This window comes from Anoplopoma fimbria, chromosome 12 (genome assembly GCF_027596085.1).
Source record: "Anoplopoma fimbria isolate UVic2021 breed Golden Eagle Sablefish chromosome 12, Afim_UVic_2022, whole genome shotgun sequence".
NCBI lineage: Eukaryota > Metazoa > Chordata > Actinopteri > Perciformes > Anoplopomatidae > Anoplopoma > Anoplopoma fimbria.
Window position 1 is genome coordinate 20,230,790 of NC_072460.1, and position 52,497 is coordinate 20,283,286.

Sequence of the window (52,497 nt, forward strand, 5' to 3'; positions counted from 1 at the left end):
AAGGGGTACTTTCGCAATTTTCTGTCTGCTTTTTGTGGGTTCACAGCAGACAAATAAAAAAAAATGGTGGTCGATATTGAAGCTACAGAGGCGGCCATATCATGACTTTTATTCCCTTGTATGGGTTAAGCTCTAAAGACCCTGTTTCCTACATTTGCCATAATGTAAGGAAAACCATCTTTCAGCCCTCATGCCACACATGCCCAATCACTTTCTTTGGGTTATCTTTGCAGACTCTTGCACACCTGTAGAGTTACACGTGAAGTTATACACCTTTCTTATAGGCTGAGTATTAAACTGACCTTATTTTGTAAATAGATGGCCTTCACCCTTTAAGCTTGTACTCTTCTTCCTTTGCCAGCCTTCCCGACAGTTTTCTCTTCAAGCTTGGTTCGTCATGAATTGGTGGCCAACTACAGCCACCTGTTTTGGGTGCAAGGATCACAGTCGGACCTGGTGCCGTACATGCTGCTGGCCCACATAGATGTAGTACCTGCCTCAGAATCGGATGGCTGGGAGGCCCCACCATTTTCTGCCAAGGAGATAGATGGCTTCATCTATGGTAGAGGGACCATAGATGACAAGGGCCCTTTAATGGTGGGAGAATAAGTAATATTTTGTATGACCTTGCTATTACGGAGACAAATTGAATTATTTACTTTTCATGCGGCAACAAGACTAATCCAAAATTCTTTATTTCTTCCAGGGAATTCTGCAGGCACTGGAGTACTTACTGATAAAAGGCTATGCTCCACGCAGAGGATTTTACATTGGTCTAGGTCATGATGAAGAAGTACTTAAGATATTCATCAAACAATTACTCTTTGAAATTGTGAACTTAGATAAGATTTAAACTATTATCAATGTCTGTGTCCTTTTCTTCTTTTTTTAAAGGTCAGTGGTTACAAGGGGGCAATGAACATAGTGTCTATACTGAAGCAGCGTGGTGTGCAGCTATCGTTTGTCCTGGATGAGGGCCTGGCTGTACTTGATGGTGTCATCAGTGGTCTTGAAGGACCTGCTGCACTGTGAGGACCTGTTATGCTGTTGTGTAAAACATGATATTTAGTTGGCAGAATTTACATGTTAAAAGCAAAAAATCTGACCGAGCCTGATATCACAACAAACTCATGAGCACAGCATAAAATTGCATGCCTCTATTAAATTGTCCAAAAAATAATATAGGTGATTAACAGTTATAATTTCTGTGCGTAAATTCCTTGTGTTTTGTGTTGTACTTGTTTTGTAGAATTGGGATAAGTGAAAAGGGTTCGGCGACTGTAAAGCTCAGTGTGTTTATGGCCCCTGGTCACTCCTCAATGCCTCCCAGTGAGACCAGCATTGGGATCTTGGCTGCAGCAGTCAAAAGGTGAGAGGTACATGTTCTTTACATTCCACATTTTGTATCACTCTTCAAACAATAAGACACAATCTAATATTTTAATTGTGTCATGCTATTGCCTTAGACTAGAGGATAACCCTATGCCAAGATTATTTGGTCATGGGCCTGAACATGGAACATTTGAGCATCTGGCCCACAAGGTAAGAGGAACCAGCTACTTGTCCGTCACTGTCATCACTCTTAATAGCATATTAGATATTTTCTCTTGTTACGCAGTAACTCGTTCTGTGTTTTCAGTTCGGATTCCCAATGAAGTTCATAATGTCAAATTTGTGGCTGTTTGCCCCACTCTTAGGCAGGTAGTTACATCATAAAATTTATTTACATTGTTTTCTTTTGATTGTGTCCCTTGGAATAAATAATCTTGCATGTTTTATGTTACAGGGTACTTGAAAGAAAACCAGACACAAATGCTTTTGTAAGGACAACCACAGCAGTCACCATGTTTAATGCAGGAGTTAAGGTACAGTTCTTAGTTCTGGAACAGAGTATGATCCACAGGAATTGATTGTGAATTAGATTGCAAGCCTTTCAGTTTTCCTTATCACAAACCCAAATTCTTTCCCACCATGTAGGTGAATATCATCCCATCCCTTGCTGAAGCTTATGTGAATTTACGAATCCACTCAACTCAGTCCCTACAAGAGGTAGTCAGAAGTTTGATTCTCCTTTTTGAGAATTCCTCGTGTCTCTTAATTTCTATTTTGTGTTGAGTAAGTTGTTTGTTGTCACATCTAGGTCCTGGACCTAATCCAGTCAACAGTGCGGGACCAACGAGTGAAGATAGAGCTTGTTAATGGATTTGACCCCTTGCCTGTGAGCTCCATGGATGAGAAGTCCTTTGGCTTCCAGATCATTAAGAAAACTGTGTTGGACATGTTTCCAACAGTTACAGTTGCTCCAGGTAGAATCCAGACGGATGCAATTGTATAAAAATGTGGTTGGTAAGGTCAAAATATTCAATAATTTGATACAATGTTTGTGTGTTCAGGTATCTGTATTGGGAACACAGACAGTCGTCATTTCAAAGAACTGACGAATGATATTTATCGCTTCAGCCCTCTCTGGTTTAAACCAGGTGATGCTCAAAGGTAAGATTCTAAATTGTCTAATACTGGTTAAAAATAGTCTTTACAATCCCTGCTGCAGTAAGTATAATAAACCGCTTGACCAGAGTAATATCTGGCAAATAAGAAGGCAACTTGAACAAAAGAGCTGTCTGATCATTTGGTTACATGATTATGTCACAAACTTGTGATGCAATTGTGTTACCTACTTGTACTGTTCAGACTTAAAGTCTTGGTTGAACAACTATAATATTAATAAGAGTTTTTATGTATGGAACCAACCTTTAGCCCAGTTTGCTTCTCCGCTTTGGTGATTAAAAAGCTATCTTGCAACAACAGAACAAGGAAATTATATGAAAGACACACATTTTCTCCTCTTTAGATACCATAAGTTGTTTTTCTTTTTCTTAGATTCCATGGCATCAATGAACGGATTTCGAAAAAGAACTACGAGGAACTTGTAGTATTTTACTTCAGTCTGATTCAAAACTGTGACATTCAGAAGCTCCCTGAGCCTCACAGCTCTGTCCACGAACTCTAAAGAAGATACAGTATGGGTAAAATGCAATCCAAAAGTCTGTGTTATTCCTAGACTGAATCATTTCCACAGCATCAAATGGGACCTTGACTTAAATGATGTGACTCTGCCTTTTAGAGCCAGACGGTACAATTTTCATAGCTTTACATTAAACAACTCGTTTGGATCTTGTTTGATGACATACAGTATTGACCTTGTTCTGATAAGATGATCTCAGGAGAACTATGTAGAGCTCTTCTGCATTTGTGATTGTGTGAACGATTTTGCGATAGTGTTTAATCTTTTTCAAAATTTTAAGTCATGATGGTTAAATTTAATGAAATAACGAATACATTGTTTTTGTTGAGCTGCTAATTACATTGTTGCACTTGAAATTATAACGGTACATATAACATAAATTAAGTTAATGCATATGTTTTGGCTGCTATAACAGAAAATATAAAAAGATGCTTCTTTGTCTCGAAATGCTGAATGGTAATGTTTATTTCCTCCTAGTGATTAAGAACAGAGGTTTTTTAATTTTATACTATCACTGACTCACTCATTTAAAATGAATTAGTATTTATAAAGGCAAGTTGAATTTGCACACAATTTTGAAAGGCATTGTTTAAAATTACAACAAATTACATTGAATGATGTGCTCGTTGTAATGTGATATTTTATTTAATTCGTGACATATCACACCAAAACACTTCCAAAATCACAATTTCCCAAAAATGTATGAAAAAAAAAAAGAAGCTATTTTCCAATCCAGGCTTGTGGGTGACATTCAACTACACTTTAGTACAATTAACATAACAAAGAGCTTGACAATAGAGGAATGCAAACATAGAAGACAGAGCTTTTTCTCTAAGCAGGGAAGAATTAATAGAGATGATAGACAATAGCTTTTAGTAATAAATATTTATGTTAAGAATTATTTATTACCTCTCATGTAAAGTAATATTAGTGAAGCATGCTCATTTTAGGCCAGTTACAGCATTTGAAATATTAGTAGACTAATGTAGGGGAGCAGTTTTGGACATGCGTAATGTTATTGAAGCAATTGTAAAAAGAGTGTAATGGCCATTGGTCTAGCAAAGGCGTCAACCCTCCGGGATTGAAAAGTGAACCCAGTGTGGAAGTGCCTTAAACTTGCATTATTTGTAATAGCCAGCAGGGGGCAACTCCTCTGGTTGCAAAAAGAGCTCTGATTGTGTAAAAGTCTATGAGAAAATGACCTTAATTCTCACTTGATTTATTATCTCAGTAAACATCAGTTTATGGTCTGAGTCACTAGTTTCAGGTCTTCTTCAAAATAGCATGATGGTCACTTAGTAAATTACTTTCCTTTTCAGAGTAATTTAGATTATAAAGCAGGGTATGCTTAAGGGCGTGGCTACAGTGTGATTGACAGCTCGCTACCACAGCATTATCTGGTCTTAAAGTTCTACCAGTTTTGTCATACAGCTTTAACCCTTTTCAGTTCACATTAGTTAATCGTGACTTTTTAGATCGCCTGAAAATGTCTCACAGTTTTCAGTTTTACGTAGCTACACCCTCTCCAAGCCAAGATGCCGACGGCCAAAATGCCAAACTCAAGGCTATAAAAAGGGCATTTCACAAACCATTTGGTGACATCACCGTTACAACGTCCCCTTCTTATATGCAGTCTATGGTCCAGCATCAGGTTTAAATCATTGGATTATAAATTTAGATGCAGCAGTGTTTTCTTCACTTTAATGTATCAGCTGGTAATGTTGGAGCTAATTTGAACTACTTCATATGCTTAATAGTTGAGCTATATACTACACAATGATACATTATAATGCATTAGTTGATTTATATTTTGTATTAGGAATCTGAAACTGCAAAGTTGCCTAACTTGTAACTTATATTATCAAATAAATGTAGTGAAGTTAAAAGTACAATATTTCCCCTCTGGGGAACTTGAAGTTTAAAGTTCAACATGTTCTCTAAAGGGATAGACTGAATGACGACAACAAAGAAATTATATAGGCCAGACAGTCTTTTATATTTCAAATCCAATCAGATAATTCCCACTGAAAAATGTGAGCAATTTAACACATTGTTCATTTACCAAATTATTGACAGAAAGTTCTAGAAACTTGTAGTATTTTATGAATTCAACATTATTAACTTATACATTTAGTATATAAATATATGCAACATTTGTGTCATTATGGAGGACAAATCTCCCAATAGCTAAATTAAACCAATGTGAACAAACCCATTTAATAGTGTTAGATACACATATAATAACATAGATATGCAAAGAAAACACATACTGTAGTTTATGTAAAAGCCATATAATTAAGTAAGTAATTATGGCATTTGAGAAATAAGAACATACACACAAGACTGATTTAGATACACCTTCAATTAAGACACCAACTGTAAATACACAGTACAAGTTGTATTCATGAATCAAACAAAGTAAATAATAAAAAGCAAGCATAACAATTAGAAAGCATTTCTTTTACATTTATATCAACAGTGAAGATTCAGAAGAAATTGTAGTAACAAAGTAACAGCTTTTGACAATACCCCCCATTTGTTATTGAGGAAAATAAGACCACTTACGCAGGTGGGAAATTACACGCACCGATTGTATCATCAAAGACCAAATTACCTGAGCATTTTCTTATGAAAAAGCTCTCACCATCACATTGGTAAAATTGTGTTGGGTCAGCTGGATCAGCGAAGTGCCCATATGTATTTCCGACACAAGGGTTTCCAGAACATACTCTAGGCTGGGTGGTGGTTGTTGTTGTGGTAGTAGTGGGCATGATTGTAGTTGTGGTTGTTGTAGGGAAGTTACACACTTTGACCGTATCATCAAAGACCAAATTACCTGAGCATTTTCTTATGAAAAAGTTCTCACCATCACATTGGTAAAATTGTGTTGGGTCAGCTGGATCAGCGAAGTGCCCATATGTTTTTCCGACACAAGGGTTTCCAGAAGATAATCCAGACTTGGTAGTTGTGGTTGTTGTGGTAGTGGGCATGATTGTAGTTGTAGATGTTGTAGGGAAGTTACACACTTTGACCGTATCATCAAAGACCAAATTACCTGGGCATTTCTTTATGAAAATCCTCTCACCATCACATTGGTAAAATTGTGTTGGGTCAGCTGGATCAGCGAAGTGCCCATATGTATTTCCGACACAAGGGTTTCCAGACTCCAGGCAAGGAAAACCTAAAAGAATAAGATTAGATAAAATAAAATTCATTATTATTTATCTACTAATAAGACCAATGCTTATGATTAATGCATGTTATATAGTTACCATCGCTGGCGATGATCAAACAGAGACCTTCAAAGAGAAAAACTTGTTAGTATTTTGTTAAAAATCAATCTTAACAGGTCAGTTCATCCAAATTACAGAATAAAATTAAAAGATCTCAAGGTTTTCTCACTCACTTCTACTAGTCTCTAGTATAACACTAAAGTTGGGATTTATTTGTCTGAGTTAATTAGATATTACTTAATTAGAGTTTTTCAGCCAGCACAATACAAAGGAGGTGAAGGGAATTTCGTTTCAAATTTAAAAATATTCAACAGCAATGTTTATTCTGGATAATTGAAATGTGTGTGTTGAGTGGATAATCCAGAGTAACTATTTTTGGAAGGAGTTTCTAGTGGATTTTCAAAATGCTTTTTTTTCAGCGGCACCACAAACCAAATTCCATTCATTCTCCTAATAGTTTGTGGGACAGAAACATTGATAAAGAAAACAAAAAGTGTCTGCATAGCTAGATACCACTGGATGTAAGTGAGAAAATGTGCTTTTGTTATTTGGGGGTAGTAACCCTTTATGGAAACAATAATTTGACAAGTGTGCCTTACCTGTGATTAGAGTGAGCTTGCACATGTTGTCACTATGAAGATAAGCAGAAGAAATAGACAAATATGTTTAATATGCAGGATCCCAGAATGTGTTTCCCCATAGATATAAACCACTATGTCTGCCGCACTGTCCGGCTGATTGCTCTGCATTGCACTCAAATGGCGGCTATTGTCGTCCTGACCCAAGACGTTGGTGTAGAAGAATAACGCCCACACGCGATTCTCTCCCAGGTTATCCTTTTAGCTCTGTCAGCACTGTTGCGTTTTTCTGCTTTCACACTGTTAGCACCGTGAGCTGCTAGCTGCCGGCTTGGCCACCATGTTGAGAGCCATGTGGCAGCTACCCCTTAATTTTATGCTCTGAATTTGGAATTTAGCACCTTTGAATTTTTGCCTGTTACATATCAAGTCTTAAAAGTATTCTAGATCAGTACCCAAACCATTTGTTTTCCTAAGTTAAGTTCTTTCTTCAATATGATGTAGATCTGCTGATAAGTTTTACTAGCAGTCAAGAGTTATGACTCAGAAAGTGATATGGATTAAAATTAGACTGTAACAGACTGATCAATAATTATTAATTTGATTTGCTATTCAACCTGCCTTATTGACTTAATACTGTGTGTTTTCGCCTTTTAATGAGAAACATTTTTTTGCGATAGAAAGTGTAGTTAAATTAAATTTCAGCATATCACTGGAGATTTCAAATTGCAAGTTTAGCCTCGGTCTCATTAAAGTCTCTCATGATTATGTGATAATCATGATTACAATAATGTTGTTTTGATATGTTTATCCAACACCAGTGAGGCTGTTGTAAACCATGTACAATTATGTCACAGGTCAAGCTTTTTGAACATCTGACATAAGTTACTTTTATTTATAATCTAACTTTAATTTACAAAATGAACATCCGGGTAAATCCGGGCACACATGAGAGTTTAAAAACAGGTGTCTAGTATTCATGATGGTGAAATTCACATTTTTCAGACACAGTTTGCGTTTCCTAACCCCCAACAAAGAGAAGCCAAGCAAAAATATCTGTAAGAGGCTACAAAATGTTCAGAGTATTTTAGCAGTTTAAAGACACTCGTCACTGTCATATTGTGTACATTTTGACACCTGTGGCAAAAATCAGAAGTGAAACATCAACAGGACCACACAACATAGCATTTAGTTTCATTGAACACACAAATTCAAAATGGCATGCTGCAGCAATTAGTTAAAATGTAGTTTGTTAAAATCAGAGTAAAATAGATACTTACAAATATAATGAACATATACTGTCTCTCTACTGTAAATGAAAACTGGCAGATCTATAAATGACCTGAAAAATAGGACAAATAACACAAATCAGACACACAACATAGATGGTGAAGTGCATCAGACACACAACATAGCATTGAGTTTCATTGGGAACATAGAATCAATATTGCTGCACTGGATTCAGGAGTCAACTTTGACATTTTAATATTCAATTTAAAGTTTTGAGACTGTAGCATGTTGAGACCTGGATATTGTTGCCTCAACATTAGGTTTCTATCGTCCCTTGTGACAGCTATTGATTTGCATCGTCTTCAAGAATGGTCAGTTTTATATTCTCTGCTGTGTCCATAAGCCACCACACAAACCTAGCTGCGGGCAGTTAGTGGGTTCACTTAAAGGTATTGGAACAATTATTTGGATGCATGTCGCACACAGCTGTGTTTTTGCATTTAAGTTATAGCCAACAACCGTTGATGTTGTCAGCACCCACCCAAGACATTTAAGAGATATTCTCCAAGAGTATTAACCCAAATAAGCACTCAAGTTGTGATCATTCCTAATACCACAAGTTTCAGCAGGTGATGTGTTTTGTGAAGAAAATGTTGCATAGAAGGATAGTTATTACTCCTAATATTTTAAGATCTGCTTTAGCAATGTTGATTTGAAAGGAGTGAGGCTGGAAAACACAACTGTTCTATCAAATATTCAATCCATAGCACCTATTTCGGAAATATTCCTTTTTTTTCTGGAGCCATGATATGTTCACCTTGCCTTATCGGGTAATACAACACACAACCAAAACTTGAAATACAACAAACAGCTATTGAATGTCAAAAGTACAGGTACGAAGTGTGTAAGACATAAGTAATAACCTTAGTTCCAACTAAATTAAAAAGGAAAAAGTCTGCACAGTGTCTGCTGGTTCAAACCTTCTCCCTAAAATGTAATTAGTTTAGCTACTTTGAGCTATGGAGAAAGTACAGTAGTATACATACAGAAACAACAAAACAATTATTGAAAATGTGGTTTGTTAAAATCAGAATAAAATAAATACTTACAAATATGATTGTGAAAGAAGCAGATACTGTCTCTCTTCTGTGACGGATGACTGGCAGATGTCTGTCTTCACTCTTTTAAGGAAGACAGCTAAAAGGGTTAGGCAATTAACTAGGGCGGGGATCATTACTGCAGTGTTCCAATGTGCTAAGCAATTGTACACTAATGGAATCTGGAACAGCAGAACAAAGTCACCTCATGCCAGGCCCTTTACATCATACTCAAATTTCTTTCTGTTAAGGACGGTTCTGGAAATTAGCCAAAACAATGAGAAAATATTTTATCAAAATCTTTAGTTTTCATATTGAACTTTTCAGCTAGCAAAAAAAACTATGCATTTATGGAACGATCAAACCTTTACAACCAAATAGCAAATACTTTTGTATCAAAGTTTGGTTGTACATGTTAAATTGGGAATGTCTGTCAATATACAACCCCCAAATTATTCATGTTATTTTATTCATACTATTCACATACTATGAACAAAAAGCTTGTACTGTGTTTTACAATTGTTGTCCTGTTTTACCTTATGTTTTGTCCAGGCTGAGATCTAAAACAGTTGGCTGTGTATGTTCTTGTCCCTTTTTTCACTGCCATCATTTATTTTGACATGCCTCAAAAGTCTGAAAAGATCAGTTGCAACCTAAAGGATCATTTTGTAATTGTTTGTGTATCCAAAACCCTAATGTATGGGTGTGTTCTCAAAATGATTTACATTCTCATTTTCAAGAAGTGGTGGAGTTTCGGTTGTGACATGATTGTTTTGGTAATGACAAAAGGGTACATTTAAGGATAAAAATCACAGTTATAAACAAGAACTATGAATATGTGTGAACTGAATGTCATCTACTCCTCTGTACTACAACTGGCACTGTACATTTGTTGTAAATACAGTAAAAAACAATATTCATGATGCAATTTGTGGAAGTACTAGTACTCACCTGGGGCCAGTTTCAAAGTACTAGGAGGCCGTTTTGAGCAGAATTGCAGATAGAGCCATGAAGGAATTTATTTTATGTGACGGCAAAATCTGACATCATTTGGACACCATCTACCATCGCAACTTTTAGTAACTACAGGGGTGGACCCATTACCGAGTCCTTTGGGAAAAGGTCCATGTCAGAAAGACCCTTCTTTTTTTCCAACACACGTGCACCAAATAAAGGAAAAATACAAGTATGCAAGCTATAAAGAGTTATACAATTGACAAACATACAAAGTTTGGGGAAATTACACATTTATTTCAATATGTTTCAAACTGACTGAATTGGATTAAAAAGCCCAGTTGTTTTTCTGGCATGATCAGACAAAAGGCTGTTTTTGACATATAGTTCCTGGGCATTTGGTAATATACTGCCTGTCATCAAAAGATATGTTTAAAGCAACGTCATGATGTGACGTAAGGTATGTCAAATTAATTGTTAGTAATTGTTAAAGTAGTCACAATACATGCATAAAGCAAGACTTGAATCAGTAGGGATGAGAACAGGACCACTGTCATATAATGAATGTCTAATTACACACAGGTTTACAATTCACAAACAAGAACACACCCACACAAAAAGGTAGCTTCAATGCCAAGGAAGGCGCAGTATCACCAAATGTTCTGACACAATGTTATAAATAACCAAGCAAATAGCACACACACCCAATTGGGTTACCTACCACCTTGTTACTACTCTCTATTGACAAACAGTACTGAACTGTGTATGTACAGTGGTCATTGGCTGGAATGTAATGCAGTTGCTGCTTTTCTACTGTATCCTCCTCTTATAAACTGGTGTGATTATACAGTGAATCACAAAGCAACTGGAGAAAAGGAACACACCTGATTCTCAAAGTAAGAAAAACTTTCACTGCATTTGTATTTTTTGGCCATGCCATCAGCTTGGTACATCGGATGGCAATGTTGGTCAGTAAGTGTGTCTTTCGGTTGATCTACCCCTTTGATCCTGACTGCAACACAGTATGCCAATATCTACTAGATCCATATTCAAGTCCCCTTTAGTTTGAATGGCAATAATGTATGGTAGGTGATCCCTTACATTTTCATCTAGCTCCAATATTAGGTTATCAACCAATTTAATCCATCAATTGTTTGACTTTGTCAAATACTTTGGTGTAGGCCTGGATTGATTTTCATCAGCCTCAGCTGTAATACTTATTAGCAATGATGTATGCATGCTTAAATGCTAAACTAAAATGATGTCTCTAAAATTGTTAGCTTGTTAGCATTGTCAAATGTGCGGCTGTGCCTCAGCACAGCCTCACACAGACATTAGAATTGCTGTAGACTCTTATAAGGATTTTTGCTAAAAATGTTCAGCTCTTTTATTTGTGCTTAACAATCAAATAGCATTTTCCTGTTACCAAAGACTGACTGATATCTGTCTGTGCTGTTTGGAAGTGGTTTGAGAGCTGTAAAATCCCAGTCATTCCCCAAAACAAGGGAAAATACTCACATAAATATCTGGAGGAGCAATCATCTTTAAATTGACAAAAAACATTATCATTACAAACATTATCGTCATTATCAATGTTACACATACATAAAAATTGAAAAACAAAATTGAAGTATACAGTTACAGTATATAATACACTATTATTACATTAGCCTATATATTACAGTGACTCAGGCCTTGTTACTGTGTACTACTCTTCAGACCTGCTGGTTGTGTGTGCTGGCTCATCTTCTGTGAGCAAGTATTGTTTAAGTTTGTCGGTGGAGCAAACTGAGTGAGCGGAAAACATTTTATAACAACATAGTGCTGTTACTGGGATCTAAGAATGGCAGTATTGCTGCTGACTTTCGTCTCCCTTGTTAATGAGTTAACTCGGTTAGCTTCCCCAGACAAAGACACACTGCTGGCTTTTCTGGGTCACTTATTGTCAATTCTGATTCTCAGTTAATTACAGTAATGCACATGTCCCTAGTAAATCAGAGAACACACCCATACATTAGGGTTGGATACACAAACAATTACAAAGATATGCAACAACCGTATCAGTAAGGCATATCAAAATAAATGATGGCAGTGAAAAAAACAAGAACATACACAGCCAATTGTTTTAGATACGCCTACAATTATAAGGTAGCAACAGGACAACAATTGTAAAGACACAGTGCAAGCTGTTCATAGTATGTGTAGTATGAATAAAATAAAATGAATAATATTGTATATTGACAGACATTGCCACATTTAACATGTACAACCAAACTGATACAAGTATAGAATTGCGTAAAGGTTTGATCGTTCCATAAATGCATAGTTTTGTGGTTTGCTAGCTGAAAAGAGGAGGTAGGAAAAGAGATTGATACTATTTTCTCATTGTTTTGGCAATCCAGTGGGCATAGAGAGCTTATGAAAATCCCTCTGAAAATATAAGTGCTCTCATTTGATCCATACATTTATTTAACTAAGTGTAAATAAGTGAGGCCTGAAAATTAAGCATATCCATTATTAGGCATTTTTCTACATATAATTGAACAGTGAAAAATCATAAGAAATTGCTTAATAGCTTTTGACAATACCCCTCATTTGTTAATATTAATGAACCTTTTGGACAGTGAAATGATTAATTTTAATTCCTGACAGCACTTGCATTGTTTTTTGAAGACCGTATTTGGTGGGCACCTTCCGATGGATATCGGAACAGTGCAGTTGTAAAAAGAAGATGGGTTATAAGGGACGGCAAATAGCCCACTGCTCCCTCCGTTACAAAAGTTTCCATTATTTGGGTTAATTTCAGTAGTGGGCGCCAGAATAGTTGTTGTAGGAGTTGTGGTTGTGGTAGGGGGCATTGTTGTGGTTGTGGTAGGGGAAGTTGTGGTTGTGGTAGCGGCAGCTGTTGTGGTAGAGGGCATTGTTGTGGTTGTGGTAGGTATAGTTGTTGTGGTAGTGGGCATTGTTGTAGTTGGGGGAGTTGTAGTGGTAGGGGAAGTTGTGGTAAAGGGAGTACTTGTGGTAGGAGGTGTTGTTGTGGGCGGTGTGGTTGTTGTAGAGGGAGTTTTTATGGTAGTTGGAGAGGTAGTTGTGGTAGTGGGCATTGTTGTTGTGGTAGGGGGAGAGGGAGTTGTGGTAGTAGCTGTTGTTGTGGTTGTGGTCTTGCTATGGGGCATTATTGTGATCGTGGTCAGGAGAATTGTTGGTATAGTAGGAGTTGTTGTAATAGTGGTAGGGGGAGTTGATGTAGTTTGCGTAGCTGTGGTTGTTAGACGGGAAGTTGTTGTGGTCATGGTAGGGGGAGTGGTCACGTTAGTGATCATTGTTTTGGTCATGGTAGGGGGAGTTGTTGTGGGTGTGTTGGTGGAAGTTGTAGTAGTTGTGGTATTTGTTTTGATCGTGGTAGGGATAGTTGTTGTGGTAATGGGCATTGTTGTGGTAGGGGGAGTTGTGGTCTCACTAGTGGGGAGTGTTGTTGTATGGAAAGTATTGGTCGTGGGAGTTGTGGTCGTTGTATGGGAAGTATTTGCGGTAGTGGGCATTTTAGTGGTCATGGTAAGGATAGTTGTTGAGGTAGTGGGCACTGTTCTGGTTATGTTAGAGGGACCTGTGGTTGTAAGAGGGGGAGTTTCTGTGGTAATGGGAGTTGTGGACATAGTAGCAGGAGTTGGGGTAGTCAGCGTTGTAAGTGTGGCACCCTGGACATTTTAATGGCTACAATTATTTGCAGGATTGTTAATGTATTAGTGTGTGTTATTAACTTGTCCCCCCACACCATTATTTTCTGGTTATTATAATTTAAAACGCTTTGTGTTACTTCTAAACTAACCTGCTTTCACCTTAAGTAATCGGTGGGCGAAAATCACTTTCGCCAATCGGGGGCAGTAGCGGCTTTTGTATGGTAGTGACGTTGTTGTAGTAGTGAGCATTGATGTGGTTGTGTTTGGTTTAGATGTTGTGATCTTGGGAGTTGTTTTGGAAGTGGGCATTATTGTGGTCTTGGTAGGTGGTGTTGATGTGGTAGTGGGCATCGTTGTGGTTGTGGTCGAGGTAGTTTTAGTGATGCCGGGAAAACCTAAAAGAATGAGTGTGTTAATTGAGTATGACTGCATTTAAAAATAGAAAGAGCACCCATTTGCACTCTGCATAATAAAATGTTATGAAGTTAATAAAAAGTGGTTATATTAATGCTGGTGATATTACGTCAAATCCACACTAAAACAACCACCCCTTGACAGGATATGATATAAATGTTTTAACATTTTAGTTACCTGGGACCAGGAGAGTATGCAGGTGGCTGATAAAAGGGTTATTACCCATGTTACAGAACTGTCCACTAATGTCATCCAGGTCCAAAGACCAGACAAAAGCTCCCCCAAAGTTGTTAGTCTTTAGGTAGGTGACCTGAAAGGATAAGGAACAAAACACTTCAACAGCTGGGCCCTGTTTCAGAAAGCAGGTCTAACAAACTCTGAGCCTCACCCTGAACTCTGAGTTGATTAATCCTGTGATGGAAAACTCTGAATTTTCAGTTCCAGAAAAGCTGATCAACCAAGTCTGAGTATATTCATTCTGAGATCGGCTGAGAGATCGGATTAAAAAAAATAAAAATAGAACAATAGAAGTAAGAGACATGATTGTTAGCTCACAATCTGATCCAGTAATAATGTTTTGGTTAATTTAAAGGTTCAAATACAGTGGATTTTAAATGTTATACATTCTATGTGGATCTCCATTCAACAGCATTTAGTTCCTTTATTTCAGCTACTTCAACAAATGTATTAAAGTTAAGCGCCGTCTCTTAAATGTTAAAACATGTTTACTATATGCAGCCCTTTTAAATAACTCACTTTCAAACTACATTTTACAGCTGCACCACGTTCCTGCCCACTTATAATTATAAACATATAATCTCCAATATTATAGAAACAATGTTTCAGTGACCATGGTAAAAGACCCAGAGTTTAAGTAACCTTTTCTTTCTGGAACTGAAATCCCAGAGTTTCCTTAACTAAGTTAAAAACTTAAACTTAAAAACTTAAAAACGTTTAAAAAATGTCATGTTTACAAATATCTCTTTAACCAGATTTGTATAAGACCACTCATTTCAGTGAGAAATAGTTAGAAATAAACAGATGATTACCTTATTATCAAGGCTGTCTTTGTTGTCAAATCCAACCCATTGATTCTCTGTAGTGGCATATGGAACTCTCTGATCAGTAATCAGATGGATGATGACCCCTTTAAGATAAAGGCAAGTCTGGGAAAAAAGACTTCAGACTTCATTCAAGACAGTTAACACTTGCATCTCTGTGGTCAAACCGCCGACGCTTAATTTTTAGCACCCATATACTTACATTAACAGTAAACACATTCAAATAACCCACTTTGGGAGCTAGTGAAGTGCTTGGCGAAGTTAGCAAAATTATATAAATGTCACAACGTGCCGCTAAATGAGTAAAACTGAAGCACCCAACTCTTCATCAACATACTCTTGTCACAGCAAAAGAAAGCTCATTGCTTTCGCCAGATAATCAATCATTAACACTGATTCACCAGACTTTGTAACGTGCCAATGGATTCATTTTCAGTACACCAAAAAGAGAGAACAGGCTTGTGCTGAGGGGTTGTGATTGTAATTCTACACAGAGGTTTACTGTGTTACGAGTATTAACGAAAGACGATGAGGAGAGAGGCCAGGAGGGGGTTTTGAGTAGTGAGAATTCATTTATTTTAGTCCATGATCATGAAATAGTCCATGAAATTACGTTTTTTATAAAGTTGGAAATAATTGTCAATATAAACACCAGCTTTGATGTGTTTGCTCAAAGTACAGTCATATTATTTAGCAGCTTAATAACTAGTTTTTATGCGTAGTTACTCTTTAATGGGAAAATAACACTAAATTGTGAGGGGAATGTCTATATTCTTTGATTATTTGTGTTGCAACGTGACTATATACACAAAATCAAGTATTTTTACAGTATCTATTTTGATTGATCAAAGTTAAACTCCCACAGTTGTTCCTTAGAATAGCTACATTTCTCAAATAAAAACACTATAAAAACACATTGCTCCATCTTTCCTGAGAATGGTGGATATTAAGGACGTCTATGACTACATAGATACATGTTTTTTTAACTGTGTCAATTAAGAGATCTTGCAAAGTTAAAGTCCCACAATTGTACCTTCAAATATGTAATTCCTGAATATTTAAGGGTCCTATGAAAAGACATTTCTCTATAATTCCAGACAATGAATATAGAAGGAAAATCAAACAGTTTTACAGCAACAGATAAGAGATTTTATAAAGGAAAAGCCCCACTTCTTTAAAGTGAAAGTTAAGGAAATAGTCCTTCATCCGCATGAACTACTTATAGAAGAAACGTTGGTTTTTTTTACCCAAATTAAAGTTAAGTGAAAATGCTGATTTGAGTTGTCTGGAAGGGACTCTGAGATTGGATTACCAAAAACTACACAGTAATAGCAGTTCATAGTAATTGTTCAAATAGTCTTAGAAAGACAAAGTCCAGCAGTATATGTGTCTTGAACTATTTATGGAAGAAATTGGTTTTATCCCACATCAAAATTAGGTGAAAAGGCTTATTGTTAAAATTCAGGCTATGGAGTTTTCTAATGGTGGATTACATGGATTTGTCTGTATTTCTTTTGTATTCTGCTATATAACTGCAACTTGTGCTAAAAGTGAAATGGAGCATTTGTAGCAAAGTTGTCTATTTTGTACAGGGTACATTGCAGTATGTGATGCAGCCTGAATTCTGGGTCACTGTGATACCTGGTTTGAATACTTTCTCTATTTGTTTGGTTTTTGCTTGTAGTACTGGTCACATGCATACCTCTGGGCCATGTCTTTTTTTGTACGTTTTGAAAATCAGGATCTGTGTCTTGTTTTCTGACAGTATATAGTTTTCTAATTTTGTTTTTGAAGGATCAGCAATGTGCAATATAACCCATTTCTTAAAAAAGTAGTTCATAACCCTAATGTTTTTGAGTTAGTACTTGTAAGACTATATACATAGTAATATAAACTACTTTTACTGCATATTTCTTGAGTAATCCAATGTCAGAGTGTATTCCATACAACCAAAATCAGCCATTTCACCTCTAAAAGGCACGGCTGAGCTGAGGAAGGAAGGGGATATTGTTGAGGGGATGATAAGCAGTTGGTTAGGCTAAGCAGTCAGACAGATAAAGGGGTTTTTTGACCTGATTTTGTATATGTAATCACAGATGTCCCCTACTCAATTTAAGGACATTTCCTTCTCAATTTAGTGGTATTTTCCCTTAATTAATAAGGGACAGTGGTAACTTTTTTTTTGTAGCTGATCCAGTGGGTTACCACCTTAGACAAATGAATGGTCTGCTTCTCATTTACCACTGCTGATCTCTCAGATACCACTGCCGGCTTATCTGAACTATTTATATTCACAGTTTTCAACTTTACCTCATAAGAGGCCCAGAATCCTTCTTCACCGGATTAGCAGCTTTCTTCACCAGGACCACTGGCTGGTGCACCAACATCACTGGATGCAGTGGACAGGTCAAAAGCCCGCCCATATGCCGCAAACCCCAAGTTTAGCTTTTGTGTAGGTGTGCCCCCAGGTCCCGCCAGTACCGCATGTCCTTTGCTCAACAAAATAGCAGCATGTTGAACTGCTGCTTAAATTTGTCTTTACATGGACACAAAAAGGTCTAAATGATCTTGTAAGTAACTTACTTCTGTGTGTTGAAGGTCAAGCCTCCAACCGCCAACAGGGTCTTGAGCAGTGGATTGCTGTGGGAGCATAAAGGTTTCATAATGATCGATGACTGAAATCGTGAACTTCCCATCATCCGCTCTATTTTCAGCCTCGCTGTTATAGTAACACACCAGCCTGGAGGAGGATGCTGAGACATTGAATAAAATAATGATGGTTTTAATTAGTCATTATTATCTATCTACTAAAACGACCGTTGATGATGAGTAATGCATGTTATATACTTCAAACTTTCAAAAGACGTTCAAAGTAAAAGACTGGTTAGTATTGGGTTAAAACTCGAGCTTAACAGGTCAGTTTACAAAATTAATAAATAAAATAATAAAATCCACAGGTTTTCTCACTCACTTCTACTAGTCTCTAGCATTACACTAAGGTTTGGATGTATTTGTCTGGGTTAATTAGATATTACTTAATAAGATTTATTCAGCCAGCACAATACATTGGAGATGATGGGAATTTTAAAAAATATATTTTTATTTTCAACAGCAATGTTTATTTTGGATAATTGGCATGAGTGTGTTGAGTGCATTATCCAGATTCCATTCATTCTCACTGTAGTCTGTGGGACAGAAACATTGATAAAGAAAACAAAAAGTGTCTGCATAGCTAGATACCACTGGATGTAAGTGAGAAAATGTTTGTTATTTGGGGGTAGTAACCCTTTATGGAAACAATCATTTGACAAGTGTGCCTTACCTGTGATTACAGTGAGCTTGCACATGTTGTCACTATAAAGATAAGCAGAAGAAATAGACAAATATGTTTAATATGCAGGGTCCCAGAATGTGTTTCCCCATAGATATAAACCACTATGTCTGCCGCACTGGCTGGCTGATTGCTCTGCATTGCACTCAAATGGTGGCTATCGTCTTCCTGACCCACGATGTTGGTGTAGAAGAATAACGCATGCACGCGATTCTCTGTTTTTAAGAAATAAACTTTTGGATTTTACTGAAAGTGAAGTTAAAAAAAAATACAACTAATTTACATTTATCTTATATTTACCAAAACTATGTTTTAGTCCATGGGCTGAGACTGAAATTAGCAACACCCCTACATTAGATCAGGAAGTATGTCTGTGTCCCTCTCTCTCGCATGGTAAGTAGATAGGTCCCAACATTTTGAAATAAATCAGTGTGCAACCTAAAGGAACATTATTACCAAATGCCATTGTTACCAAAACTAGCATCTTTGAGATAGGCTCAAAATGATCTAACATTCTCATTTTCAAGAAGTGGTGGAGTTTCGGTTGTGACATGATTGTTTTGGTAATGACAAAAGGGTACATTTAAGGATAAAAATCACAGTTATAAACAAGAACTATGAATATGTGTGAACTGAATGTCATCTACTCCTCTGTACTACAACTGGCACTGTACATTTGTTGTAAATACAGTAAAAAACAATATTTATGATGCAGTTTGTGGAAATACCAGTACTCACCTGGGGCCAGTATCAAAGTACTAGGAGGCCGTTTTGAGCAGAATTGCAGACAGAGCCATGAAGGGGCCTGTTTGTCTCTCCAAGCTGATATCTCTGACTCTCTGTATGTTTATCATTGCTGCAGACATGTAAAAAACTAAATCCACCGTTTTTGACAAAAGTAACATAGGCTTTGATAAAATACATAGATTCATGTGACGGCAAAATCTGACATCATTTGGACACCATCTACCATCGCAACTTTTTGTAACTACAGGGGTGGACCCATTACCGAGTCCTTTGGGGAAAGGTCCGTGTCAGAAAGATCCTTCTTTTTTTCCAACACACGTGCACCAAATAAAGGAAAAATACAAGTATGCAAGCTATAAAGAGTTATACAATTGACAAACATACAAAGTTTGAGGAAATTATACATTTATTTCAATATGTTTCCAACTCTGACTGAATTGGATCAATTCTGTCGAATGGCCCAGTTGTTTTTCTGGCATGATCAGACAAAAGGCTGTTTTTGACCTATAGTTCCTGGGCATTTGGTAATATACTTCCTGTAATCAAAAGATATGTTTAAAGCAACATCATGATTTGATGTAAGTTATGTCAAATTAATTGTTAGTAATTGTTAAAGTAGTCACAATACATGCATAAAGCAAGACTTGAATCAGTAGGGATGAGAACAGGACCACTGTCATATAATGAATGTCTAATTACACACAATTACACACAATGTTATAAATAACCAAGCAAATAGCACACACACCCAATTGGGTTACCTACCACCTTGTTACTACTCTCTATTGACAAACAGTACTGAACTGTGTATGTACAGTGGTCATTGGCTGGAATGTAATGCAGTTGCTGCTTTTCTACTGTATCCACCTCTTATAAACTGGTGTGATTATACAGTGACTAACAAAGCAACTGGAGAAAAGGAACACACCTGAGTCTCAAAGTAAGAAACACTTGCACTGCATTTGTATTTTTTGGCCATGCCATCAGCTTGGTACAACGGATGGCAATGTTGTAAGTGCAGCTACACCCTCTCCAAGCCAAGACGCGAAAATGCCAAACTCAAGGCTATAAAAAGGGCATTTCACAAACCATTTGGTGACATCACTGTTACAACGTCCCCTTCTTATATGCAGTCTATGGTCCAGCATCTGGTTTAAATCATTGGATTATAAATTTAGATGCAGCAGTGTTTTCTTCACTTTAATGTTTCAGCTGGTAATGTTGGAGCTAATTTGAACTCCTTCATATGCTTAATAGTTAGGCTATATACGACACAATAATACAATATAATTTATCAGTTGATTTATATTTTGTATTAGGAATCTGAATTTGCAAAGTTGCCTAACTTGTAACTTATCTTATCAAATATATGTAGTGAAGTTAAAAGTACCACATTTCCCCTCTGGGGAACTTGAAGTTTAAATTTACATTAAATGCAAATACTCAAGTAAAGTACAAATACCTCGACAAATCTTCTAGTTCAACATGTTATCTTTAAGGGATAGACTGAATGACGACAACAAAGAAATTATATAGGCCAGTCTTTTTTCTCTAAAATCATTAAGATAATTTCAACGCTGGGAAAGTGCTCTTATCTACTATTGATGGACTTATTAATTGAACACCTCAAACCCAATCAGAAATAATGCCCACTGAAAAATTTACAAAATTATTGACAGAAAATTCTAGAATTAATGAATTCAACATTATTGACTTATACATTTATTTACATGTGTAGTGTATAGTATAGTGTGTAACATTTGTGTCATTATGGAGGACAAATCTCCCAATAGCTAAATTAAACCAACGTGAACAAACCCATACAATAGGGTTAGATACACATATAATAACAGATATGAAAAAACAGCCATATAATTAAGTAATTATGGCATTTGAGAAAGAAGAACATACACACCAGACTGCTATAGATACACCTTAAATTAAGACAGCAACTGTAAATACACAATACAAGTTGTATTCATAAATAAAACAAAATAAATACTAAAAGCAAGCATAAAAATTATGAAGCATTTCTTTTACATTCATCTCAACAGTGAAGATTCCATTTGTTATTGAGGAAAATAAGACCACTTACGCAGGTGGGAAACTACACGTACCGATTGTATCATCAAAGACCAAATTACTTGAGCATTTTTTTATGAAAAACCTCGTACCATCACATTGGTAATATTGTGTTGGGTCAGCTGGATCAGCGAAGTGCCCATATGTATTTCCGACACAAGGGTTTCCAGAAGATAATCCAGACTTGGTTGTAGGGGGTGTTGTAGTTGTGGTAGTGGGCATGATTGTAGTTGTAGATGTTGTAGGGGGTGTTGTAGTTGTGGTAGGGGGATTTGTTGTAGTAGTGGGCACGATTGTAGTTGTAGATGTTGTAGGGGGAGTTGTTGTGGTAGTCTGCATTTTTGTGGTTGTGGTAGGGGGAGTTGTTGTGGTAGTGGGCATGAGTGTAGTTGTGGTAGGGGGAGTTGTTATGGTCGTTGTAGGGGGTGTTGTGGTAGTTAAAATTGTTGTGGTAGTTGGTATTGCTGTGGTAGGGGGAGTTGTTGTAGTCATGGGAGTTGTTGTGGTGGTGGTTGGGGGAGTTGTGGTAGTCGGCATGATTGTAGTTGTGGATGTTGTAGGGGGGGTTGTTGTGGTAGTTGGTATTGTTGTGGTAGTGGACATGATTGTAGTTGTGGCAGGGGGAGTTGTTGTGGTAGTCGGCATTGTTGTGGTAGGGGGAGTTATTGTAGTCACGGGAGTTGTTGTGGTCGTTGTAGGGAGTGTTGTGGTAAGGGGCATGATTGTAGTTGTGGTAGGGGGAGTTGTTGTGGTAGTGGGCATGATTGTAGTTGTGGTAGGTGGAGTTGTTGTGGTCGTTGTGGGGGTGTTGTGGTAGGGGGAGTTGTTGTGGTAGTCGACATTGTTGTGGTAGGGGGAGTTGTGGTAGTGGGCATGATTGTAGTTGTGGATGTTGTAGGGGGAGTTGTTGTGGTAGTCAGTATTGTTGTGGTAGGGACAGTTGTTGTGGTAGTGGACATGATTGTAGTTGTGGCAGGGGGAGTTGTTGTGCTAGTTGGCATTGTTGTGGTAGGGGGAGTTGTTGTAGTAGTTGGCATTGTTGTGGTAGGGGGAGTTGTTGTAGTCACGGGAGTTGTTGTGGTCATTGTAGGGGGTGTTGTGGTAAGGGAAGTTGTTGTGGTAGTGGGCAAGATTGTAGTTGTGGTAGGTGGAGTTGTTGTGGTCATTGTAGGGAGTGTTGTGGTAGGGGGAGTTGTTGTAGTCGTGGGAGTTGTGGTGGTGGTAGGGGGAGTTGTGGTAGTGGGCATGATTGTAGTTGTGGATGTTGTAGGGGGAGTTGTTGTGGTAGTCAGTATTGTTGTGGTAGGGACAGTTGTTGTGGTAGTGGACATGATTGTAGTTGTGGCAGGGGGAGTTGTTGTGGTAGTTGGCATTGTTGTGGCAGGGGGAGTTGTTGTAGTAGTTGGCATTGTTGTGGTAGGGGGAGTTGTTGTAGTCACGGGAGTTGTTGTGGTCGTTGTTGGGGGTGTTGTGGTAGGTGGAGTTGTTGTAGTCATGGGAGTTGTGGTGGTGGTAGGGGGAGTTGTGGTAGTGGGCATGATTGTAGTTGTGGATGTTGTAGGGGGAGTTGTTGTGGTAGTCAGTATTGTTGTGGTAGGGACAGTTGTTGTGGTAGTGGACATGATTGTAGTTGTGGCAGGGGGAGTTGTTGTGCTAGTTGGCATTGTTGTGGTAGGGGGAGTTGTTGTAGTAGTTGGCATTGTTGTGGTAGGGGGAGTTGTTGTAGTCACGGGAGTTGTTGTGGTCATTGTAGGGGGTGTTGTGGTAAGGGGAGTTGTTGTGTAGTGGGCAAGATTGTAGTTGTGGTAGGTGGAGTTGTTGTGGTCATTGTAGGGGGTGTTGTGGTAGGGGGAGTTGTTGTAGTCATGGGAGTTGTGGTGGTGGTAGGGGGAGTTGTGGTAGTGGGCATGATTGTAGTTGTGGATGTTGTAGGGGGAGTTGTTGTGGTAGTCAGTATTGTTGTGGTAGGGACAGTTGTTGTGGTAGTGGACATGATTGTAGTTGTGGCAGGGGGAGTTGTTGTGTAGTTGGCATTGTTGTGGTAGGGGGAGTTGTTGTAGTAGTTGGCATTGTTGTGGTAGGGGGAGTTGTTGTAGTCACGGGAGTTGTTGTGGTCGTTGTTGGGGGTGTTGTGGTAGGGGAGTTGTTGTAGTTGTGGTAGTGGGCAGTTGTGGATGTTGTAGGGGGAGTTGTTTGTAGTCAGTAGTTGTGGTAGGTGGTAGTTGTGGCAGGGGGAGTTGTTGTTGTGGCATTGTTGTGGTAGGGGAGTTGGTAGTAGTTGGCATTGTTGTGGTAGGGGGAGTTGTTGTAGTCACTGGAGTTGTTGTGGTCGTTGTAGGGGGTGTTGTGGTTGTGGTAGTTGTTGTGGTCGTTGTGGGGGGTGTTGTGGTAGGGGAGTTGTTGTAGTCATGGGAGTTGTGGTGGTGGTAGGGGGAGTTGTGGTAGTGGGCATGATTGTAGTTGTGGATGTTGTAGGGGGAGTTGTTGTGGTAGTCAGTATTGTTGTGGTAGGGACAGTTGTTGTGGTAGTGGACATGATTGTAGTTGTGGTAGGGGGAGTTGTTGTAGTAGTTGGCATTGTTGTGGTGGGGGAGTTGTTGTAGTCACGGGAGTTGTTGTGGTCGTTGTAGGGGGTGTTGTGGTAGGAGGAGTTGTTGAGGTAGTCGCCATGATTGTAGCTGTGGATGTTGTAGGGGGAGTTGTTGTGGTAGTCGGTATTGCTGTGGTAGGGGGAGGTGTTGTGGTAGTGGACATGATTGTAGTTGTGGTAGGGGGAGTTGTTGTGGTAGTCAGCATTGTTGTGGTAGGGGAGTTGTTGTGGTACTTGGCATTGTTGTGGTAGGGGGAGTTGTTGTAGTCACGGGAGTTGTTGTGGTGGTGGTAGGGGAAGTTGTGGTAGTGGGCATGATTGTAGTTGTGGATGTTGTAGGGGGAGTTGTTGTGGTAGTCGGTATTGTTGTGGTAGGGGGAGTTGTTGTGGTAGTGGACATGGTTGTAGTTGTGGCAGGGGGAGTTGTTGTGGTAGTCAGCATTGTTGTGGTGGGGGAGTTGTTGTGGTAGTTGGCATTGTTGTGGTAGGGGGAGTTGTTGTAGACACGGGAGTTGTTGTGGTCGTTGTAGGGAGTGTTGTGGTAGGAGGAGTTGTTGAGGTAGTCGCCATGATTGTAGCTGTGGATGTTGTAGGGGGAGTTGTTGTGGTAGTCAGTATTGTTGTGGTAGGGGGAGTTGTTGTGGTAGTGGACATGATTGTAGTTGTGGCAGGGGGAGTTGTTGTGGTAGTCGGCATTGTTGTGGTAGGGGGAGTTGTTGTAGTCACGGGAGTTGTTGTGGTTGTTGTAGGGGGTGTTATGGTATTGGTAGGGGAGTTGTTGAGGTAGTTGGCATGATTGTAGCTGTGGATGTTGTAGGGGGTGTTGTGGTAGTGGGAGTTGTTGTGGTAGTGGGCAAGATTGTAGTTGTGGTAGGTGTAGTAGTTGTGGTCGTTGTAGGGAGTGTTGTGGTAGTGGGCATGACTGTAGTTGTGGTAGGGAGAATTGTTGTGGTCGTTGTAGGGGGTGTTGTGGTAGGGGGAGTTGTTGAGGTAGTCGCCATGATTGTAGCTGTGGATGTTGTAGGGGGAGTTGTTGTGGTCGTCAGTATTGTTGTGGTAGGGGGAGTTGTTGTGGTAGTGGACATGATTGAGTTGTGGCAGGGGGAGTTGTTGTGGTTGCATTGTTGTGGGGGGAGTTGTTGTGGTAGTCGGCATTGTTGTGGTATGGGGAGTTGTTGTAGTCACAGGAGTTGTTGTGGTTGTTGTAGGGGGTGTTATGATATTGGTAGGGGGAGTTGTTGAGGTAGTTGGCATGATTGTAGCTGTGGATGTCGGTATTGTTGTGGTAGGGGGAATTGTTGTGGTGGTAGTTGGCATTTTTGTGGTTGTGGTAGGGGGAGTTGTTGTGGTCGTTGTAAAAGGAGTAGTGGTTGTGGTAGGGGGAGTTGTTGTTGTAGTGGGCATTGTTGTGGTTGTGGTGGGGGAAGTTGTTGTTGTAGTTGGCATTGTGAAGGTTGAGGTAAGGGTAGTTGCTGTGGTGATCAGGGTTGTAGTCGGCATTGTCGTTGTAGCTGTGATGGTAGTTGTCGTGGTCCTTGTAGTGGGAATTATGGTTGTGGTAGTGGGGATTGTTGTGTTTGTGGTAGGGAGAGTTGTAGTGCTGAGGCTAGGAAAACCTAAAAGAATAAGATTCAGATACTGTGTTATATGCTTTTTAAAGTCTGTTAGATCATCACATAATACTTTTCTATCCCTGTGCATGGCTGCTGAGATCTTTTAATGAAAGAGCACATATTTGCTTTCTTCGTAATAAAATGTAATATATGTAATGTAATGTACTGAGTGCCAATGGCATTCAATTAATTACACTTTTAAAACCGCCACTCCATGCAGGGCTCAACATTAATAGTTCCATGTTTGACCAGGGCAAGTAAACTCTTTGTTCAGACCATTGGAATGCCTCATTCAGTTTCCTTTTGGGCAAGTTAAAAAATAATTTTATTTTCATGAAGGGCTGATTTACAGTAAAAATATGCCATCTGGAGATTGCCATTAATGTTTTCTAGTCGCCAATCCCTAAAGATGTTTCATTGTCATCCACAAATTTGTTCAAATATGCAACGCTATTTTACTTTCACGTAGCTCTGCTCTCGCCAGCTTTGAACAGCTGGTTGGCAGCACAGTCCAGCTTGGCCAAATAACGGTCCTAACAGCATAGCAACATTTGTTAATTCCTATGCTTGTTCTCAGATTAATAATGGTGCACAGCTTTTGTGCCTACACCTCAGGGTCGCTTCAGAGTGCAGTTCTGAAAAATGTAAAAATTTGTATTGAGCAAGGGTAAAATTAAAACAATATCATCACGTGTTCAAATGTAACCTTGTAAAGTGTAGTTATTGGCGAGAAAACTTGAATTAATAGAGTTGTTTGAAGGACAAGATTCCACAGCAATATAAAATAGATATTAGAGAGCAATTTTGACTCGACAACCTCCTAACACTAGCTCGAAGCAGCTTATAACACATTAATAAAACTAATAATGCCCCCCATAAATGTTTCTCTAAGATAATAAAATAATTTATTTCCATGTATGTGTTTTTCATGCATGTATTTTTGACGGTTTTTTTCCCAATTGTTTGAATCTCTGTTGATTTCATTTATTATTTAAAACCCTTTATTTATTTATTTTTAGTTAGGCTATCCGGCAAGTAAAATACCTTGGAACAAGTGGCTGAAAAGCTTACGGTCAAGTCCTGCCATGACAGGTACGATGTTAATGTGTTGAACTTTGATTACCTGGAACCAGGAGAGTATGAAGGTGGCTGATGAAAGGGCTGTTGCCCATTTTGCAGAACTGTCCAGTAGTGTCATCCAGGTCCAGAGACCAGACAAAGGCTCCTCCAAAGTTGTTAGTTTTTAGGTAGCTGACCTGAGAGGATGAGGAACAACACATTTGACAAAATATTTATTTTATCCGATTTGTGTACAACCAGTCATTTGCAAAGGAATTATTGAACAACAGTTTGTAATGAACAGATGACTACCTTAGTATCAAGGCTGTCTTTGTTGTCAAATCCAACCCACTGATTTTCTGTGGTGGCATATGGAACTTTCTGATCAACAATCAGCTCGGTAGTAACCTCTTCAATATAAAGGCAAGTCTAAAAAGAATGTTCAAACATCATATTTAGATCAAATGTATTCATTCAAACAGAAATTTGTCACACCAAGTACAGTAAAAAATGGTTAGCTTATAATAACGCTATTTATATTAATTAATAAAATTCACAGCTTGCTGTTTTACCTCATAAGAGGCCCAGAATCCCTCTTGACCGGTGTAGCAGCCTTCTTCACCAGGACCACTGGCTGGTGCTCCAACATCACTGGATGCAGTGGACAGGTCAAAAGCGCGCCCATATGCCGCTAACCCCAAGTTTAGCTTTTGTGTAGGTGCTCCCTCGTCCCTCCAGTACCGCATGGCATAGTCCTACAATGTGGAGAAAACTAAATGATGAGGATGAAAGGACATCTCTAAGTAGGAAGGTGTTTGAGCAGTTGATATATGACTCCATGTACTTACAGTGTTCAAGTAGGTTTTGTTTCCAGTGTCTTGGGATCCCTGGTATAGTGGGCTGTGATGTCCTGTGACACTTTCCCAGGGGCCGTGAAAGTCAAATGTCAACACATTAATGAAATCCAGGTACCTGATGAAATGCAGAGGAGATCACGGTCAACAAAACATGACAACAGCTAATCATGGGTATAATGTCAAGAATAACTTTAAAGTAGTTTACATGGCAATCTCTGATACTTGATAACTGGCATCGATGGTTGCTTTCTCAGCAGAGACACTTGCAGTGACGATTAATCTGTCACGGTTAGACGCTGTTCCTTCATCAACAAAGGCCTCATTGAGCTCCTATACACGCAGAAGCAGGTTTTAGTTTCTTTTAAATGTCAAAAAAGCGTCTCTCCCAGAACATAATTCAGGATCTGACCTTGCACAGCAGTGTGAATCTCTGCTTGTCCTCTGTTTGGCTTCCAGATCCCCCAGGGTGCCTCCAGTCCAGGTTTAGTCCATCAAAGCCATTGGCTCTCAGTAGTGTGATTGCAGACTTGATGAACTTTGTTCTTTCTTGTTCGTTTGCCACCATTGTACTGAATCTAGTAAAAATTTGAACAAAACAGTGCTCTTAAGAGGACACACCACATACTGCATTTTAGGAGTTCTATTTCAATAACTGAAAAATAGAGCAACGCAAAGCACAAACACATGTGTGTAAGGACAAATATGCAGCCATAGGCAAATGGTCTGGTTTCCATGCTCATCACATCTAATTATGAATACTGATGAAAATTGGCACTTTTATGAGCACATTTTGTGTAATTCTTTTCCAGCAACCTGCTTTTAGTTTCACACAATGTAATGAAGGTATCAGGTATAGATACTTCTGCTTGTTGAACTATATTTTAGTGTGAACTTTTATTATTATGTAGTTTCTGAATATTTTCATCCCCTAAACTATTTCGCATGTACTGATTGAATTATGAAATTAACTTATTTATGTAATCATTAACCAGCATCTCTCCTTGTGCTACCTCATTTGTATGAAACAATGCAATATGCATGCTGTGCAAAGCATGTCCTTTGCTCAGCAAAATACCAGCATGTTGAACTGCTGCTTAAATTTGTCTTTGCATGGACACAAAAAAGGTCTAAATGATCTTGTAATAACTTACTTCTGTGTGTTGAAGGTCAAGCCTCCAACCGCCAGCAGGGTCTTGAGCAGTGGATTGCTGTGGGAGCATAAAGGTTTCATAATGATTGTCTGACAAAACACAAAATCAACATAGTTTCCACAATATTCATAGGCTAAAGCACTGACCTGGTTTTGAGTCCATTGAAAGACTGATAGCGTTGTAAGTCAGCTGCATTGTTGGGCACCAGCTCATTTGTGTTGTTAATGTCAGAAAAGGCATAGATCAGATGTGTACACTTGTTTGGATCGATATCTGAAATTGTGAACTTCCCATCATCCGCTCTATTTTCAGCCTCGCTGTTATAGTAACACACCAGCCTGGAGGAGGATGCTGAGACATTGAATAGAAAAATTATGTTTTTAATTAGCCATTATTATTTATCTACTAATAAGACTGATGCTTATGAATAATACATGTTATATTCTTACCAAAGCTGCAGATGATCAAACAGAGACCTTCAAAGAGAAAGACTGGTTAGTATTTTGTTAAAAATCAAGCTTAACAGATCACTTCACCCAAATTATAAAATAAAATAAAAAAATCCACAGGTTTTCTCACTCACTTCTACTAGTCTCTAGCATAACACTGATGTTGGGATTTATTTGTCTGAGTTAATTAGATATTACTTAATTAGAGTTTCATTTCAAATTAAAAAAAAAATCAACAACAATGTTTATTCTGGATAATTGTGTTGAGTGGATAATCCAGAGTGAATTTCCAGTGAATTTTCATGATGCAATTTTTTCAGCGGCACCACAAACCAAATTCCATTCATTCTCACTGTAGTCTGTAGGACAGAAACATTATGAAAGAAAACAAAAAGTGTCTGCATAGCTAGATACCACTGGATGTAAGTGAGAAAATGTGCTTTTGTTATTTGGGGGTAGTAACCCTTTATGGAAACAATAATTTGACAAGTGTGCCTTACCTGTGATTAGAGTGAGCTTGCACATGTTGTCACTATGAAGATAAGCAGAAGAAATAGACAAATATGTTTAATATGCAGGATCCCAGAATGTGTTTCCCCATAGATATAAACCACTATGTCTGCCGCACTGTCCGGCTGATTGCTCTGCATTGCACTCAAATGGCGGCTATTGTCGTCCTGACCCAAGACGTTGGTGTAGAAGAATAACGCCCACACGCGATTCTCTCCCAGGTTATCCTTTTAGCTCTGTCAGCACTGTTGCGTTTTTCTGCTTTCACACTGTTAGCACCGTGAGCTGCTAGCTGCCGGCTTGGCCACCATGTTGAGAGCCATGTGGCAGCTACCCCTTAATTTTATGCTCTGAATTTAGAATTTAGCACCTTTGAACTTTTGCCTGTTACATATCAAGTATTAAGTATTTTCTAGATCAGTACCCAAACCATTTGTTTTATAATAATGTTGTTTTGAGATGTTTATCCTACACCAGGGAGGCTGTTGTAAACCATGTACAATTATGTCACAGGTCAAGCTTTGAATTCACATCTGACATAAGTTACTTTTATTTATAATCTAACTTTAATTTACAAAATGAACATCCGGGTAAATCCGGGCACACATCAGAGTTTAAAAACAGGTGTCTAGTATTCATGATGGTGAAATTCACATTTTTCAGACACAGTTTGCGTTTCCTAACCCCCAACAAAGAGAAGCCAAGCAAAAATATCTGTAAGAGGCTACAAAATGTTCAGAGTATTTTAGCAGTTTAAAGACACTCGTCACTGTCATATTGTGTACATTTTGACACCTGTGGCAAAAATCAGAAGTGAAACATCAACAGGACCACACAACATAGCATTTAGTTTCATTGAACACACAAATTCAAAATGGCATGCTGCAGCAATTAGTTAAAATGTAGTTTGTTAAAATCAGAGTAAAAGAGATACTTACAAATATAATGAACATATACTGTCTCTCTACTGTAAATGAAAACTGGCAGATCTATAAATGACCTGAAAAATAGGACAAATAACACAAATCAGACACACAACATAGCATTGAGTTTCATTGGGAACATAGAATCAATATTGCTGCACTGGATTCAGGAGTCAACTTTGACATTTTAATATTCAATTTAAAGTTTTGAGACTGTAGCATGTTGAGACCTGGATATTGTTGCCTCAACATTAGGTTTCTATCGTCCCTTGTGACAGCTATTGATTTGCATCGTCTTCAAGAATGGTCAGTTTTATATTCTCTGCTGTGTCCATAAGCCACCACACAAACCTAGCTGCGGGCAGTTAGTGGGTTCACTTAAAAGTATTGGAACAATTATTTGGATGCTTGTCGCACACAGCTGTGTTTTTGCATTTAAGTTATAGCCAACAACCGTTGATGTTGTCAGCACCCACCCAAGACATTTAAGAGATATTCTCCAAGAGTATTAACCCAAATAAGCACTCAAGTTGTGATCATTCCTAATACCACAAGTTTCGGCAGGTGATGTGTTTTGTGAAGAAAATGTTGCATAGAAGGATAGTTATTACTCCTAATATTTTAAGATCTGCTTTAGCAATGTTGATTTGAAAGGAGTGAGGCTGGAAAACACAACTGTTCTATCAAATATTCAATCCATAGCACCTATTTCGGAAATATTCCTTTTTTTTCTGGAGCCATGATATGTTCACCTTGCCTTATTGGGTAATACAACACACAACCAAAACTTGAAATACAACAAACAGCTATTGAATGTCAAAAGTACAGGTACGAAGTGTGTAAGACACAAGTAATAACCTTAGTTCCAACTAAATTAAAAAGGAAACAGTCTGCACAGTGTCTGCTGGTTCAAACCTTCTCCCTAAAATGTAATTAGTTTAGCTACTTTGAGCTATGGAGAAAGTACAGTAGTATACATACAGAAACAACAAAACAATTATTGAAAATGTGGTTTGTTAAAATCAGAATAAAATAAATACTTACAAATATGATTGTGAAAGAAGCAGATACTGTCTCTCTTCTGTGACGGATGACTGGCAGATGTTGTCTGTCTTCACTCTTTTAAGGAAGACAGCTAAAAGGGTTAGGCAGTTAACTAGGGCGGGGATAATTACTGCAATGTTCCAATGTGCTAAGCAATTGTACACTAATGGAATCTGGAACAGCAGAACAAAGTCACCTCATGCCAGGCCCTTTACATCATACTCAAACAGTTCTTTATATATCAAATTAACATGACAACATATTTATAGATGGTACTATCAATTGGGAGGTGGCTGTCAGGAACTCTAACCCCCAAATTTAAGTTCATTACAATTAAACTGTAATATTTTCTGAAAAATATTCCATTGTTGTTTTGGAAAAAAAACCCAAAAACTTTTGGATTTTACTGAAAGTGAAGTTAAAAAAAATACAACTAATTTACATTTATCTTATATTTACCAAAACTATGTTTTAGTCCATGGGCTGAGACTGAATTTAGCAACACCCCTACATTAGATCAGGAAGTATGTCTGTGTCCCTCTCTCTCGCATGGTAAGTAGATAGGTCCCAACATTTTGAAATAAATGTGCTCAAAAGTCTGAAAAAATCAGTGTGCAACCTGAAGGAACATTATTACCAAATGCCATTGTTACCAAAACTAGCATCTTTGAGATAAGCTCAAAATGATCTAACATTCTCATTGTCAAGAACTGGTGGAGTTTCGGTTGTGACATGATTGTTTTGGTAATGACAAAAGGGTACATTTAAGGATAAAAATCACAGTTATAAACAAGAACTATGAATATGTGTGAACTGAATGTCATCTACTCCTCTGTACTACAACTGGCACTGTACATTTGTTGTAAATACAGTAAAAAACAATATTCATGATGCAATTTGTGGAAGTACTAGTACTCACCTGGGGCCAGTTTCAAAGTACTAGGAGCAGAATTGCAGACAGAGCCATGAAGGAATTTATTTTATGTGACGGCAAAATCTGACATCATTTGGACACCATCTACCATCGCAACTTTTAGTAACTACAGGGGTGGACCCATTACCGAGTCCTTTGGGAAAAGGTCCGTGTCAGAAAGACCCTTCTTTTTTTCCAACACACGTGCACCAAATAAAGGAAAAATACAAGTATGCAAGCTATAAAGAGTTATACAATTGACAAACATACAAAGTTTGGGGAAATTACACATTTATTTCAATATGTTTCAAACTGACTGAATTGGATTCATTCTGTAGAAGCCCAGTTGTTTTTCTGGCATGATCAGACAAAAGGCTGATTTTGACCTATAGTTCCTGGGCATTTGGTAATATACTGCCTGTCATCAAAAGATATGTTTAAAGCAACGTCATGATGTGACGTAAGTTATGTCAAATTAATTGTTAGTAATTGTTAAAGTAGTCACAATACATGCATAAAGCAAGACTTGAATCAGTAGGGATGAGAACAGGACCACTGTCATATAATGAATGTCTAATTACACACAATTACACACAATGTTATAAATAACCAAGCAAATAGCACACACACCCAATTGGGTTACCTACCACCTTGTTACTACTCTCTATTGACAAACAGTACTGAACTGTGTATGTACAGTGGTCATTGGCTGGAATGTAATGCAGTTGCTGCTTTTCTACTGTATCCTCCTCTTATAAACTGGTGTGATTATACAGTGAATCACAAAGCAACTGGAGAAAAGGAACACACCTGATTCTCAAAGTAAGAAAAACTTTCACTGCATTTGTATTTTTTGGCCATGCCATCAGCTTGGTACATCGGATGGCAATGTTGGTCAGTAAGTGTGTCTTTCGGTTGATCTACCCCTTTGATCCTGACTGCAACACAGTATGCCAATATCTACTAGATCCATATTCAAGTCCCCTTTAGTTTGAATGGCAATAATGTATGGTAGGTGATCCCTTACATTTTCATCTAGCTCCAATATTAGGTTATCAACCAATTTAATCCATCAATTGTTTGACTTTGTCAAATACTTTGGTGTAGGCCTGGATTGATTTTCATCAGCCTCAGCTGTAATACTTATTAGCAATGATGTATGCATGCTTAAATGCTAAACTAAAATGATGTCTCTAAAATTGTTAGCTTGTTAGCATTGTCAAATGTGCGGCTGTGCCTCAGCACAGCCTCACACAGACATTAGAATTGCTGTAGACTCTTATAAGGATTTTTGCTAAAAATGTTCAGCTCTTTTATTTGTGCTTAACAATCAAATAGCATTTTCCTGTTACCAAAGACTGACTGATATCTGTCTGTGCTGTTTGGAAGTGGTTTGAGAGCTGTAAAATCCCAGTCATTCCCCAAAACAAGGGAAAATACTCACATAAATATCTGGAGGAGCAATCATCTTTAAATTGACAAAAAACATTATCATTACAAACATTATCGTCATTATCAATGTTACACATACATAAAAATTGAAAAACAAAATTGAAGTATACAGTTACAGTATATAATACACTATTATTACATTAGCCTATATATTACAGTGACTCAGGCCTTGTTACTGTGTACTACTCTTCAGACCTGCTGGTTGTGTGTGCTGGCTCATCTTCTGTGAGCAAGTATTGTTTAAGTTTGTCGGTGGAGCAAACTGAGTGAGCGGAAAACATTTTATAACAACATAGTGCTGTTACTGGGATCTAAGAATGGCAGTATTGCTGCTGACTTTCGTCTCCCTTGTTAATGAGTTAACTCGGTTAGCTTCCCCAGACAAAGACACACTGCTGGCTTTTCTGGGTCACTTATTGTCAATTCTGATTCTCAGTTAATTACAGTAATGCACATGTCCCTAGTAAATCAGAGAACACACCCATACACTAGGGTTGGATACACAAACAATTACAAAGATATGCAACAACCGTATCAGTAAGGCATATCAAAATAAATGATGGGAGTGAAAAAAACAAGAACATACACAGCCAATTGTTTTAGATACGCCTACAATTATAAGGTAGCAACAGGACAACAATTGTAAAGACACAGTGCAAGCTGTTCATAGTATGTGTAGTATGAATAAAATAAAATGAATAATATTGTATATTGACAGACATTGCCACATTTAACATGTACAACCAAACTGATACAAGTATAGAATTGCGTAAAGGTTTGATCGTTCCATAAATGCATAGTTTTGTGGTTTGCTAGCTGAAAAGAGGAGGTAGGAAAAGAGATTGATACTATTTTCTCATTGTTTTGGCAATTCAGTGGGCATAGAGAGCTTATGAAAATCCCTCTGAAAATATAAGTGCTCTCATTTGATCCATACATTTATTTAACTAAGTGTAAATAAGTGAGGCCTGAAAATTAAGCATATCCATTATTAGGCATTTTTCTACATATAATTGAACAGTGAAAAATCATAAGAAATTGCTTAATAGCTTTTGACAATACCCCTCATTTGTTAATATTAATGAACCTTTTGGACAGTGAAATGATTCATTTTAATTCCTGACAGCACTTGCATTGTTTTTTGAAGACCGTATTTGGTGGGCACCTTCCGATGGATATCGGAACAGTGCAGTTGTAAAAAGAAGATGGGTTATAAGGGACGGCAAATAGCCCACTGCTCCCTCCGTTACAAAAGTTTCCATTATTTGGGTTAATTACAGTAGTGGGCGCCAGAATAGTTGTTGTAGGAGTTGTGGTTGTGGTAGGGGGCATTGTTGTGGTTGTGGTAGGGGAAGTTGTGGTTGTGGTAGCGGCAGCTGTTGTGGTAGAGGGCATTGTTGTGGTTGTGGTAGGTATAGTTGTTGTGGTAGTGGGCATTGTTGTAGTTGGGGGAGTTGTAGTGGTAGGGGAAGTTGTGGTAAAGGGAGTACTTGTGGTAGGAGGTGTTGTTGTGGGCGGTGTGGTTGTTGTAGAGGGAGTTGTGGTGGTAGTGGGCTTTTTATGGTAGTTGGAGAGGGAGTTGTGGTAGTGGGCATTGTTGTTGTGGTAGGGGGAGAGGGAGTTGTGGTAGTAGCTGTTGTTGTGGTTGTGGTCTTGCTATGGGGCATTATTGTGATCGTGGTCAGGAGAATTGTTGGTATAGTAGGAGTTGTTGTAATAGTGGTAGGGGCAGTTGATGTAGTTTGCGTAGCGGTGGTTGTTAGACGGGAAGTTGTTGTGGTAGTGGTTGTTGTGGTCATGGTAGGGGGAGTGGTCACGTTAGTGATCATTGTTTTGGTCGTGGTAGGGGGAGTTGTTGTGGGTGTGTTGGTGGAAGTTGTAGTAGTTGTGGTATTTGTTTTGATCGTTGTAGGGATAGTTGTTGTGGTAATGGGCATTGTTGTGGTAGGGGGAGTTGTGGTCTCACTAGTGGGGAGTGTTGTTGTATGGAAAGTATTGGTCGTGGGAGTTGTGGTCGTTGTATGGGAAGTATTTGCGGTAGTGGGCATTTTAGTGGTCATGGTAAGGATAGTTGTTGAGGTAGTGGGCACTGTTCTGGTTATGTTAGAGGGACCTGTGGTTGTAAGAGGGGGAGTTTCTGTGGTAATGGGAGTTGTGGACATAGTAGCAGGAGTTGGGGTAGTCAGCGTTGTAAGTGTGGCACCCTGGACATTTTAATGGCTACAATTATTTGCAGGATTGTTAATGTATTAGTGTGTGTTATTAACTTGTCCCCCCACACCATTATTTTCTGGTTATTATAATTTAAAACGCTTTGTGTTACTTCTAAACTAACCTGCTTTCACCTTAAGTAATCGGTGGGCGAAAATCACTTTCGCCAATGGGGGGCAGTAGCGGCTTTTGTATGGTAGTGACGCTGTAATTCTTAAGAGAAGCAAGTTAGTGAAGCAGTAAGAAAGGACAGTCAGGCTGGCAGCAGTGAAAGATATTCACCCGAGACTGTCTTTCTGTTAGTATTCATAGAATTAAAAACTCATCTGGCAACTGAATGGAAATTGTCATCATTCAGTGTGTAACATAAGCATGTTAGGGGGAAATGTTGATTTGGGCATTGTTGTGATTTTGGTAGTTTTTCATCGCAGTGTGGTAGGGGGAGTTGTTGTAGTAGTGAGCATTGATGTGGTTGTGTTTGGTTTAGATGTTGTGATCTTGGGAGTTGTTTTGGAAGTGGGCATTATTGTGGTCTTGGTAGGTGGTGTTGATGTGGTAGTGGACATCGTTGTGGTTGTGGTAGAGGGAGTTGTGGTCGAGGTAGTTGTGGTGATGCCAGGAAAACCTAAAAGAATGAGAGTCAGATTTTGTGTTAATTGAGTATGACTGCATTTAAAAATAGAAAGAGCACCCATTTGCACTCTGCATAATAAAATGTTATGAAGTTAATAAAAAGTGGTTATATTAATGCTGATGAATGGAAGACGGCGTTTAATACTCCTACTGGCCACTATGAGTACCTGGTGGTTCCTTTCGGTTTGACCAATGCTCCAGCTGTCTTTCAAGCTCTGATTAATGATGTCTTGAGAGATATGATTAATGAATTTGTGTTTGTTTATTTAGATGACATTCTAATTTTTTCTCGCTCCCTTTCTGACCATGTCCACCATGTCCGCCAGGTCCTCCAACACCTCCTTGAAAATCAGCTCTATGTCAAGGCAGAGAAGTGCGAGTTTCACCGCACCACAGTTTCCTTCCTGGGGTATGTTGTCTCTGCCGGAACCATAGAGATGGACCAACAGAAAGTCAGGACAGTTGTGGAATGGGCCCAGCCGACGACCCGCCGGGAGCTGCAACGCTTCCTGGGGTTCGCTAGCGTTCTGTCAAGGATGAGAAGGTCCACCCTTGCGCCTTTTACTCCCATCGCCTCTCCCCACCAGAGCGCAACTATGATGTGGGCAATAGAGAATTGCTGGCCGTCAAGTTAGCTCTGGAGGAGTGGCGGCACTGGCTTGAGGGGTCAAAAGTGCCGTTCCTGGTATGGACTGACCACAAAAACCTTGAGTACATTCGTACTGCCAAACGTCTGAGTTCCCGTCAAGCCCGCTGGTCTCTCTACTTTTCCCGATTTAATTTCACCCTGTCCTTTCGCCCCGGATCAAAGAACGGCAAAGCAGATGCCCTCTCCCGCATTTTCCCAACTCCTGGTAGCCCTGATGAACCCATGAACATCCTCCCAGACCACCGTTTTGTTGGGGCAGTTCAGTGGGAGATCGAGACCTTGGTGCGCGCCGCCCAACCGGACAATGCAGCCCCCAGTCACTGCCCTGTTAACCGCCTGTTTGTCCCTATGTCCCTCCATTCCCAGGTCCTGCAGTGGGGTCATTCCTCCTGGCTTTCCTGCCATCCTGGAGCAAGGCGCACCAAAGCCTTCATTTGCAGGAGGTTTTGGTGGCCAACCATAGGGGAGGATGTCCGTGCCTTTGTCTCTGCCTGTTCTGTCTGTGCTCGGAGTAAGACCTCCACACAACCTCCGTCTGGTCTCCTGCAGCCCCTGTCCATACCCAAGAGGCCCTGGTCCCACATTGCACTGGATTTTGTTACTGGCCTCCCTCCATCAGACGGTAACACAACCATTCTCACGATTGTTGATCGATTTTCTAAATCCGTGCACCTCATCCCATTGCCTAAACTCCCCTCGGCCAAGGAGACTGCCATCCTGGTAATAGCACATGTTTTCAAATACCATGGCTTGCCTGTGGATGTCGTCTCTGACCGTGGCCCCCAGTTTACGTCCCATTTCTGGAAGGCCTTCTGTGCTCTCATTGGTGCTTCTGTCAGTTTGTCCTCAGGCTTCCACCCTCAGAGCAATGGCCAGACGGAGAGGGCAAACCAACAGCTCGAGACAACTTTGCGGTGCATGGCGTCTGAGAGACCAACCTCCTGGAGCCTCCATCTACCCTGGGTTGAGTACTCCATTAACTCCCTCCCGTCTGCCTCCACAGGACTCTCCCCTTTTGAGTGCTGTCTCGGCTACCAGCCCCCCCTTTTTCCTGCCCAGGAGGTGGAGGTCGGCGTGCCATCTGCCCAGGCCTTCGTCCGCCGTTGCCATCAGACCTGGAGGAGGACACGGACAGCACTGCTGCGTGCCTCAACCAGGATGAAGCGCCAAGCTGACCGCCATCGCTCCAAGGCCCCCCCCTATCGCGTGGGTCAGCGTGTCTGGCTGTCAACCCGGGACATTCCACTCAAGGTGGAGTCCCGGAAACTGGCTCCCCGCTTCATCGGCCCTTTCCCCATTTTGAAAGTCATTGGCTCTGCTGCTGTCCGACTCACTTGTTTTTCCAGCAACATGTGCTTTTTGTTTACACTTTGATCATGTGGTGTTGTCATGTGTTTTCTGTTTTTGTTTTGAAAAGTCATGTGGCCCTGACTCCACCCTGTCTTTGTTTGTTTTCCCGCCATTTTGTGTGCACACCTGATTTCTGTTTGTGGTGATTGGTTTGTGGGTATTTAAGTCCGGTGTGCCTTGGAGTCTCTGCCAGATCGTGCCAGTTAATACCTGAGCCTTTCCAGCGTTCCGTAAATCTTGTTATAGTCTGTCTGCCTGTGATTTTTGACCTTTGCCTGATTGTGACCTGCCCTGTTTGGATTCTGTGTTTTGGATACCTTTGCCTTGGACTCTGTTCTGACTTTTTGGATTTTTTGACCTCTGCCTGCCTATTGACTACGAGACTGTTTTTGCCCTTTGGATTGTTGCTTGAGAACTAAATTAAATCTACTCTGAACCAAGAGCTGTGTGTCTGCTAGTGGGTCCTTTTCTACTGAATCCCTAACAAAACACATTCAAATAGCCCACTTTGGGAGCTAGTGAAGTGCTTGGCGAAGTTAGCAAAATTATATAAATGTCACAACGTCCGTTTTTTTAAATAAGGTCGGGAGCAGGGACCCAGCGCTGCCGCTGCACAACAGCCCTCTGTTTCTTTCATTTTCTGTAACCAGTGTAACTTGGTGGAAATAGCAAGCTAATGTTGGCTAGCTCACAAGTCAGCCGCTAAATGAGTAAAACTGAAGCACCCAACTCTTCATCAACATACTCTTGTCACAGCAAAAGAAAGCTCATTGCTTTCGCCAGATAATCAATCATTAACACTGATTCACCAGACTTTGTAACGTGCCAATGGATTCATTTTCAGTACACCAAAAAGAGAGAACAGGCTTGTGCTGAGGGGTTGTGATTGTAATTCTACACAGAGGTTTACTGAGTATTAACGAAAGACGATGAGGAGAGAGGCCAGGAGGGGGTTTTGAGTAGAGAGAATTAATTTATTTTAGTCCATGATCATGAAATAGTCCATGAAATTAGTTGGAAATAATTGTCAATATAAACACCAGCTTTGATGTGTTTGCTCAAAGTACAGTCATATTATTTAGCAGCTTAATAACTAGTTTTTATGCGTAGTTACTCTTTAATGGGAAAATAACACTAAATTGTGAGGGGAATGTCTATATTTGATTATTTGGGTTGCAACGTGACTATATACATAAAATCAAGTATTTTTACAGTATCTATTTTGATTGATCAAAGTTAAACTCCCACAGTTGTTACTTAAAATAGCTACATTTCTCAAATAAAAACACTATAAAAACACATTGCTCCATCTTTCCTGAGAATGGTGGATATTAAGGACGTCTATGACTACATAGATACATGTTTTTTTAACTGTGTCAATTAAGAGATCTTGCAAAGTTAAAGTCCCACAATTGTACCTTCAAATATGTAATTCCTGAATATTTAAGGGTCCTATGAAAAGACATTTCTCTATAATTCCAGACAATGAATATATAAGGAAAATCAAACAGTTTTACAGCAACAGATACGAGATTTTATAAAGGAAAAGCCCCACTTCTTTAAAGTGAAAGTTAAGGAAATAGTCCTTCATCTGCATGAACTACTTATAGAAGAAATGTTGGGTTTATTTACCCACATTAAAGTTAAGTGAAAATGCTGATTTGAGTTGTCTGGAAGGGACTCTGAGATTGGATTACCAAAAACTACACAGTAATAGCAGTTCATAGTAATAGTTCAAATAGTCTTAGAAAGACAAAGTCCAGCAGTATATGTGTCTTGAACTATTTATGGAAGAAATGGGTTTTATCCCACATCAAAATTAGGTGAAAAGGCTTATTGTTAAAATTCAGGCTATGGAGTTTTCTAATGGTGGATTACATGGATTTGTCTGTATTTCTTTTGTATTCTGCTATATAACTGCAACTTGTGCTAAAAGTGAAATGGAGCATTTGTAGCAAAGTTGTCTATTTTGTACAGGGTACATTGCAGTATGTGATGCAGCCTGAATTCTGGGTCACTGTGATACCTGGTTTGAATACTTTCTCTATTTGTTTGGTTTTTGCTTGTAGTACTGGTCACATGCATACCTCTGGGCCATGTCTTTTTTTGTACGTTTTGAAAATCAGGATCTGTGTCTTATTTTCTGACAGTATATAGTTTTCTAATTTTGTTTTTGAAGGATCAGCAATGTGCGATAAAACCCATTTCTTAAATAAGTAGTTCATAACCCTAATGTTTTTGAGTTAGTACTTGTAAGACTATATACATAGTAATATAAACTACTTTTACTGCATATTTCTTGAGTAATCCAATGTCAGAGTGTATTCCATACAACCAAAATCAGCCATTTCACCTCTAAAAGGCACGGCTGAGCTGAGGAAGGAAGGGGATATTGTTGAGGGGATGATAAGCAGTTGGTTAGGCTAAGCAGTCAGACAGATAAAGGGGTTTTTTGACCTGATTTTGTATATGTAATCAGATGTCCCCAACTCAATTTCAGGACATTTCCTTCTCAATTTAGTGGTATTTTCCCTTAATTAATAAGGGACAGTGGTAACTTTTTTTTTGTAGCTGATCCAGTGGGTTACCACCTTAGACAAATGAATGGTCTGCTTCTCATTTACCACTGCTGATCTCTCAGATACCACTGCCGGCTTATCTGAACTATTTATATTCACAGTTTTCAACTTTACCTCATAAGAGGCCCAGAATCCTTCTTCACCGGATTAGCAGCTTTCTTCACCAGGACCACTGGCTGGTGCACCAACATCACTGGATGCAGTGGACAGGTCAAAAGCCCGCCCATATGCCGCTAACCCCAAATTTAGCTTTTGTGTAGGTGTGCCCCCAGGTCCCGCCAGTACCGCATGTCCTTTGCTCAACAAAATAGCAGCATGTTGAACTGCTGCTTATATTTGTCTTTGCATGGACACAAAAAGGTCTAAATGATCTTCTAAGTAACTTACTTCTGTGTGTAGAAGGTCAAGCCTCCAACCGCCAACAGGGTCTTGAGCAGTGGATTGCTGTGGGAGCATAAAGCTTTCATAATGATCGATGACTGAAATCGTGAACTTCCCATCATCCGCTCTATTTTCAGCCTCGCTGTTATAGTAACACACCAGCCTGGAGGAGGATGCTGAGACATTGAATAAAATAATGATGGTTTTAATTAGTCATTATTATCTATCTACTAAAACGACCGGTGATGATAATTAGTAATGAGTTAAGTAATGCATGTTATATACTTCAAACTTTCAAAAGACTTTCAAAGTAAAAGACTGGTTAGTATTGGGTTAAAACTCGAGCTTAACAGGTCAGCTTACAAAATTAATAAATAAAATAATAAAATCCACAGGTTTTCTCACTCACTTCTACTAGTCTCTAGCATTACACTAAGGTTTGGATGTATTTGTCTGGGTTAATTAGATATTACTTAATAAGATTTATTCAGCCAGCACAATACATTGGAGATGATGGGAATTTTAAAAAATATATTTTTATTTTCAACAGCAATGTTTATTTTGGATAATTGGCATGAGTGTGTTGAGTGCATTATCCAGAGTAAACTATTTCTATAGTTTCCAGTGGATTTTCAAAATGCATTTTTTTCAGCGGCACCACAAACCAAATTCCATTCATTCTCACTGTAGTCTGTGGGACAGAAACATTGATAAAGAAAACAAAAAGTGTCTGTATAGCTAGATACCACTGGATTTAAGTGAGAAAATGTTTGTTATTTGGGGGTAGTAACCCTTTATGGAAACAATCATTTGACAAGTGTGCCTTACCTGTGATTAGAGTGAGCTTGCACATGTTGTCACTATAAAGATAAGCAGAAGAAATAGACAAATATGTTTAATATGCAGGATCCCAGAATGTGTTTCCCCATTGATATAAACCACTATGTCTGCCGCACTGGCTGGCTGATTGCTCTGAATTGCACTCAAATGGTGGCTATCGTCTTCCTGACCCACGATGTTGGTGTAGAAGAATAACGCCCACACGCGATTCTCTGTTTTTAAAAATAAACTTTTGGATTTTTACTGAAAGTGAAGTTAAAAAAAAATACAACTAATTTACATTTATCTTATATTTACCAAAACTATGTTTTAGTCCAGACTGAATTTAGCAACACCCCTACATTAGATCAGGAAGTATGTCTGTGTCCCTCTCTCTCGCATGGTAAGTAGATAGGTCCCAACATTTTGAAATAAATGTGCTCAAAAGTCTGAAAAAATCAGTGTGCAACCTAATGGAACATTATTACCAAATGCCATTGTTACCAAAACTAGCATATTTGAGTTGTTGTGGCTCAAAATGATCTAACATTCTCATTGTCAAGAAGTGGTGGAGTTTTGGTTATGACATGATTGTTTTGGTAATGACAAAAGGGTACATTTAAGGATGTTGTAAATATAGTAAAAAACAATATTTATGATGCAGTTTGTGGAAATACTAGTACTCACCTGGGGCCAGTATCAAAGTACTAGGAGGCCGTTTTGAGCAGAATTGCAGACAGAGCCATGAAGGGGCCTGTTTGTCTCTCCAAGCTGATATCTCTGACTCTCTGTATGTTTATCATTGCTGCAGACATGTGAGTAACTAAATCCACCTTTTTTGACAAAAATAACATAGGCTTTGATAAAATACATAGATTCATATGTGACGGCAAAATCTGACATCATTTGGACACCATCTACCATCGCAACTTTTAGTAACTACAGGGGTGGACCCATTACCAAGTCCTTTGGGGAAAGGTCCGTGTCAGAAAGATCCTTCTTTTTTTCCAACACACGTGCACCAAATAAAGGAAAAATACAAGTATGCAAGCTATAAAGAGTTACACAATTGACAAACATACAAAGTTTGAGGAAATTATACATTTATTTCAATATGTTTCCAACTCTGACTGAATTGGATCAATTCTGTCGAATGGCCCAATTGTTTTTCTGGCATGATCAGACAAAAGGCTGATTTTGACCTATAGTTCCTGGGCATTTGGTAATATACTTCCTGTAATCAAAAGATATGTTTAAAGCAACATCATGATTTGATGTAAGTTATGTCAAATTAATTGTTAGTAATTGTTAAAGTAGTCACAATACATGCATAAAGCAAGACTTGAATCAGTAGGGATGAGAACAGGACCACTGTCATATAATGAATGTCTAATTACACACAATTACACACAATGTTATAAATAACCAAGCAAATAGCACACACACCCAATTGGGTTACCTACCACCTTGTTACTACTCTCTATTGACAAACAGTACTGAACTGTGTATGTACAGTGGTCATTGGCTGGAATGTAATGCAGTTGCTGCTTTTCTACTGTATCCTCCTCTTATAAACTGGTGTGATTATACAGTGAATCACAAAGCAACTGGAGAAAAGGAACACACCTGAGTCTCAAAGTAAGAACAACTTGTACTGCATTTGTATTTTTTGGCCATGCCATCAGCTTGGTACAACGGATGGCAATGTTGGTCAGTAAGTGCAGCTACACCCTCTCCAAGCCAAGACGCGAAAATGCCAAACTCAAGGCTATAAAAAGGGCATTTCACAAACCATTTGGTGACATCACCGTTACAACGTCCCCTTCTTATATGCAGTCTATGGTCCAGCATCAGGTTTAAATCATTGGATTATAAATTTAGATGCAGCAGTGTTTTCTTCACTTTAATGTATCAGCTGGTAATGTTGGAGCTAATTTGAACTACTTCATATGCTTAATAGTTGAGCTATATACTACACAATGATACATTATAATGCATTAGTTGATTTATATTTTGTATTAGGAATCTGAAACTGCAAAGTTGCCTAACTTGTAACTTATATTATCAAATAAATGTAGTGAAGTTAAAAGTACAATATTTCCCCTCTGGGGAACTTGAAGTTTAAAGTTCAACATGTTCTCTAAAGGGATAGACTGAATGACGACAACAAAGAAATTATATAGGCCAGACAGTCTTTTATATTTCAAATCCAATCAGAGATAATTCCCACTGAAAAATGTGAGCAATTTAACACATTGTTCATTTACCAAATTATTGACAGAAAGTTCTAGAAACTTGTAGTATTTTATGAATTCAACATTATTAACTTATACATTTAGTATATAAATATATGCAACATTTGTGTCATTATGGAGGACAAATTTCCCAATAGCTAAATTAAACCAATGTGAACAAACCCATTTAATAGTGTTAGATACACATATAATAACATAGATATGCAAAGAAAACACATACTGTAGTTTATGTAAAAGCCATATAATTAAGTAAGTAATTATGGCATTTGAGAAATAAGAACATACACACAAGACTGATTTAGATACACCTTCAATTAAGACACCAACTGTAAATACACAGTACAAGTTGTATTCATGAATCAAACAAAGTAAATAATAAAAAGCAAGCATAACAATTAGAAAGCATTTCTTTTACATTTATATCAACAGTGAAGATTCAGAAGAAATTGTAGTAACAAAGTAACAGCTTTTGACAATACCCCCCATTTCTTATTGAGGAAAATAAGACCACTTACTTTTAAAGTAAGTGGTCTTAAGGGAAATTACACGCACCGATTGTATCATCAAAGACCAAATTACCTGAGCATTTTCTTATGAAAAAGCTCTCACCATCACATTGGTAAAATTGTGTTGGGTCAGCTGGATCAGCGAAGTTCCCATGTGTTTTTCCGACACAAGGGTTTCCAGAAGATACTCTAGACGGGGTGGTTGTTGTTGTGGTAGTAGTGGGCATGATTGTAGTTGTGGTTGTTGTAGGGGGTGTTGTAGTTGTGGTAGTGGGCATGATTGTAGTTGTAGATGTTGTAGGGAAGTTACACACTTTGACCGTATCATCAAAGACCAAATTACCTGAGCATTTTCTTATGAAAAAGCTCTCACCATCACATTGGTAAAATTGTTGTGGGTCAGCTGGATCAGCGAAGTGCCCATGTGTTTTTCCGACACAAGGGTTTCCAGAAGATACTCTAGACGGGGTGGTTGTTGTTGTGGTAGTAGTGGGCATGATTGTAGTTGTGGTTGTTGTAGGGGGTGTTGTAGTTGTGGTAGTGGGCATGATTGTAGTTGTAGATGTTGTAGGGAAGTTACACACTTTGACCGTATCATCAAAGACCAAATTACCTGAGCATTTTCTTATGAAAAAGCTCTCACCATCACATTGGTAAAATTGTTGTGGGTCAGCTGGATCAGCGAAGTGCCCATGTGTTTTTCCGACACAAGGGTTTCCAGAAGATACTCTAGACGGGGTGGTTGTTGTTGTGGTAGTAGTGGGCATGATTGTAGTTGTGGTTGTTGTAGGGGGTGTTGTAGTTGTGGTAGTGGGCATGATTGTAGTTGTAGATGTTGTAGGGAAGTTACACACTTTGACCTTATCATCAAAGACCAAATTACCTGAGCATTTTCTTATGATAAAGCTCTCACCATCACATTGGTAAAATTGTTGTGGGTCAGCTGGATCAGCGAAGTGCCCATATGTTTTTCCGACACAAGGGTTTCCAGAAGATACTCTAGACGGGGTGGTTGTTGTTGTGGTAGTAGTGGGCATGATTGTAGTTGTGGTTGTTGTAGGGGGTGTTGTAGTTGTGGTAGTGGGCATGATTGTAGTTGTAGATGTTGTAGGGAAGTTACACACTTTGACCGTATCATCAAAGACCAAATTACCTGAGCATTTTCTTATGAAAAAGCTCTCACCATCACATTGGTAAAATTGTTGTGGGTCAGCTGGATCAGCGAAGTGCCCATGTGTTTTTCCGACACAAGGGTTTCCAGAAGATACTCTAGACGGGGTGGTTGTTGTTGTGGTAGTAGTGGGCATGATTGTAGTTGTGGTTGTTGTAGGGGGTGTTGTAGTTGTGGTAGTAGTGGGCATGATTGTAGTTGTAGATGTTGTAGGGAAGTTACACACTTTGACCTTATCATCAAAGACCAAATTACCTGGGCATTTCAATACAAAAGCGTTTGTACCATCACATTGGTAAAATTGTGTTGGGTCAGCTGGATCAGCGTGGTACCCAATTTCATTTCCTACACAAGGGTTTCCAGAAGATAATCCAGACTTGGTAGTTGTGGTTGTTGTGGTAGTGGGCATGATTGTAGTTGTAGATGTTGTAGGGAAGTTACATACTTTGACCGTATCATCAAAGACCAAATTACCTGGGCATTTCTTTATGAAAATCCTCTCACCATCACATTGGTAAAATTGTGTTGGGTCAGCTGGATGAGCGAAGTGCCCATATGTTTTTCCGACACAAGGGTTTCCAGACTCCAGGCAAGGAAAACCTAAAAGAATAAGATTAAATGAAAATAAAATACTTATGGTTTGAATTAGTCATTATTATTTATCTACTAATAAGACCAATGCTTATGATTAATGCATGTTATATAGTTACCATCGCTGGCGATGATCAAACAGAGACCTTCAAAGAGAAAAACTTGTTAGTATTTTGTTAAAAATCAATCTTAACAGGTCAGTTCACCCAAATTACAGAATAAAATTAAAAAATCTCAAGGTTTTCTCACTCACTTCTACTAGTCTCTAGTATAACACTAAAGTTGGGATTTATTTGTCTGAGTTAATTAGATATTACTTAATTAGAGTTTTTCAGCCAGCACAATACAAAGGAGGTGAAGGGAATTTCGTTTCAAATTTAAAAATATTCAACAGCAATGTTTATTCTGGATAATTGGCATGTGTGTGTTGAGTGGATAATCCAGAGTAAACTATTTTTTTTTTCAGCGGCACCACAAACCAAATTCCATTCATTCTCCTTATAGTTTGTGGGACAGAAACATTGATAAAGAAAACAAAAAGTGTCTGCATAGCTAGATACCACTGGATGTAAGTGGGAAAATGTGCTTTTGTTATTTGGGGGTAGTAACCCTTTATGGAAACAATCATTTGACAAGTGTGCCTTACCTGTGATTAGAGTGAGCTTGCACATGTTGTCACTATGAAGATAAGCAGAAGAAATAGACAAATATGTTTAATATGCAGGGTCCCAGAATGTGTTTCCCCATAGATATAAACACTATGTCTGCCGCACTGTCCGGCTGATTGCTCTGCATTGCACTCAAATGGCGGCTATTGTCGTCCTGACCCAAGACGTTGGTGTAGAAGAATAACGCCCACACGCGATTCTCTCCCAGGTTATCCTTTTAGCTCTGTCAGCACTGTTGCGTTTTTCTGCTTTCACACTGTTAGCACCGTGAGCTGCTAGCTGCCGGCTTGGCCACCATGTTGAGAGCCATGTGGCAGCTACCCCTTAATTTTATGCTCTGAATTTGGAATTTAGCACCTTTGAATTTTTGCCTGTTACATATCAAGTCTTAAAAGTATTCTAGATCAGTACCCAAACCATTTGTTTTCCTAAGTTAAGTTCTTTCTTCAATATAATGTAGATCTGCTGATAAGTTTTACTAGCAGTCAGAGTTATGACTCAGAAAGTGATATGGATTAAAATTAGACTGTAACAGACTGATCAATAATTATTAATTTGATTTGCTATTCAACCTGCCTTATTGACTTAATACTGTGTATTTTCGCCTTTTAATGAGAAACATTTTTTTGCGATAGAAAGTGTAGTTAAATTAAATTTCAGCATATCACTGGAGATTTCAAATTGCAAGTTTAGCCTCGGTCTCATTAAAGTCTCTCATGATTATGTGATAATCATGATAATAATAATAATGTTGTTTTGATATGTTTATCCAACACCAGTGAGGCTGTTGTAAACAATGTACAATTATGTCACAGGTCAAGCTTTGAAATCACATCTGACATAAGTTACTTTCATTTATAATCTAACTTTAATTTACAAAATGAACATCCGGGTAAATCCGGGCACACATCAGAGTTTAAAAACAGGTGTCTAGTATTCATGATGGTGAAATTCACATTTTTCAGACACAGTTTGCGTTTCCTAACCCCCAACAAAGAGAAGCCAAGCAAAAATATCTGTAAGAGGCTACAAAATGTTCAGAGTATTTTAGCAGTTTAAAGACACTCGTCACTGTCATATTGTGTACATTTTGACACCTGTGGCAAAAATCAGAAGTGAAACATCAACAGGACCACACAACATAGCATTTAGTTTCATTGAACACACAAATTCAAAATGGCATGCTGCAGCAATTAGTTAAAATGTAGTTTGTTAAAATCAGAGTAAAATAGATACTTACAAATATAATGAACATATACTGTCTCTCTACTGTAAATGAAAACTGGCAGATCTATAAATGACCTGAAAAATAGGACAAATAACACAAATCAGACACACAACATAGCATTGAGTTTCATTGGGAACATAGAATCAATATTGCTGCACTGGATTCAGGAGTCAACTTTGACATTTTAATATTTAATTTAAAGTTTTGAGACTGTAGCATGTTGAGACCTGGATATTGTTGCCTCAACATTAGGTTTCTATCGTCCCTTGTGACAAATGTATGGTCACATTTTTGTTTATTTGATTAATATATGATGTAATGTACTGTTAGTTAAAATATTCAATGAAATAGAATAATCTATTATACTAACTTCCTCAGAAGTATGTTTCACCCTATGGCCAATAGGTGGCAGTGCAGCGCTGTGGTTTAGTATGTGCGCGCGCAACGTCTTCCCATAGCCCGGGAAAACTACCAATGAAGACGCCACAGAACTGCCTGCTTCTTCATTTATTCCTGTTTTCACAGGTTAGTAATATATGTAAATAATTAAGTGATATAAATCTAAGACTGACTGTTTTAACGTTAGGTTAGTAAATATGTAAATAATTAAGTGATATAAATCTGTATGTTCAATGAGTTGTGTCACACTGAGTATGTTGGTTAAATGTGACCGAAAGATGTATATTAGTGTTGTGCCTGTTTGTTAGCCTGTGTTAGCGGTCGTTCGTCGTATTGTTAGAGCGGCGCCGCCATTGTTAAAGATCCGTGTCGTCACCTACACCACAGTAGCAGTGGGTCCAGTTTTGCTGTTGTGGAACGGTTAGAGAGGGTTTTATGCCCAGTTGTCCCAGCTAAATTAACTGGATGGAGTGATTAAGTGGGATAGTGAATATATGAATGTGTGAATGTTGCTTATTTAAGTTGTTGTACATTTATGTGATTTTGTGTAAGACAATGCACTTGAAAGAAATATGTAATAAATATAGCCCGGGAAAACTACCAATGAAGACGCCACAGAACTGCCTGCTTCTTCATTTATTCCTGTTTTCACAGGCACACATCATCTGCACACAGGCTCTCTAGCACTGAGACCTGTAACAGATTTTTGGGGGCTCGTCCGGGATCGGCAGTGCTAGGTGATCCAACAACTGCTGATCCAGTGATACCTGAACCTTGGGCCAGAGTGACGCCACGTTGCCAGAGCGAGGGGTACTACGAGTGTGCGGCTGCCAGGGTGAGGGAACCAGCAGAGTGGAATCCAAGCCAAGAGAGCGCAACTCTACAGTCTCAGGGCGTCAACAACGTGCGGCATGTCTGACAACGAGAGAAAGAGACTTGTTTGGACAATAAAGAAAGGACTCCACAGCCTGACAGCTGAAGAGATCTTCAAGCTCGCTCAAGACATTGAACCAGTTGATGAGCTTGAATCAGATAAGTTGGATGAAAATGATGAGGAGAGTTGTTTTGAATATTTGTCTGCTTATATGTCTAGCAACTCCCTATTGATGTTAGAAGATGAGGGTATGTCATGGTTACTGGACCTGAAAGATAAAGTAGACCAGATTATAAACACAGTCCACACACCTTCATACTCATCTAACTCCAGAACCGAGGAGCAGCCCACCCAAACCAGTAGGCTACACACTGATCACTCACCTCACTACATTCCTCAGTCCAGCACAGAACAGCACACACACGCAGGTGAGACTATGATAGCTTTAAGAGACCTCCCACTACTACAGCGTAGGGAATTTAAAATACATGGAGGGCAGGTAGGGGACACTGCTTCAGATATTAGCTATAACAGCATCTGCAAACAAGTAGACGAGGGACTGAGGGAGCGACACACAGAGAATGAGATCATCAGAGGAGTGCTGCGCATCATTAAACCAGGAAACTTCAGAGATATGCTCACGAACAAAGAAGAAATGACTATCACAGAGCTAAAGTTTCCTCCAGTCTCATATTGGCGAGAAGAGCAGCACAGAGCTTTTTCAAGAACTGATGTGTGCGAAACAACATGAACACGAGACACCTCAGCAGTTCTTATACAGAACAATTGGACTAAAGCAGAAGATAAGATCCACATCCAGACAATCCAACTCTGTGGTAAAGTATGATACCTCCACAGTACAGTGTGTGTTCCTTAACACCATCTACCAAGGTCTAGGTGAGAAACATGAGGATGTGAGGCGAGACCTAAAACCTCTTCTGTCCGACTGCACCGTGTCTGATGAATCCCTACTAAGGCAAGTTATCAAGACTACAAGTGAAGAAAGTGAAAGGAAGCGCAGACTGGGTCGCAGCTCCATTCGCAGGGTGACTCAGGCCCACAGTACTCATGCTGAACCTGAAAAGACAAACAAAGGCGATAAGAATACTGAAACTGAAAGTAAGGACAAGACAATTCAGAGACTAATGGCCCAGGTCGAGGCCTTAACCCAGACCATGGACTCATTCAAACAACTTAGGACACAAACACAGGCGCCTCAACAGCCATATTCACCCATGTATAAGTATCCCACCGACAACGCTAGGTCACAGAGGAGACAAAGACCCTTTGGATGCCCTCAGTGTATAGAACAAGGTCTGCCTAACTGTAGCCATTGTTTCGCTTGTGGAGGAGAAGGTCACCGTGCTGTGGGTTGCCTGCAGAAGTCAAAGCAGTCGGGAAACGGGCCTCGGTCATGGCAGAGGGACGACCTGTGACCGCATTAAAGACCAAGTCCTATGACAGTGATGTTCTGACGTCAAAATCTGCCGATGTCAGTTCAGTCGCTTCCCCTCAGCTGTCCAACAAAACACAAGCAGTCACAGAAAAAGTAGCTCCACTCATAGGACGCAGATCCCTGCTAAAATGCAGTGTGGCTGGCTATGCTGTCACAGTTCTGTTAGACACCGGAGCAAACGTGAGTATCCTTGATCGCACCTGGAAAGATAAATATTTACCCTGTCAAGATATTCGACCTCTCAGTGAGCTCATTGACCAGGAACTGGATGTGCTAGCCATCACAGGAGACGAAGTACCCTACGATGGATGGGTTGAGGTAATAGTCAACCTACAAGGCAACAACGACCCTGACCTGTCTATTCGAGTGCCTTTCCTGGTGAGTCGTTTACAGCTAGAAAGACCATTGATTGGATTTAATGTAATTCAAGAGCTGATCATGGGACAACAAAGCAGACCCAAAGTCTTGTCTATCCTCACCAATCTTCTTGCTGGGGCCATGGAAATTGACAGTGTCAAAGCTGAGGCAATAGTGAGTTTTGTACAGACCGAGAGACCAGATGATGAATATACTACTGTGAAGGTCGGTCTGAGAGGGGCCATCATCCATCCTGGAGAAATTGCCTATGTCAAATGTCAGGTCCCAGACAATTTTCATTCCACTGACTCGCTTGTGTTATTTGAACCCAAATTCAACAGCTTGCCATTAGAGAGGCTAGACATCGGTGAGGGGCT

General features: G+C 39.1%; 2 protein-coding genes across 2 annotated transcripts in view; one reads left to right on the forward strand and one right to left on the reverse strand.

The window, feature by feature from the left end:
* The window catches only part of pm20d1.2 (peptidase M20 domain containing 1, tandem duplicate 2), a 4,565-nt gene extending 961 nt beyond the window's left edge, over positions 1-3,604 (forward strand). The window contains exons 3-13 of the mRNA XM_054609545.1: positions 362-597; positions 707-793; positions 895-1,028; positions 1,250-1,369; positions 1,467-1,542; positions 1,640-1,701; positions 1,787-1,865; positions 1,978-2,049; positions 2,141-2,306; positions 2,394-2,493; positions 2,881-3,604. Coding sequence (XP_054465520.1) covers positions 362-597; positions 707-793; positions 895-1,028; positions 1,250-1,369; positions 1,467-1,542; positions 1,640-1,701; positions 1,787-1,865; positions 1,978-2,049; positions 2,141-2,306; positions 2,394-2,493; positions 2,881-3,010 — 1,262 coding nt within the window. The 3' untranslated portion in view covers positions 3,011-3,604. The remainder of the gene's footprint in view (positions 1-361; positions 598-706; positions 794-894; positions 1,029-1,249; positions 1,370-1,466; positions 1,543-1,639; positions 1,702-1,786; positions 1,866-1,977; positions 2,050-2,140; positions 2,307-2,393; positions 2,494-2,880) is intronic.
* A 22,604-nt stretch (positions 3,605-26,208) lies between these two features.
* LOC129099488 (acidic mammalian chitinase-like) lies at positions 26,209-29,676 on the reverse strand. The gene is made up of 11 exons (XM_054608744.1): positions 29,652-29,676; positions 29,152-29,178; positions 28,849-29,053; positions 28,703-28,759; positions 27,961-28,126; positions 27,757-27,881; positions 27,543-27,666; positions 27,267-27,449; positions 27,007-27,123; positions 26,759-26,891; positions 26,209-26,270 (listed from the first exon to the last, which is right to left on the reverse strand). Exons 1-11 carry the CDS (start codon positions 29,674-29,676, stop codon positions 26,209-26,211), a joined length of 1,224 nt encoding a protein of 407 aa, XP_054464719.1.
* Between the last annotated feature and the right edge of the window lie 22,821 nt (positions 29,677-52,497).

Bases quoted from the DNA above. Each gene is read 5' to 3' on its own strand.
- LOC129099488 (XM_054608744.1), bottom strand. From the start codon at position 29,676: ATGTGCAAGCTCACTCTAATCACAG. The intron at 26,892-27,006 runs GTAGTCATCTGT...TCATCCTCTCAG, and splicing joins AAGACAGCCTTGATACTAAG to GTCAGCTACCTAAAAACTAA. The intron at 26,271-26,758 runs GTAATCAAAGTT...TACATTTTTCAG, and splicing joins TCATACTCTCCTGGTTCCAG to AACTGCACTCTGAAGCGACC.